This window comes from Erpetoichthys calabaricus, chromosome 5 (genome assembly GCF_900747795.2).
Source record: "Erpetoichthys calabaricus chromosome 5, fErpCal1.3, whole genome shotgun sequence".
In the NCBI taxonomy this organism is placed as follows: domain Eukaryota; kingdom Metazoa; phylum Chordata; class Cladistia; order Polypteriformes; family Polypteridae; genus Erpetoichthys; species Erpetoichthys calabaricus.
Genome location: NC_041398.2, coordinates 236048149 through 236109825, shown reverse-complemented (window position 1 = coordinate 236109825; position 61677 = coordinate 236048149). Strand labels below are relative to the sequence as shown.

Genomic DNA, 61677 nt, shown 5'->3' with positions numbered 1-61677 from the left:
GACTCTTGCAACAGGGTGTGTGGACAAGGTGGGAGAGTACTCTCCAGCAAAGGATCACCTGGTCGGACATCATGCCGGGAGATTTCTTTTGTGTCTGTTTCCCGGTGCAGGCGGTCTACAATGCCTCTGCCTAGCCCAGCAAACCTCCACGTCTGGAGGAAGAGCGAGACACCCTTCTGTCCACTTTGTTCTAGAACATCTACTCTGCAGCTGCCCTATCACTGAAAAAAGTATAACATTGATGTTGTTCATCCATCCATCCTCTTCCGCTTATCCGAGGTCGGGTCGCGGGGGCAGCAGCTTGAGCAGAGATGCCCAGACTTCCCTCTCCCCGGCCACTTCTTCTAGCTCTTCCGGGAGAATCCCGAAGCGTTCCCAGGCCAGTCGAGAGACATAGTCCCTCCAGCGTGTCCTGGGTCTTCCCCGGGGCCTCCTCCCGGTTGGACGTGCCTGGAACACCTCACCAGGGAGGCGTCCAGGAGGCATCCTGATCAGATGCCCGAGCCACCTCATCTGACTCCTCTCGATGCGGAGGAGCAGCGGCTCTACTCTGAGCCCCTCCCGGATGACTGAGCTTCTCACCCTATCTTTAAGGGAAAGCCCAGACACCCTGCGGAGGAAACTCATTTCAGCCGCTTGTATTCGCGATCTCGTTCTTTCGGTCACTACCCATAGCTCATGACCATAGGTGAGGGTAGGAACATAGATCGACCGGTAAATTGAGAGCTTCGCCTTGCGGCTCAGCTCCTTTTTCACCACGACAGACCGATGCAGAGCCCGCATCACCGATCCGCCTGTCGATCTCACGCTCCATTCTTCCCTCACTCTTGAACAAGACCCCAAGATACTTGAACTCCTCCACTTGAGGCAGGATCTCGCTACCAACCCTGAGAGGGCACTCCACCCTTTTCCGGCTGAGGACCATGGTCTCGGATTTGGAGGTGCTGATTCTCATCCCAGCCGCTTCACACTCAGCTGCGAACTGATCCAGAGAGAAATTGATGTTGTTCATTCAACGTAAATTTTCTCTTTCAAGCAACTTAAGATTAGCCATTTAGTACTGGTAGCTTGAAGTATTTGATTTCAGATCTTAATCAAAGTAAAAAAAAGATGTTTGTACCAAAGTAAGTTATGGTGGAGGGAATAAACATAAAAATCCTATTTCAGTTAACCTAATATTTTAGGTTGTTCATGTGCTGTGTGCGAGGGTCTGTTTGTGTATTATTTCGGTTGAACTTTCCAGCTTGCTGGCTTTCTAACTGCCAAAAAAGAAGAACACTTTCCTGAGTGGAGTGGACGTGGCTATACAGGTCTGGTCATTTTCAGCAGCAGACTTTTATAATGGAGGATTTCTGGTAAGTAACCCTGTTTCTCAACTGTTAATTTTAAACATAATAACTCGTAATAAAACATTCTTTCAAGAAAGCTGCAGAAACGTTTAATAATTTTTTGTTGTATATTTAAGATTTACTCTGCAAAATGCTGTTGTATTTACACCTAATTTTAAAATAAATTTAAAAAGTATAGCATTGGAATGTGTTATGTTCATATTTCTAATAGCATAAAAACAGGTTACGACCAATAAACCATTTTAAATTGTAACAACTTAAAAAATAGATTTACTTCAGTATAAAACAATTGAATTACACCCAATCACTCTAAATGATTTGCCTCAACTTAAAAATTCTGGGTTCAATAAGATAAAAAGAATTATATTGGTTCAGATTGAAAATATTAAGTGCGAATCATTACCTTAATTATTTTAAGTTGAATTGAGGTTATACTTTTTTCAGTGTAGGTTTGCAGTTGTGAGTACACGAAACACAGAATCCAAAGGGTAGAAGCAAGCCGAGGTATCTTAGGAAGCAAATGAAACCCACCTGAGGAATCACGAACACCCATGACACCAATTGTCCCCAAAATTATGGTGCCCTGAAAAAATTGGGGACCACACTGAAAAAAAAATATGTGATGATTCACACTTAATATTTTCAATCTGAACCAATATAATTCTTTTTAGCTTATTGATCCCACAATTTTTAAGTTGAGGCAAATCATTTAGAGTGATTGGGTGTAATTCAATTGTTTTATACTGAAGTAAATCTATTTTTTAAGTTGTTCTTCTTTTCTGGCAGTTGGAAAGCCATCAAACTGGAACATTCGACTGAAAGAATATAGAAATGGCCCCTCAAACACAGCACACGAACAACCTAAAATATTAAGTTAACTGAAATTGGATTTTTACGTTTATTCCCTCCACCATAACTTAATTTGGTACAAACAATTTTTTTTACTTTGATTAAGATCTGAAACCAAATATTTCAAGCTGCAACACTAAATGACTAATCTTGAGTTGCTTGAAAGATAAAATTTATGTTGAATGAACAACATCAATGTTATACTTTTTTCAGTGCAGGTTATCAAAGTGTTGTCATTTCGACATGGTGTGACCGAAACGTATGTAATTCTCCTTAAATAAAAATCATGCAATGTGCACTTTATTCACGTCTGAATTGTTTGATTTGTAATTTTAAACTGTGGCGCCAGGTGGTAAAGCAAAGAAAAATGTGTCTTTGTCCCAAACATTATAGAGGGCTCTGTATAACATAAACATACTGAACATTCTGACATTAGCCCCCAAAGATTCACCATAACATTTGCATTCATGTAAGAGTTAACGTGCCTATGAAGATGTTACACATGTTATAGAAATCTACGAAGACATAAAACTGGATGAACGTCCATTTGGATGAGCGGTGGAAGACGTTCAAAAGCTGTCTTCTGTAAGAAGAAAAGAGGCCATCTTTTCCTAAAGGAAAGCAGATCTCAAATGATAAAAGGAATTATTTCTTTCTTGAACTAAAAAAACTGTTTAATGCTGATGCAGATATAATTTCTTTATGCCTCACATTCCCATTTCCAATGCAGCAGGGGTTGGCACTGATGCTTTACAGATCCAGCATCTACACTTGGTTGCTGTCTGTGCATGGGAGAGAAACCTTGTGTACCTTAAGAAAAAGCCACACAGACACCAGGAGAACATGCAAGCAGACTCCACACACCAAATTAACCAGCTTACTGAATTTAAAGCCAGGATTCTGGACCACTGAGGCAGAAGCACTAACAAGTGCTCCAATGTCCTGGACAACAATAATCATTGTTTTTACAAAGAGCTCAAAGCACTTCATAAACACTCCAAAGAGTATATGAATATAAGGAAATGATACGGCCAAGCCTCAAATTTAAGCTGTCCTGTCCAAAGGCAAGTTCCTCAAAACAAAATCTGAAATCAAGGGAAGTGTACAATTGAGGAAACGCATCCTCCTTAATGAAAGTGTCTGTGTGATATGTCATTTGGTATGAGATTCATAAAAGCAGTGCTAATGTGTATGACATACCATCCGCCGGAATGACAAATGCAACATATTGTAGTTTATTACGACATGCATCACAAAATACATTCCAATACTTGATGCACTGCAAAGGTTAACACTGACTATGCTGAGGTCTAGGACGATTATCTACACTTCGGCCCATCTCAGACGGGTAGCACAGCTAGTTTTGTGAGAAAGGTTTAGCACTGTGGGGTTAGGAAGAATGTAAATAGAAATGCTGCTAAAAAGGCAGTTTGCATCTTTTTTTACAGTTTCTTCTTTCTACAATTTTTTCTGTCATGTGCTGAGAGAAACAAATATATAAAACTATAAAGAAAACATAGAGGTGGATTTTAACAATCAGTTTTAAACAGTGTCTTTCACCACACAGACCTGAAATAATGGCTTATGTCTTCATTATCAAACTAACTTAAAAAAGAGCCAACACAAAAGATCTTGCCAAACATCACCAACTGCTCAGTAATTTTCTAATCCAATTATCTGTCAAAGTGAAAATTGTTGTTTTCTACAGTTTATTATTAACTGTATGCATACTTTCAGCATGAAGACAAGGAGTTTTTCTTTAACCTTGCCCTATGCTGTATATTTGGCTAACCCATCCATCCATCCATTTTCCAACCCGCTGAATCCGAACACAGGGTCACGGGGGTCTGCTGGAGCCAATCCCAGCCAACACAGGGCACAAGGCAGGAAACAAACCTGGGCAGGGTGCCAACCCACCGCAGGACTATTTGGCTAACTCTCTTTAATATTCATCTATCATTTCTAACATGAGAGAAATGTCAAAAAAATTAAAAAAATCACCTTTGTACTCCCATTAGAGCAATACTGAAGAAGAGGTCCTCGGCCCTGTCCATGGTCTCCACTCCCACTTATTGTGAGCACCGGTATCATTTTGCTGAAGACTACTTTGAGATAATAAATTCAAAAGAAGCTGTCCTTTAATTGGCACTACCCGCTTATTAAGGTTCAAACTCCTGATAGATAGATAGATAGATAGATAGATAGATAGATAGATAGATAGATAGATAGATAGATAGATAGATAGATAGATAGATAGATAGATAGATATTGCCAAACAATGACGAATTATTTTTACTCTATGCTAAATAATAATTATCGAATCGTTATTTTTCCTATTTTTATCATTGTTTTAAATAGTACATACGTTAATCATTAAAAGACGTCAATTTGCGTAGCTCTTTTTTCACGGTTGTTTGGAAGCGTTATAAACGTCATCGCAGAAATCTTGCCTGAGACTTGTGAATTCAAGCTTTCAGCTTAATACATAACACGCGGAGTAAATACATGAACGAGATCGCGGCGCCGCCTTGTGACAAACCATAAACGCTACAACGTTGCATAATAGTTTTTTAAAGACGAGCACCGAGCACACAATTAGCGTGAAAGAATTAATTTGTGAACCCTAGAAAGCTAAATAAATAAATACATAAATAAAAGTGAGCCTCGCTTGAAAAGCACAGTTACAAATTAACGGGTTACTGAAGATGCAGACAGTGTGCCCGCCCCCTTGTTCCTATTGGATGACTGACGACCATGTTGACGGATCCGCGATCGTTTATTGGTCCTGAAGAGTTTGCAATCAAAAAGGCTACCTTGGGTAAAGAGAGTGATGCTTCACATAGCTGGGGCGGCGAATACTGTCCTCAAATCGGGGAGTCTGGTGTTTTAGGTCACCGCGAATGAAATTAAGGATCAGCTTCAAACGAAGATGGTACGTTATGGTCAAACCCTGAACTGTTTTGTATATGTGTGTTGTCAGGTGCATGATAGGCAAGCACATTTCAGCTGTTGTGCTTTATGCGCGTATGTGGGAGTCGATGAGGGGTTGCGCGAGTGTGTATGCGTGTACAGTATTCTTATCTTATTTATACCTGTCTTTATTTTTTTTTCGTTTCAGTATGGCTTTGTGAATCACGCACTTGAACTCCTCGTGTTAAGAAATTATGGACCTGAGGTGTGGGAAGACATCAAGTGAGTAAACAAAAACAAACGATGCCCTCTTTACACTTTTTACTGAATTGATTTCGGCAAAATAAATGCAGCCAAACCTGACTGTAGGCACGCAATGCGCGACTCAAACCGCAGCTCTGGAGGACTGAAACGACACGACACGCAGCAGCGCCGGCTTGTACTGACAGCTTGGAAGTTAAACATTAGGGCTGTGAGGAGATTTCGGTAAGAGCAGTAGTCGTTCAGCGGGGCTTCTTATTAACGCAACATAGGGAATAACTAGGCTAAAGGTCTCCGTGATCCGCTTGTTGTTAGTCCGTGCTCAATTTCATTTCGTGTACATTGCACCATTTTGAGGAGACAGGAGGCATCCAAGCCGCACTAGATACAAGGCAGGAACCAATACTGGATACGATTCCATTCCTTAAAAGGCGGAAGCCAGTTCAACAGACAGTTTTGATTCATGACGGTAATAATGAATCACTGGAGCAAATTAGTATAAGAACATAAGAAATTAGATACTTTAAACATGAGGAGATCATTCAGTCCGTTTGTTTAGCTTATAGCTAAGCTGCCCCAATATCTCATCTGCACTTTTAAAAATGAAGGTGCCAGAGTGGTTCTTCAGAGTGATGCCATAGGGGAACCATTTTTACCTCCCTAAAGACCCATCCAGAAATAACCTTTCTTTAGTTGGATCCACGACAGTCTCCATTCAGTAAATAACCAATAGATCATAACAGATTTGTGAAATATTAATGGGTCCTGATTTTAAAATGACTTTTGCTGCATATATAGGTAACACAGAGTAAATCCAGTTTTTCTTAATCCTTTAGTGTCCTGCTAGGTAGCCATACCATACGTTAAAGATTTCTGGATTTTTCTACACATTAGGAAGTTTTTCCAGGCACAATGTACCAACTTTATCTGTATAGAATAGCAATAGTGCTATGAGGAACCACACAACCCAATATAAACCATTAAGTGCCATTAAAGAACCAGAATGTTTAAGACTGTAGATACATCATAAAGGATGTAAGGGGTACTGCTTCAACTCCATGTCTCGGTAGTTTGTTTGATTCCCAAAACACAAGTGCTTAATGGCTTCAGTCCCATGATGCAGGTCAGGTCAGGTCAGGTTGGGGAGTATACAATGGAAAATGTCACATATAAGATAAATGTATTTCTTTAAGAAGAAGAAGACTTTACATTTATATAGCACTTTTCTCACTACTCAAAGCACTTTACATAATGAGTGGGGAGGCACTTGAACCACCACTAATATGCATCATCCATCTGGGTGATGCGATGGCAGCCATTTTTGCACCAGTACTCTCAACACACACAAGTTATTAGGTGGTGGGAGAAATAGTTACCCAGTTAGGGACAGGGGATGATTAGGGGGGCCACAATGACCAGGCTGTGGTGAACATTGGGAAACACCCTACTCTTTACGAAAAATGCCCCTGGAATTTTTTTATGACCAGGACCTCAGTTTTAAGTCTCATCCGAAGGACGGAGCCGCCAATTTTTACATCAAAGTGTCCTTGTCACTGTACTGGGGCAGTGGGCTCCACAAACAGACCGGGTAAGTGCCCCCTGCTGGCTTAAACCAACACTTTTTCCAACAGCAAAGCCAAGTTTTTCCCAGATGGTCTTCCCATCCAAGTTCCCATCCAAACATGTTTAGCTTCAGGTGTGTTACCTGTCCTGAGGTGCGTGTGATATGGATTTAGGCAACGTCCTGTTTTCTACTGTGGGAGGGTCGTTTTGTAATTTGCTTTTGTACCCATTGTTTAAGCATGTCGGGGCAGCTTAGCTATTAGCTAAACAATTGGACCTGATGGACTGAATGGCCTCCTCTCGTTTGTCAAATTTTCTGTGTTTCTTATATGGATGCAGAACCTCTGCATTTTTCCCAGTTTTTTCTGGGGTACATCAGGGGTGTGTTCTGCTCCTGCTCTGTTCAATGCTTGCATGGACTATGTGTTGGGCAGGGTCATGGGGTCCAGCAGTTGTGGGGCATCTGTTGGTGAAGGAAGATTCACGGATCTTGACTTTGCTGACGATACTGTGATCTTCGCAGAGTCAATGGAGGCTCTGATCTGGGTGCTCGAGAGACTGAGCAAGGAGTCTGAATGTCTGGGCTTTGTGTCCTGATAAAAACCAAGAGCCAGGCCTTTAGTGACCTCTTGGGCACGGCCATCAGCAGTGTGTTTATCTGTGAAGAGAGTGTCGACCTTGTCGAGAGGCTTACTTGCCTTGGCAGTGACATTCATGTGTCTGGTGACTCTTCCTATGAAGTCAGTACATGGATTGGGAGAGCATGAGGGGTCATGATGTTGGTGGAAAGGGGTGTGTGGTGCTCCCGATATCTCTGTAAAAGGATGAAGGTCCAAGTCTTTAGAGTCCTGTTCTTCCTATCTTGCTATATGGTTGCAAGACATGGACGCTATCCAGTGACCTGAAAAGAAGACTGGACTCCTTCGGTACTGTATTTCTTTGAGTACCGCTGATTTGACTTTGTGTTGAATGAGTGGTTGCTCACAGAGTCCCAAATGACGCACATCATCTGCATTGTGAAGGACCATCAGTTATGACACTACAGCCATGTTGCGCAATTCCCCAAGGGTGATCCTGATTGATGGGGACCCAAGTGGCTGGACAAGGCCAAGGGGAATACCCATGTAACATCTGGCTGCGGCAGATAGAGGGTCATTTCAGAAGCGTGGGACTGGACCGCGTGTCTGCCTGGGGGGATTTGCCAACTAGGATCCTGAGCTGTTTCGTTGTGTGGTGGGTCCGGCAACATGCTGTACCAGTGTTGCTCCCCAACCTGACCATATATGTTGGTTCAAAACTAGGATAGCATTTTGTTTAATTGTATAGTCGGACCTCCATATCAGTGGGGGATTAGTTCCAGGACTCCACACAAATACCAAAATCTACAGATGCTCAAGTCTCTTATATAAAATGGCGTAGTATTTACATATACCTAACACACATCCTCCCATATATGATCTCTAGATTTCTTTTAATACCAAGTACAATGTAACTATATTACTATATTGTTAAGGGAATAATGATTTCAGCAAGCGACATGCCACTTTTGAAAAGATCAAAAATTTTAATTTTCTCATCAAGAGATAACACTTTATGCTCCCTTTTAGCCTTTGATGGGTTGCTTTGAGCCCCTTATTGCTGTTTAGGAGCCATTTTCTTCACAGAAACAAACAAACAATACGATGCCAACATCCACACAGCACCTTACAGCTGACTGAATGGCTTTTGTTTAAAGAAACGCAGGGCAGTGCTTGCCGCTGTGTGCACGTACGTGTCCTTGTGAATAATAATGGTTTACTGGAGCCTAGTAAAGTAGGGCTTGTAAATCCCCTCAGTGTCCCCTGGTGGCTTATAATTCCAAATATGCCCTATTGGTATCCAAAGCAGTATCAAAGTCCATGGGCCTCATGCTTAACGGCGTGCGTAGAACTCACAATAATACATGACATACGGATGAGATTTGAAATGTGCGTACGCACAAAAAAATTTAGATGCACAAAAACATGCGAACGCCAACTTCCACGCACTTCAGCTCAATAAATCCCGGTCAGTGTGAAAAGTAATGCACATGCATGCGCCTGCCATCCAACCCCGATTCCTCCCAGAATTTTGCATATTTTAATATGCAAATCAATATAAATGTCACCTTCCCCGTTCAGTGTTGGGTTAAAAGACAATTGCAAAAGCATATGATAAAAAGAATTTCAGCAAAGGCGAAGTGGAGGCAAGGAAAGACGTACTATTTATTGGCTTAAGCAGTGGTATAAACAACAAAAGGAAGTTGATCGAGTAACAGAGTGGCGGAGACACTCGAAAGTTCAAGTTCGGAAAGTCGCACAGTGCCCGAAATAAAAAAGAAGTGGTCAGATATCAAAGTCGCCGTGAAAAGGTCTGAGTGTCATATAAGAGTTTATTACGGTACAGAGAAAAGAAGAAAAAAAAATAGGGACACAGTGGGGAAAAAAGCTCGAAATGTCAACTTTAATCTCGAAATTTCCACTTTAATCACGTAGTTTATTTTATCATTAAAGTAGAACATTATAAACTTCATCTTAAAATCGTATCATTTACTAGTTTTTCAAATGCCTTCGTAACTAAAGTAACATGTTAAATGCTTCATATTTTATGTGTTCTTTTATGTGCTTTATGTGTGTGAATCACTATGTGCTTCTTAAACGGGCTTTCTGTTATGCTGACAGGACACAGAACCCATTACATTAATGATATTACAGCTCCCTGAAGAATTTAAATACTTAGATGTATACTTGATATCATTGTCATGATGATAGGAATTAAAACATGTTATTAAACATGAGGGCACGGTGGCACAGGTGGTAGTGATGAGCTGGCACCCCCATCCAAAGATTGTTCCTGCCTCCTGCAAGATGTTTGCTGCGCCGTGCGCAACCCTTGATGAAATCATTTATTGCAGTAGCACTGTCTCTTTCAAATGTACTAACCCCCAACTCCAGTCTTGCCTTTTTCTTTTTAACAGTTTAAGAAACTCCAACTTCAATTTAACGTTTTGGTCAGTGGTTGTTTTGCCTTTTTTGTTTGCAAGTCTTTATGTTCCATAATTTGATTATGTCTTTTGTGTTTAGTTTAAGGGCTGCCTGCAGTACCATAGGTTGTGGCGTAGCTACAATGGGGCAAGGGGTGCAATGCACCCGGGCCCCGGGCCTCGGGAGGGCCCATCAGGCCTCTTTTTTTTTCTTTTTTTTTTTTGCAGCGCTCTCATCAGGTGATCAGGGCATCAGACCATCAGTCACAGTCAAATTAGTTAGACTGATCGTATTGCTTATTAATTTAAGTAACTTTGTAGTAAGGACTTTCACATGTCCGTATTTAGCGATTTTAGCCACTGTCAGTCAGCATTTTTACATTTTCCCACAATTACATTATTTTCATTAGCGCCGTCCGACTCGGCCGGGCGGGGCGGCACATTGTGTACAGACGGCGGCGGCTAAAAACAAAGCGACATGTTCGCTTCATTCTCCGAAAGGCTATAGCTTAGTTGTGAAGCAGGCAAGCAGCTTCCCACGATCGTCGACGAACGGCTTCCCGCTTCCGTCTATTTCTCAGTCAGTTCTCTTAGGTAAGTGAATCGATCAAGTCGCCAACACACGTCTGTTTTTACGCTTTACAAAACAAAACTATATTTTTCTCCGAACATCGTTTTTAATGGTTTCCTTCTCAATCTATCTTGTCTTCAAGCATTTCAGCAGCGAGGGCCCCCCCTCCAGAGCGCGAGCGCACGAAGCGCGCAGGTTTGGGGGCCCATTCAATGATGATTGCACCCAGGCCCCTGTGAACCTTGCTACGCCGTTGACCATAGGAAGTGTAAAAATGGAAACTGTTTCCTAAATTGGTGATTAGTAGTGCTTAGGTAGGGTAGGTGAGTGAGAAACAGATTCCTTTTTTACAGGAGATGATTGCCTGAGAACGAGGTCAATCGATCTACAGAATAGAGCAAGAGTGTTTCGTGTGAGCAGAGTTAGCTAACTGAAGAGCAGTGTGGTGGCTCTGCAATTAGCTGCCATATAGGAGCTGGGTGGGTGTGTGTGAATTGTATTCATTTTATCACCCTGGCACTTCAAGCTTACAATTATGCTTTTGTCACCTTTGCTTAGAGGAGGTTGGCATCAGAGGCATTTTATCTCTGATAGATTGCAGACTTTTAAAGAGTTTTAAAAACCTAGGTATTTTTTCTCTACTGCCATAGTCGGATTGATCAAAGCACTGATTAATACTCCTTCCATCAACAAAACAGTAATAAACACCCTGGTGTTGTCCAACTGCAGGATAAACTGATGATGTTCTAACCCAGTGCAAAATGTCAGAGCCAATTCCTCTGCCCACTTTGCCACTTTGCCAAGTCTGATCTATATACAGTTTGTTGAAGTGCTTTCCTGGTTTTGTTGGTAGTTTGTAAATTGCTATAAAATGTATTGACAGGAGGGAAGCCCAGCTGGATGTGGAAGGTCAGTTTCTGGTCCGAATCATTTATGAAGATGCTAAAACTTACGATCTGGTCGCTGCAGCAAGTAAAGTGCTCAGTAAGTATAAAGATGTGATAAAGGTCATGATATTAAAATGGAGGAGAAAAACGGGATGTGCAGAAGATGATAGCATTTGATGTCTACAGATGAGGACAAATTCATTGGTCCCCTTACAGCTCATTCAAAAAGTGCTGTATGCCTCCTGAAAAGTGATGAAATGAAAAGGAATTATCCCCTTTATACCCACATGCCTTTGAAATGTCATTGAGTAAAGCAAAGCAAGTGTGACAAGAGATCGAGAATTGCTTATTCTACAAAGATATTCTAAAATGGCCTGGACACATTTGTTGGAACCTCCAGAAACAACTGGATTTGAGTGATTTTTCAAGCTAGTTGTGTACTTGAATTTGTATTTCATGTCTCCAATCATTCAGACGATTTAAATGGAGAAAAGTCATAACTCTGTTGTTTGGTGTGTCCCACACTGAACATGGACCAGAGAGAAAGCAAAGGAGAGAGTCATCTGAGGAGATCAGAAAGAAATTGTCAGACTAGCATGTTAAAGACAAAGGCTAGAAGACCATCATCTCCAAGCAGCTTGATGTTCCTGTGACAACAGCTACAGATATTATTAAGAGGTTTAAGGTCCATAGGACTGTAGCCAACCTTCCTGGATGCGGCCTCAAGAGGAAAATCGACCCCAGAATGGGCAGAAGGATAATGAGAATGGTAGACAAAAAGCCAAGGACAACTTCCAAAGAGATACAAGCTGAACTCCAATGTCAAGATCCAGCAGTGTCTCATTGTAACATTTGTCACTTTTTGAGTGACAGTGGGCTCAATGCAAGAAGACCCAGGAGGACTCCACTACTGAATGATAAACATTAAAAGAACAGACTGGAATTTGCTAAAAGGCATATTGGCAAGCCACAACGCTTTTAGGAGAATATACTTTGAACAGATGAGACAAAACTGGAGCTTTTTGGCAAGTCATATCAGCTCTGTGTCTACAGATGAAAAAAATGAAGCTTTCAAAGAAAAGAACACCAGACCTACTGTGAAACATGGAGCAGGATCTCTTACGTTTTGAGGTTGCTTTGCTGCATCTGACATGGGGTGCCTTGAGTCTCTGCAGGGAACAATGAAATTCCAAGACTATCAAGACATTCTGGAGTGAAACGTACCATCCAGTGTCAGAAAGCTCTGTCAAAGTCATGAGTCCTCCAAAAAGATAAGGAGCCATAACACAGAGCGGAAAGCACCCAAGAATGGCTCAGAATAAGAACTGGACTATTCTGAAGTGGCCTTCTATGAGCCCTGATTTGAAATCTATGGAACATTTATGGAAAGAACTGAAAGATGCAGTCTGGAGAAGACCCCTGTTCAAACCTGAGACAGCAGGAGCAGTTTGCTCAGGACGAGTGGGCCATACGACCTGTGGACAGGTGCAGACGTCTCATGGAGAGCTCCAGGAATCGCTTGTGTTCAGTGGTGGCAAACTCTAAAGGTTGTGCAACAAGATATTAGGTTAAGGGTCCCATCATTTTTGTCCATGCCATTTAAATTTTTGTTATTATTTAAAATATTCTGTTGAATGACATCTCTAAAGCAAAGTCTGATTTTTGTTAAGTACAACTTAAGCAACAATGGGTGCCAATGACTTTTGTCAGTTTCAAGTTATTTGAAAAACAATTGTGGGCTCTTGTTTTTTTTGTGGAGGGGTGCCAACAAATTTGTCCACATCTGTGTGTAGTGCTTTACTGCTAGTACGCCACAACTTTTTAAGAACAGAATTTCGTAGACCATTGATGACATAATGAAGGGAATAATACTGCCTAAAATCAAGGGGAGGGTACCACCAGAACACTTTTGAAATATAAACCACTGAGTCATTTGGATCATCTCTATTTTATGTTTTTCTTTCAACAGAAATTAATGCTGGTGACATTCTACAGATGTTTGGGAAAATGTTTTTTGAGTTTTGCCAAGAGTCTGGCTATGACACAATCCTGCGTGTTTTGGGATCAAACGTCCGTGAATTTTTACAGGTAATGAGATTATCAAGGAATGCCTTTAATGTTCAATACATGCTATTTAGTACAGTGCTTTTCTTATTTTTCTTATTTCATTTATGTCATTTCATTGTGTAATCCATTTAATCCAGACCATGGTGAGGATGTGGTCACACCCATCCCAAATAGAATAGGGCACAAGGCAGGAACAAACCCTGGACAGGGTGCCAATCCATCACAGGGCAACCACACACACACTCCCCAGGCCAATTTAGCGTCACCAATTCACCTAACCTGCATAACTTTGGACTGTGAGAGGAAGCTGTACCACCCTGAGGAAACCCACACAGCAACGGGGAGAACATGCAGACTCTATGTAGAGAGCACCAGGGATTGCAAGTCCTGATCTCCTAACTGCGAAGCAGCAGTGCTGCCACTATGCCATCATGATACAACATCTTCATCATCTAAGCAATGTGCAGAAGCTATGAGAAAAGCCAATAAAATTTTGGGTTAAAGCTGTTGAATATAATCAAGGAACATTACGCTCAGACTATGTCATGCACTAGTGAGACCACCTCTGGAGTATTGTGTGCAGTTCTGGTCACCACGCTACAAGAAAGACATAGCAGCACTTGAAGTTGTCCATTGTGAGAATGATCAGGTGAATCCCAGGACTTAAGGACAACCTGGGAGCAGGGCTGTTCTTCGGACGTTGGGGGCCCTGGGCATGATTAGACTGTGGGGGCCCTAAAGCTCAAGAAATGAAATCAACTTTTCACTCTTTAACACTTGCGAAATCTTTACTTACTGCTGGTCGGTTTTGAAAGGAATCAGTAGGAGAATGCACCTTACACGACAAATTTCAGCAAAGCTCCTTTTTGTGTCTCAATCAAGGTTACATCGTCTGCCTTTTTCTTTCATTTAGCAGCACCGGATGGATAACTGCATTTCATGTTAATATGGTACGTGCGAAACTGCTAACACGAAAAAGACGCAGTTACGAGAGGAGTACGATAAGGCCAATGCCAAGGCGAAAAAGGGAAGAAAGCGTTATACGCAACAGAAAAACACGGGAAGAAGTCCGCGCCCACGCTCACAATGCAACCGTGGTCTGGAACGGAATGGTCTCCTCCGACGAGAGCACTCAATTTATTGACTTTTATGGGGGTGTGTCGTAATAGGGCTCTGCCTAAGCCTGCGCAGGGTCCTGGCCATAGCGAACGCCCCAAGCCCCAGTTCCCTGTTGCAGCGTCCCTGCCCCGGGAAAGGGCAGTAAGCTTAGCATTAAACTTCGGAGTACAGATACATAGCTTGTGTCGATCTTAAAAAAAAAAAAAACCCTCAAATGATGGGGCCCCTTTTGTCTCGGGGCCCCGGGCGACTGCCCTGCTCGCCCATGCCTAAGAACGGCCCTGCTGAGAGGAAAACCCTGGTCTCCTCACTGCAAGACAGCATGCGCCACCACTGTGCTGCCATGCTTGCTCTGTTGTACCTGGTGAACGAGATAAAGGAATTGTGTGTACAACGTCTGAGAGTAAGACTAGGAGATAAAAAAGTCAGGGAATAAGTGTGGGTCAGAATAACAGGAGATAATCAGAAAGCACAGTCTCAGTGATCATCACTCCCCTTTTTATTTGGATAATAAACCACACTCTGGACTATGGGATATTTTTACAATGTGTTTATTTAGCCACACTACCGGTCAAGTGTTTCAGAACACCATCATTTTTCCAGTTGAAAATTTTCTGTTGAAATTTAAGTCCAATGAATAACCTGAAATGATACAAAGGCAAGCATTAACTGCCAGCGGTTTAAATAACAAAAGTTTAGGTTACTAAAAACTGAAAAATAATGTAATTTTAACATATATATAAACAGGCCATTTTAGTGAACAAGTAATGAGTTAACAGTTTATTGCTTTTCTGCAGCAATGGAAATGAAGTAAGCTTTGAAATTTGATGGAAGCAATTCCTGCAGGTGTTCCAAATTTTGTTGATTACTTACAGACCATCTGTAAGTGAAGCAAGTGTGACAAGAGATCGAGTATTGCTTATTCTACAAAGATATTCTGAAATCACCTGGACACACTTGTTGGTATCCCCAGAAATAACTGGATTCGAGTGATTTTTCAAGCTAGCTGTGTTCTTGAATTTGTATTTCATGTCTCCCATCGTGCAGTTGGTCATTCGGCTGGTTTAAATGGAGAAAAGTCAGAACTCTTCTGTTTGGCATCATTGTGTGTCCCACATTGAACATGGACCAGAGAAAGCAAAGGAGAAAGTTGTCTGAGGAGATTAGAAAGAAAATGATAGACAAGCATGTTAAAGGCAATAGCTAGAAGACCACCATCTCCAAACAGCTTGATGTTCCTGCCAGGACTATCAGTCAAAAATTTTAGAACACCTCCATTTTTCCAATTGAAAATTTTCAGTTGAAATTTAAGTCCAATGAATAACCTGAAATGATACAAAGGCAAGCATTAACTGCCAGAGGTTTAAAAAAAAAAGTTTAGGTTACTAAAAACTGAAAAATAATGTAATTTTTACATTTATATAAACAGGCCTTTATTAGGGAACAAGTAAAGGATTAACAGCTTATTGCTTTTCTGCAGCAATGGAAGTGTAGTAAGCTTTGAAAGTTGATGGAAGCGATTCCTACAGGTGTCCCAATTTTTGTTGATTACTTACAGACCACCTGTAAGTAAAGCAAGTGTGACAAGAGATCGAGTATTGCTTATTCTACAAAGATATTCTGAAATGGCCTGAACACACTTGTTGGTATCCCCAGAAATAACTGGATTCGAGTGATTTTTCAAGCTAGCTGTGTTCTTGAATTTGTATTTCATTTCTCCCATCGTGCAGTTGGTCATTCGGCTGGTTTAAATGGAGAAAAGTCAGAACTCTTCTGTTTGGTATCATCGTGTGTCCCAAATTGAACATGGACCAGAGAAAAAGAGGAGAAAGTTATCTGAGGAGATTAGAAAGAAAATGATAAGACGAGCATGTTAAAGGCAAAGGCTAGAAGACCACCATCTCCAAGCAGCTTGATGTTCCTGCCAGGACTATCAGTCAAAAATTTTAGAACACCCCCATTTTTCCAGTTGAAAATTTTCAGTTGAAATTTAAGTCCAATGAATAACGTGAAATGATAGAAAGGCAAGCATTATCTGCCAGCGGTTTACTAAACACTAAACACCATCCAACCTCTGCTCCTTAGCGACAAGCTGACAGCGATGGGAGTAGATTCATACCTGGTGGCATGGATCATGGACTATCTTAAAGACAGACCTCAGTATGTGCGTCTTGAGAACTGCATGTCTGACATTGTGGTCAGCAACACAGGAGCGCCGCATGGGACTGTACTTTCTCCGGTCCTGTTCAGCCTATATACATCGCACTTCTGATACAACTAGGAATCCTGGCACGTGCAAAAGTTCGCTGAAGACACTGCCATCATGGGCTGCATCAGGAGTGGGCAGGAGGAGGAGTATAGGAACCTAATCAAGGACTTTGTTAAATGGTGCGACTCAAACCACCTACAACTGAACACCAGCAAAACCAAAGAGCTGGTGGTGGATTTTAGGAGGCCCAGGACCCTCATGGACCCCGTGATCATCAGAGGTGACTGTGTGCAGAGGGTGCAGACCTATAAATACCTGGGAGTGCAGCTGGATGATAAATTGGACTGGACTGCCAATACTGATGCTCTATGTAAGAGAGGACAGAGCCGACTATACTTCCTTAGAAGGCTGGCGTCCTTCAACATCTGCAATAAGATGCTGCAGATGTTCTATCAGACGATTGTGGCAAGCGCCATCTTCTACGTGGTGGTGTGCTGGGGAGGCAGCATAAAGAAGAGGGACGCCTCACGCCTGGACAAACTGGTGAGGAAGGCAGGCTCTATTGTTGACATGGAGCTGGACAGTTTGACATCTGTGGCAGAGCCACGGGCGCTGAGCAGACTCCTGTCAATCATGGAGAATCCACTGCATCCACTGAACAGGATCATCTCCAGACTGAGGAGCAGCTTCAGCGACAGACTGCTGTCACCGTCCTGCTCCACTGACAGACTGAGGAGATCGTTCCTCCCCCACACTATGCGACTCTTCAATTCCACCCGGCGGGGTAAATGTTAACATTATACAAAGTTATTGTCTGTCTGTATACCTGCATTGTTATCGGCATTGTTATCACTCTTTAATTTAATATTGTTTTTTATCAGTATGCTGCTGCTGGAGTATGGGAATTTCCCCTTGGGAGTAATAAAGTATCTATCTATCTATCTATCTATCTATCTATCTATCTATCTATCTATCTATCTATCTATCTATCTATCTATCTATCTATCTATCTATCTATCTATCTATCTATCTATCTATCTATCTCTATTATATACTGCCTTTCCTATCTATCTATCTATCTATCTATCTATCTATCTATCTATCTATCTATCTATCTATCTATCTATCTATCTATCTATCTATCTATCTATCTATCTATCTATCTATCTATCTATCTATCTATCTATCTATCTATCTATCTATCTATCTATCTATCTATCTATCTCTATTATATACTGCCTTTCCTATCTATCTATCTATCTATCTATCTATCTATCTATCTATCTATCTATCTATCTATCTATCTATCTATCTATCTATCTATCTATCTATCTATCTATCTATCTATCTAAAAACTGAAAAAATAATGTAATTATTAGAGTTAAATAAACAGGCCTTTATTAGGGAATAAGTAAATTGTTAACAGCTTTCTGCAGCAATGGAAGTGAAGTAAGCTTTGGAAATTGATGGAAGCAATTCCTACAGGTGTCCTAAATATTGTTGATTACTTACAGACCATCTGTCTCTTTAAAAGCAGTGTTGTTGCAACCATGTGAAGCATAATTTGGACAATACTGCTCTGTATTTTGGTATCATAATGGCGAGAAATTGGAAATTAACCCAGAGGGGCAGACAGCCTGTTATAACTCTTGAAAGTGTATTTCCTTCCTATAGAGAAATTGTAAAAAAATCCAGGGTGTCAGTAAGTACAGTTTCCTACACCATCAGAAGGAACTTGGAAACTGGAAGGGAGTCTGACAGGAAGAGGGCTGGTCGACCCAAAGCCACAACAAGTCTTTGAGGGTCAACAGCTTGTGTCACAGGACAGGTTGAAGTAAGCAAGCGTCACTTTTAACTGTGAAGAGAAAACTGCTGGTTTCACAGGTTAAGTGGCAGTTAAGAACGCCATTGCTAACATGGTTGAAAGTTCTAGAAAATCCCAATTTTTCCACTTTTTGCCAAAGTTTAAGTAGCTTAATGTCTCATTCTACTCTGGAATTAGAATGTTCTATGCTTTAAAACTTTTGACATGAAATGATAAAATTTGCAATGTCTCCTTTTTCTTTTTTAGAACTTAGATGCTCTTCATGACCATCTGGCCACAATATACCCAGGGATGCGAGCTCCATCCTTCAGATGCACGGATGCAGAAAAAGGGAACAACCTTATTTTGCACTATTATTCTGAGAGAGATGGACTGCAGGACATTGTCATTGGCATTATCAAAACAGTTGCCCAACAAATCCATGGCACGGAAATTGAAATGAAGGTAACTTATTTAACAGAGTATTTATAATCTTGTGCAAAAGTAAGTGCACCCTAAGGATATTGGATATGCTCATATCAGAGATGGGTAGATAGTTATGCGTAATTCCTAAAAGAGTTAATTTCTGGTAAAGGGGGCAATACCAGCTTCTGAAGCCAAGGGTGTACTTACTTTTTCCCTAACAGACCATGAAAAGCACATTTTTCCTTGAGTTTTTATTCAAGTATATCTTGTATACCTGTCGGCACTGTTTGCATGAAAATCTTCCATTTGCCTGTTTAGGTATGTTGAAAAAGTAAATTTTTCCATGGGGTGCACTTATTTTTTCACCCAACTGTATGCAGTACTAGGGTGTTGTACCATGTTAGCCAGTATGAATGTAGTGAGAAGTCAAGCAAAATGACACCTTGTATTTCCTAACTAAAAATATTACAATATGCAAGCTTTCAAGGCAACTCAGGCCCCTTCTTCAGAAAAGATGTAATCCAGAAACTGTGTTTATATACACACTAGGACAAATAACAAAACTGGAAAACCTTTAAGTGAGACATCTTAGATATAAAAAATTAACAGACGTCTTCAGGCTAAGATTCATTAAGCAAGAGAGTAGGACAATGTACTGTCAAGATCTTTGGATAACTGTCCAACAAAGTCTTTTGAAGTTTCTGATGAGTTTTTCAATACAAAGTGGATCTGTAGTCAGGTTGTCTGTGTCAGTCCAAGAGATGCAAACAATCCTCATATCTGGCCATAAAACTCTTATCTCTATTTAAACCATGTTGTAATGTGTTAGGCTGGCACCCTGCCTGGGATTTGTTTCCTGCTTTGCACCCTGTGTTGGCTGGGATTGGCTCCAGCAGACCCCCGTGACCCTGTAGTTAGGATATAATGGGTTGGATAATGGATGGATGGATGGATGTAATGTGTTAATTTTTAGCTTGAGTTTAACTTCCCATTCAATTCAATTCAATTCAATTCAATTTTATTTGTCATTCAGCAGAACATCCAAGATGTGCTGCAGAACGAAAATACGATGCACAAGACATTAATAAAAACACATAGTTAAAATCAGCCTACAATAAAATACTAGAATGCTTCATTTAAAAGACGAACGGCAGTAGGAAAAAAACTGTTTTTAAACCTGGTAGTTCTACATTTCAGGCTGCGGTACCTTCTGCTTGAGGGCATGAGGGAAAAGAGTTCAGAGGCAGGATAAGTAGGGTCTCTAGAAATCCGCACAGCTCTGGCCAGACAGCGTTGTTTTGCCAAATCTTGTACATTTGGCAACGGGGCTCCAATGATCCTCTCCGCAGCCCTCACCACTTTCCTCAGTGCTTTCCAGTCCGAAGCGCTGCAGCTATCCTGCCACAGAGAGCTGCTGCTGGTTAGCACGCTCTCTATGGTCCCTCTGTAAAAAGTGGTGAGGACTGACTTACTGAGATGGGCCCTCTTTAGCCTCCGCAGAAAGATCAAGCGCTGGTGAGCTTTCTTGATGACGGAGGAGGTGTGCAGGGACCAGGTGAGGTTGTTCGTCACATTAACTCCCAGGAACTCAATTTCCACAGCAGTGTTCTTAATGTAGACCGGGATGTGTATCAGCTGTTTCTTCCTGAAGTCGATCACCAGTTCTTTTGTTTTTTCGACATTCAGTATCAGATTGTTTTTATCACACCATTCCACAAATGACTTCACCTCCTCTCTGTAATCCCCCTCCCAGTCACCTCGAATAAACTCATGCTAAAATTTGACACATTACAACATGGTTTAAACAGCAAAGATCAAATCTTTTCTTACTTTTCAATAAGTGTTTTGTACTTGTTCATAGTGTTTAATAATTTTATACCAGTGGTCGTAATTAAGCACGGTAAACAAGCCAGTGATGTCACCTTTACAGAGTGTGTGGCCTATTGGGCAGAACCTGCAGGGTGTCTCTTTAAAACACTCAAAATCAATTCATTTACTAATTCCACAATTGTATTAAAATTTAAACAACTTATTGATGATCAGGGGGAGACTGTGCTGGAAAAATTGCGTCATCCTTTGGATGGCACATAAAACTGAGGCCCTGACTCTCTTTGGTCATAAAAGGTCGCTGGGCATCTTCCGTAAAGAGTTATTCATCCCCTGTCTCTGATTGGCTGTCTCTCTCACCACTTCACCACCTAATAGCTCATGTGGGATGAGTACACTGGCGCAAAAATGGCTGCCGTCACATCATCCAGGTGGATGCTGCATATTAGTGGTGACAGAATTGGCTCCCCCCTGACTATGTAAAGTGCTTTTGAGCATAGAGAAAAGTGCTATAATAATAATAATAATAATAATGACAATAATAATAATTAGAATTCTTTACATTTATAATAATAATAATAATAGTTATACAGTAATTCTTTACATTTATATAGTGCTTTTTTCACTACTCAAAGCACTTCCACACAGGTAGGACCCGGGACGCGAACCAATGATGTCCTTACTGTGAGGCAGCAGCGCTAAATATAAAGAATTCTTATTAGAATTATTTGTGCAGTATTTACCAAAGCTCTTTCAAAGATTCAGGATTCTGGGTCCATATGTAGTTTGCACGTTCTCCCAGTGCCCACACAGATTTATTTTTCTTGGTATTCCGTTTTTCCTTCCATATTCCAAAAGACGTCCAGGTTAGCATAATCAGTGACTCTGAATTGGTCCCAGTGTGAGTGTCACAAGTGCCTGAGTGGACCCAGCTATGGACTGAAGTATTGTCCAGACCTGTTTCCCAGTGTACCCATTGCTTCCAGGATAAGCTCTGAGTTCTCCTGACCTTTAATTAGATTAAACCCACCTGAGACTGTTGTGTTATGATTCCCAATGTCAAAATATGAATTTTATGAATAGATAAAGCACTGTTATAACTTGCTTCTCCAAATGTTACATTTTTTAGTTGTCACTGGTGTTGTTTCAGGTTATAGAGCAGAGAAGTGAAGAATGTGACCATATCAAATTTTTAATTGAAGAGAAAGACTCCGAAGAAGAGGCATTTTATGAGGACCTCGATGGGTTTGAGGAGAACAGCATGCAGGAAACAAGGATTAGCCCTCACACCTTCTGTAAGGCTTTTCCTTTCCACATCATGTTTGATCGAGATTTGACCCTCTCCCAGTGTGGTAATGCCATCTATCGAGTGCTTCCTCAGGTAAGGGCTTCCTGTGATGCTAATCCACATTTTTCCTTCATTAATTACATTTGTAAATCTTTAGTTTTCATCATAAAGGGAGACAGGCACAATTCAAACTGGAAGTTATTATTACAATGAAACACGTATGAGTGATGTAGTTTCAGATAAAGATATCATTTTGTTCTCGTTGTATAGTAGCCTTAACAAACACAATAGAAGGTTTGAAACTTAAAAGTACCTCAAATGAGAAGAATCTAAGAGACATTTAGTCCTTTCCCACAGCAGGAACCTTTTTCATGAACCACAGACTTTTTCAAAACTTAGGAACTTATGCAGCATTCCCACCACAGGAACGCGGGCCATTTGTACGTCCTGGAACTTTTTTTAGTTCCACCTCCAGGATATGAACTTTACGTTCAAGCAGGAACTACTGTGGGTGGGGCTTGCAAGATTAATTGTGCTAATTGGTTGACCATAAGCACTGGTGCCATCTTACAAACCTGTGAGTAGTTTGGTTTTTGGAAAGTTATCTGCAAAGATTAAGCACTGCACTTTTGCACCGCATCACTCTTCATAGCCGGTCATCCCTGGTGCACCGCGCTATGCACTGCAATGAAGCACATCTCTTATATAAATTTCTCTTCTGGTTCATCCTGCTTCCACTTCAAAACTGGTCCCGCCCACACGCAGCCGACACGGCATTTCTCGATTCCTATTCGTCCAAACCCTTCCCCATGCTGCCTGTGGCCTCCCATACACCTTGCTATTTTTGTTATACTGTGATGGTTGTTTCCTAAGCCTTTGTTATAAAATGAACGACAGTATCTTCTCTGTCGACGGGTTTTGTACAACATCATCTCTATTCCAGGATCCAGCAACTGCCTGTTCCTATCAGTGAGTTATTTCTTGACACAAACGGTTGACGAAGGCAATGCACTCTCACTCTAGCTTTACCAACTTTGTGGGAGCCACCTGTGTCTTTACAACAGCTTCTTACACAGCAAACATCAGAAGCTAAAAATTATCTTGAAGACATTTGAGAATACAACTCTTGTGCAATGATCCACTTTACAGTGTTAAGCCCTAATAACTCTTTGGACAGTATTCCAGTGCCATCTAGTGGATGAGATAACACCATCCTTCAACAAATCATTAATGTTTCTATGTGTTCTGCCACATAAATTTATGTTCCTACCCTCACCTATGGTCATGACTGAAAGAACGAGATCGCGAATACAAGCAGCTGAAATGAGTTTCCTCCGCAGGGTGTCTGGGCTCTCCCTTAAAGATTAGGGTCAGAAGCTCAGTCATCCAGGAGGGGCTCAGAGTAGAGCCACTGCTCCTCCGCATCAAGAGGAGTCAGATGAGGTGGTTCGTGCATCCGATCAGGATGCCTCCTGGACACCTCCCTGGTGAGGTGTTCCGGGCACGTCTAACTGGAGGGACTATGTCTCTCGGCTGGCCTGGGAACGCCTCGGAATTCCCCCGGAAGAGCTAGTAGAAGTGGCCTGGGAGAGGGAAGTCTGGGCATCTCTGCTCAAGCTGCTGCACCCGTGACCCAATCTTGGATAAGCGGAAGAGAATGGACGGATGGATGTGTTCTGCCACTTTATGGTAACTCATCAGTATGCTGTGGGGAGGATCCATTAACCAAAACATGCAATGGCAAATAAAAAGCCATAAATTCAGTTTTAGAACAAGCTGAAAGTGAATTGTTGCTTAGATCAAGTGATAGTAATGATGATATGACTCTATAAGCAGATGTTGGCACAGACTGCTGCCTTTTTGGTGGATTCCAACCTACCAAGTTACATTGATGCTCATGTTTGGTGTCAGCTTCATAGTACTGCTCACAATCCTGTACCACCTTATTGCCCATTTAGGAGTAACCCCGGTCTAAAGGTGTACTGTTAATCATGATTATCAGGACTATTTATGATTTATCGATGATAGTCTGGTGGAGAAAATACTTGTTGAAGCAAACTGCTGTGCTGAGTATTTCTGGAAAAGGCACATTAAGCCATTTGCAGGCATGTGGGTGTTTTTCAGTCTCCTGGTTCTGCGGGGTATAGTGGGTAAACCAACCTAGAAGTGATAACGGTCCACAAGTCGGTTGTTGCAGACACCCATTTTTGTTGAAATTATGAGTGTGTCATTTTTCACTCATTATGAAGTACCTGCATTTCACTAATAATGATGACTATGATGAAGATAATCACCTAGCACCAAAACTTTACAAACTCTGGGATGTGTATCAGGTGATCATCAAACACATGCAGAAGATCGTGACATAAGTATCGACGAAAGTCTCATGAGTTACAAGGGAAGGCTGTTGCGGATGTCGCTCATTGTATACAAACGGTTTGGTATGAAGTTCTAGCTCTGAGTACATCTGGAACTCGTGTAAATAAATGAGAACAGCAGACTCAAATAGGTTTGGGAGATGGCCACCCCATATACTGAAAAACTGTTAAAGCAAACACGGTTTTACAAACAAGCTCAAGATGGAACTGAATACAGCAGGTGGACAGAGGCTTTGAAATGGTAGAGACAGGAATGGGATGGTCCAGGGTGGCTGGAAGAGGAAAGGTAGGTGGGTTCTGGAGGAAGTTGTCATCAGGGAAGGACGGAAGTGACGTCATCAGAGGGTTGGTTTATGGTGACGTCACTACTTGGTTGGTTCTTCGGCTGGTATGCAGAGGGACAAAAGGAGAGATGGTTATGTGACAGAGCCAACCCTTGGTCTGGCTGAGTAATCACATTATTTGAGCCTACCAACCTTTTCACATGCGCATGTGTGTGACACTCAATACTTTACACTGGTAGAGGGAGCAAGTGGGATGGTGAGTACATCCAATGCAGCATTACTACATTATCTGTGCTGTTACTGGCGAACACTTTGCATGACCAGTGGACAGTTTCCATACCTCACTTACACTGCTTGAGATTTTACTTCAAAGGAGAACTGATGCATACGGCACTGCACACCCAAACCACCATGATGTGCCTGGTGACTCCAGTCGCGTGAATACATCAAGCAGTGAGGTGCAGTAGCCATGTGGCAAAAAGGCAAAATGATTGCAATCAAGTCGAAAGACGTCTACCTCCTAAGCATGGAATAAAGTGTGTGCACGAGAAAGATTCTCGTGTTCAATGAAATTTTTGTAAAGTTTTACATGCTCATGAGATCTTTTTGCATGTGCATGAGAATATTTTGTATGTCCACAAGATCTTTTTGCATGCGCACAAGATTGTTTTGTTTGTGCTGGGGAAAATATCGCTTGCCCACGAGATATTTTTGTATGCGCACATGCTGGATAGAAAGAACAGAAATTTATTTGATTTATGGCCACATCTGTCAACATGTTTTACAAAGCGGAGTTCACAGTTAAACTGGCTAACAAACTGAGACTGCTCTATAAATATGGTGGGTAGGAGGAAGAGGTGGAGTCAGGACAACTGGAACAGGAACTGATGTGGCATGGAAAGGGAATTCCGGGTAGTGAAAATGATGTCATCAGGGTTGGCCAGAAGTGATGTCAGCAGTGGGTGGATCAATGGTGATGTCATTAAGAGTCAGGGTCTTCGGCTGGGCTGCAGAGGAATAAGAGCAGATGAGAGTGCCAACTCCCGGTCTGGCTAACAAACATATCACTATTTGAACCTGCAAATAGTGCCCCATACGCACATGTGTGACACTAGCATAGAATGTATAAACGAATATCTGACTGTTTTACCCCAGTAGATTTTATGACATGTCTCTGGTTCTCTTTGTTGCAGCTACAGCCTGGAAACTGCAACCTGCAGTCTGTTTTCTCGCTGGTTCGTCCACACATCGACTTCAGTTTCCATGGGATTCTCTCTCACATCAACACTGTGTTTGTTCTGAGAAGCAAGGTAAACATCTGTATAAATAACAATCATGCACAAACAGCTGAATTGATTTTCATGAAATCTGTCATATGTGTGGCTGTTGGTCCAACTTTAAATACAGGCTGTGGGGTGCATTGGAGAGCAGGGTTGCAATGAAAGAGGGAGAAAAGGGACTACAATTCCCATCAGGCTCAAGAAGAATAGTGGAATTGATAGGAGGAAACCATTATCAGTGTGCACAAAGTTTTTTACCGACCAAAGTAGGATCTCATCTAAGGCTGGAGGTGTGGCATTTTCTTCTCAACTAATCTAGATATCAATTTTATTGTCTTTCTGGATTACAGCTTTTGTCTTAGAGTACATCATTTTGTCTCATTGTGGGTATTTCTTTGTAATAAGAAGTTGTTTAAGAGTAGAAATTATAATTATGAACAAAATGAAGACAACAAAAAGGAGGATTGAGTTGTCCCTGAAATCTTTAGCCCCATCTCCACTTAAGTGAATGCTCCACAAGTACTCTTATGTGCGAGTCCTGCTAACAAAACTAACGTAAAATGTGTTCAAATATCTATACGAGTTATCTGTCATGAGTTTTCTGGACTTCCATAATCCAATTTCACTTTTTAATGTTTTTTATAAATTAATAAAGGTTTGGTGGTTAATCTTAATTAATTAACCCTTAACTACTCACACTGGTGTATTTTGTACATCCCAATCTCTGTTATTTTTGTCCAGCATCCTTTTACTTGAACCTCCCGGCAGCATCTGCCATCTGTCCTCAGCTTGATTCACTACAAGTACCATGTCACAATGGTTTCCCTCCAGTGTGCCCCCAGCCGGTTTTATGAGTGGATGCATGGTTGCAAATTCCACATGGTGCATTTAGTACACCGCGCAGGTACTTATGAATGTATGACAATGATGAGATGTTCTTCTTTCAATGACTTTGTCTGCAAAGAACATTCAACAACTGAAGTGAAATGTGACACATTTGCAAATCCTGCAGTGCAGGAAAGTGTGACAGGTGATGAATGAACGCTGGAGAAGTGGATCAGGTTTAAGACTGGGTTACATTAAAAACATGAAGAATTTAATATTATTACAAAATCTTATATTATAACCTCACAGCGTGCATATATACAGCCATTTTAACACTGGTGCATAAAGCACACCAAGCAAGTGCTTATGAGATGAGAAATAGTGTGCGTAAGTTATGGGTTAAACAGAGATAATAATAGGCCATTTGTTCTTCTTGAGTGTTGATCAGCAAATGTTTCTGTTTAATAGGAAGGCCTGCTCAATGTAGAAAAGCCTGAATGTGAAGACGAATTGACTGGCACAGAAATTAGCTGCTTGCGTCTCAAGGGACAGATGATCTACTTGCCAGAAGCTGACAGCATTCTCTTCCTGTGCTCCCCAAGGTATGTTGGTTTTATGCTGCACAAAGTGCTGAAAAGGTGTCCTGCCATGGTACCTGAACTTATACATGATTTTCTTAAACATTTTTTTCCCTGGAATAAAAACATTAAGGTTCATTTTTTAACATTTACGCCTCCATTATAATGCATTAATAACACATTTGGCACAATCACTGGATTGCTAAGCTGCCTTCACGTGGACTCTTTGGTGAAGTACAATACAATACAATTTAACAGCGCACTGCACAATAACATGCAGTGAATACACTTGACTTGAGCATTCATCCTCTTTCTCTGTACGTTTGGCTTCCTGAGCAGCTTTTCTTTTCTCCACCCTAGCGGCCCGCTTCTTCTCTTCTTTCTTCAGCATCTTTTCGCATTAAAACTGATTAATCAGTGTTTGTGTTGCAATTACTTAGTACGTTTTTCTTAATTTTTCACTTAAGCTGGCACTTAAGTCTTCAATCTGCCTCAAAAATGATTTAAGATATGAAGAGGTAAGGGAAGTGACGGCAAAGATGGTAGGGGTGAGAACGGCGCCTATACACATGCACCACACAACTGCCCTTCTGGCTGCTGCCGAGAGTTAAATAAAATACAAATAAAAAGAGGAATAACCTTGGAGTTCAATCATCACCACGAAAGCGGATAGTAAACGTCACGTAGTATACAGTCATATGAAAAAGTTTGGGAACCCCTCTCAGCCAGCATAATAATTGACTCTCCTTTCAACAAAAAAGATAACAGTGGTATGTCTTTCATTTCCTAGGAACATCTGAGTACTGCGGTGTTTTCCGAACAAAGATTTTTAGTGATGCAGTATTTAGTTGTATGAAATTAAATCAAATGTGAAAAACTGGCTGAGCACATACATGGGTCCCCTTGTAATTTTGCTGATTTGAATGCCTGTCACTGCTCAATGCTGATTACTTGCAACACCAAATTAGTTGGATTAGCTCGTTAAGCCTTCATAGACAGGTGTGCCCAATCATGATTATATAAAGGTATTTAAGGTGGTCAATTGCAAGTTGTGCTTCCCTTTGACTCTCCTCTGAAGACTGACAGCATGGGATCCTCAAAGCAACTCTCCAAAGATCTGAAAACCAAGATTGTTGAGTCTCATGGTTTAGGGGAAGGCTACAAAAAGCCATCTCAGAGGTTTAAACTGTCAGTTTCAACTGTAAGGAATGGAATCAGGAAATGGAAGGCCACGGGCACAGTTGGTGTTAAACCCAGCAGGTCTGGCAGGCCAAGAAAAATACAGGAGTGACATATGCACAGGATTGTGAGAATGGTTACAGACAACCCACAGATCACCTCCAAAGACCTGCAAGAACATCTTGCTGCAGATGGTGTATCTGTACATCGTTCTACAATTCAACGCAATTTGCACAAAGAACATCTGTATGACTGGGTGATGAGAAAGAAGCCCTTTCTGCACTCACACCACAAACAGAGTCGCTTCTTGTATGCAAATGCTCATCTAGACAAGCCAGATTCATTTTGGAACAAAGTGCTTTGGACTGATGAGACAAAAATTGAGTTATTTGGTCAGAACAAAAAGTGCTTTGCATGGCGGAAGAAGAACACCGCATTCCAAGAAAAACACCTGCTACCTACTGTCAAATTTAGTGGAGGTTCCATCATGCTGTGGGGCTGTGTGGCTAGTTCAGGGACTGGGGCCCTTGTTAAAGTCGAGGGTCTGATGAATTCAACCCAATATCAACAAATTCTTCAGGATAATGTTCAAGTATCAGTCACAAAGTTGAAGTGACGCAGGGGTTGGATATTCCAACGAGACAATGACCCAAAATACAGTTCGAAATCTACAAAGGCATTCATGCAGAGGGAAAAGTACAATGTTCTAGAATGACCGTCACAGTCCCCTGACTTGAATATCATCGGAAATCTATGGGATGATTTGAAGCAGGCTGTCCATGCTCCAAAGAAGCACAATGCCTGAAGAAACTTATCAGGAAAACCTGCTCCATCACTCAGCGAACATTGGGTACACTGAAAGATATTGTGGAAAAGAGGAAGGTGGCAAAAGCGGATGCCATCATGAAAAAAATCCCCTCCTCTTAGAGCACTTTTAGCTCATTCCTCCATGGGGTGCCAAGAAACACCTTTGGGGGTCGTTTCTGCCCACTGCTATCAAGCAATTCAAAGCTACCTCCTGATGTACTTTTTAAGTTCATTTTGAAATATGTGAATAATATACATGTATTTATTTATCAGTTGATGACTGATTGGCTTTATTATTTGTCCTGTGAGTCTGTACTCTTGTTTTTTATGTTTCTGCTGCTCTATGCATCTGAATTTCCCATTGGTTTTAAGTGAAAAGGCAAGCAAAATGACACCTTTTATTGGCTCACTAAAAAGATTACAATATGCAAGCTTTCGAGGCAACTCAGGCCTCTTTGATTACATCTCGCCTGAAAAAGGGGCCTGAGTTGCCTTGAAAGCTTGCATATTGTAATCTTTTTAGTTAGCCAATAAAAGGTGTCATTTTACTTGACTTTTCACTACATTCATAATGGCTAACATGGTACAACACCCTAGTACCATTGGTTTTAATAAAGTTTATCTAATCTAATCTAATCTAATCTATCTAAACTCCATGATTTAGCCTCTAAATTACACTGCCTGACAGTTTTTGCCATTCCCCAAGTTTGAGGCACTCTGCAATACTAAATAATTTTGTTTCCACTAGAGGGCATTTGTCTCATATGATTTACTGAATCGTTTACTGACAAAGAAATATTACTGTTTTTGAGTTGCAATACATTGAAAATACAGAGGTGTAATCCTCTTATTAAACATTATGTATTGCTTTTGTCTGCGGTGGGCTGGCACCCTGCCCGGGGTTTGTTTCCTGCTTTGTGCCCTGTGTTGGCTGAGATTGGCTCCAGCAGACCCCCGTGACCCTGTAGTTAGGATATAGCAGGTTGGATAATGGATGGATGGATATTTATATATGGAGTAAAATAAGGTAAGCAGGTACATTAACACTTTTGAGGTGGATGTCAACATATCATATAAAGACATGTAGGAGTGTCTTCATGCAGCTGCCGGCCACTACACAAACGCATTCAGCACCTCAGTCAGCTGGGGACCGATCAGCTGATGCTGGTACCTCACTTTTGTTTCCGATCTCCAGATTGCTTCCATCAAAATCGGAGCCCGATTAAGTAATAATACGCAAAATGTTGTCTATGGAGTATATTGCTTGCACCTTCGCTTTGTTCTCTCACCAGATCTGCCTTTAGATCTGGCGGCCGGCGTCCACATGAAGACAGCTCGGGCGGCCGGCAGCTGCTGTGCTGTGCATTCCTGCTGGCAGCCAAAGAAAATATTCAGCCCACAAAGAGTTAAATGAAGGATTTTTTTTTAAAGAAAAGATTGAGCAACCCATGAAAAGAACATGAGTTTTATTTGCCAGTCAGCATGGGTTCAGATGACGGAGGTGGTGTTTTACTAACACGCTGGAATTCTATGAGGAAGCAACAAAAGGATATGATCAGAGTAGAGCATATGATATTATTTATCTTGATTTTCAGAAAGCATTTGATAACTTAAAGAAGTGGGAGCTCAGGGTGTGGTGTTTAGATGGGTGCAGAATTGGCTAAAACTCAATAAGCAGAGGGTGATGGTGTGAGGAACCCGATCACAATTGTCTGCTGTCAAGAGTCCAGCAGGGTCAGTGCTGCAGCCACTGTTATTTTTAATATACAGTATATAAATGGTTTGGATAGGAATATAAAATAGTAATGTGGTTACGATAGCTTAAAGTTGCATGTTTTAGGGATGGAATTGCAAGAACAGACTAGAAACCCATTGCAAAGCCCATCCAGTCCCTGCAATTGGTGTTGAGGTTTTTGGTCCTTAACCTAATCAGGCAGGTCACGGACATCTAAACTTCACTCAATGTAACAAATGGTATAGTCAGTGTAGTTGCAGGTCAGCAGAAAACAGGAAAGAAAATTAAAAGCTTGTAAAATAATAAAACATCTCAAGGGCACAATTAACTCACAAAGAAGGAAAACAAAGTATAGAAAATGAAAGAAAAAACTTCTTATTAGGTAGTGTTGATGCCACTCACCAAGGGATTTATTTTAAAAAGATACTGCAAAATAGTCACCGAAAAATAGTTTTAATTGAAAGAATAAATCTGCCATCTTGTTGAAATACCTTTAAGAATTTTTAGTGCATAGTATTTTTACTTTCTCATAAAGGGAAAATATTATAATCATCCAAAGATTTGATGTCGAGATTTTGATGAGTCTTGATGTTTTAGACCTCTCTGATTTTCTTGTATACGAAGTATAGGGAAAGTATTGGAATCCTCCAAAAATTCCACTTTGAGATTTTGATGATCAGTCGTAAAATACCATTTTTGGAATTATGTCTGTGTGCCTCTGTGTGTGTGTGTGTGTGTGTGTGTGTGTTTGTAAACACTATAACTTGAGTACGCTTTCACTTAGGTCAACCAAATTTTGCATACAAGTATTAGGCACAAAATGTAGATTTCTATCAACCGGAAGTGGTACTTGACCTTTTATTCATGCAGCTGCAGAGTCCGATTTATTCAACTTTACTTTCATAATAATTGTTCAATGAATTATTAATTTCATTTTATTGGTTGTTGATGTTTCTTTAATGTACATAATATAAAAATATAATCATTGTCTTGTGGTTTACTCCTCAAATATACATCCCCATATCTGAGTATATGAGAAAGTCAAGGAGAGACCACTCCTGATTTTTTCCTTAGAAGCTGTCATTTGTATGAAGGGTGGAACTGCAGTAAAGATAAGCAGTAACCAGTATGTTGTTTTTACATTTATAGGTTTTTAGTCATTATTGTCTCCAGTACAGAGCACTGTGAAATTCTTCCTTGTTTGTTTTAAACAACATGCAACACTGATGTCATGACATAAAGTCGCGGTCCGCAAAAAAGCTATTTGTGTAATCCATTCTCATCCCTCTCAGTGCTAATTGTACATTTCTCACTGTCTGAATTTTCTGCAGTGTGATGAACCTTGATGACCTCACCAGACGTGGACTATACCTAAGTGACATCCCATTACACGATGCCACTCGTGACCTCGTCTTGTTAGGGGAGCAGTTCAGAGAAGAATACAAACTCACACAGGAGCTGGAAATCCTAACTGACAGACTACAGCACACGCTTAGGGCTTTAGAGGATGAAAAGAAGAAGACAGACAGGTACAGTATGTCTGACAATATGTAAGACAAGATCAATGTGTTTTTACCTTTGCATAATGTGAATATTCAAAATGATGGCTGTTACTGAAGAGGCTGGCTGTGAACCGGACCTCCAGTTCTGTAAGCAGCAGTTTAGCTTACCCAGGTGCACTAATGGAGAAGTCCTGTAGTACACTGGCAGAGAAGGCTCCACTGCAACCCAGTAACACCCATGTTATGTCAGAGAGAATGAGTAGGTCAGATGAGAATGTTATCTTGAGGCGAGATAAAGAATATATAGCATTTGGACAAGGCAAAAAGTGGATGTCACAAGATGAAAAGTGTAGGAGGAAAGTTTTTACAGAGTAAAGTGGTTTGTCAGTTAAAGTTTCCATTTATAAATTTCCTCTGACCTACATGTGACAGTTGTTCACAACACTAAATGGAAAACCTAAAGATATATACTTTGCATTGTGGACGCTAGGGGTCGCTGTTGCCCCGTTGAACCCACCAGACAGACGTCCAGGACACACGTGTAAAAGCCCAAGAAGATTCTTTTAATATTTCTTCAATTATAGTGACCAAAGCACCGCACACTCCACAATTCTCCAGTAATAAATCAATACAATAATCAATACTAATAAACACAATCATCCAACTCCCAGCAGCTCCGTCACACTCCCACCCAACTCCTGCTCAATCTGCTGAGTTTCCCATAGTTCCTTTTAAAGTCCATGACCCGGAAGTATTCCTTCTCCGGGTCCAACACCTTCTTCACGTATCCCGGCAGTACTACGGGCTTCTGTCCTCGTGACTCCGAAGTACTTCCGGGTTGACGTAACCGTAATAGTCCCCGGGTTATTGGTGAGCTCCCCCTGCCGGCACCCAATAGGGCTGAAGAAACGGACTCCATGTCCCATGCTGCCCTGCGGGAGTCCAGGGAACCATTTCCATCTAGGGGAGCTGCCATCTAGCGTCCCGGGGGATGTAGTGCCCTAAAAAGGCTCTTTCTTTCAGTTGAGGGATGTCCCAGCCAGACTGAAATGCCAGCCGTTCATCACAGCAGATATATATATATATACGAGGGACATTCAGAAAGTTTCTGCATTTTTATATTTTCGTTGGAAACGGTGAAGGCGGGAGGAGTAGTAATCGGTCATGTCTGAGAGTGTCATGTGACTGGGAAAGTGACTGTGTAGAAACGTGATGTAGTTCGTTTTTGAAATTCTTAATAAATAGAGTTAAAAAAAGTACGGGACTCTCTAAGAAGACAAGGAAAAACTCCCCAAAAAAACCCTTGTAGGGAATAAATGGAAGAAACCTTGGGAAAGGCAGTTCAAACATCATTTCAGCATGAACAAATCTCTCGAAATGCATGCTTGTTTAAAGCCTAGCAGTAACACGCTTGCACAGACTGGTTTCTTGGGTTGAAACATTTGATCTTGCTGACTATAGTCATTAGGCCACTTAATCTGTTTGATCATTGATAGTCAAGCTGCGTTTAATGGCATTATGAACTGTGAGTGTATTTTGTTGACTGAAACATAACTTGCATTGAAATATGTGTAGGCCAGTATTTGTGGTCTTACAACAGAAAAAAAAACTGAAAATTTACTAATATTATGTAAAAAAGCCAGAAATAAATAAAATGAAGGCTAAAATTTTAAACACAGAACTAAATAAAAATTAATTTTATAAAATAAAATAAAAGCTAAAACTACAATTAATATCAGAACTGAAATATCACTGCTGAATACTTCTAAATCCACTGTATCTCGATGGCAATGCAGGGTTTTGCTAATTCATTACAAAAGGCAGAGGCAGTAACCTCAACGTGTCACCAGGCTTTATCCATATTTGACTAAATAAGACTCACAACTTCCAGTTGGAGGGAATGTCAAACTTGATGACCACAGTTGCCAATCATGTCACATTACACAGTGTCACACACATGCGATTAGGAGGCAGTCAAAAAGCCTAAAGGTGAGTGAAATATCGCGAGACGAGGGGTTGTCACTTGGTACTTACCGGAATCTCTTCATCTATCGACAGGAAAACAGAAGAAAAACAACCAACTCTATTTCCGGGTTCCAAAATGGCCACCATGATGTCACTCCTGGCGGTCCGATATGACATCACATCTAGCCATTACGATTGACTTCACTTCCGGTTCCTCCAAAATGACTTTGTTTCCGGCTCCTGCATTCAACGTTGCTTCCTGCCAACCATTTCCTGTTCCCATAATTCATTTCTGCATATAAACGGTATCTTGTCCCATAAACTTTGTCAAATACTACAATATAGTACTTTTGATCACTGATTTCGCTATTTTGCTTTATTTTTGTCCATAAGACAATATACCGGGATGGTCCCCAAAACTTTATTTTTGTGCAGTTACTCTTTTTTCTGGTGATATTTCCACAACAGCTACAGGGAAAAGACAAGTTAGACGACTCTGTGATAGACTTTCCAGCACAGCTTCACATTTTCAAAGTATTGCAAGCTTGCCCCTTTTCCTGACAGCCATAAACGTGCTGCTTGATGGAGCCAGTGCTGTACACATGCTTTCCAATTGCTTTCAGTCGCAATCTCAGCCCTGTTTTGTTTTCTTTTTCCCATTATGTTGTGGTACATAAAATACAAGACGTCCAACAAACAGACAAGTCCCTCATCTGTTTACAATGTCCAAAACACCCATATTCGTTTTTTCTCGTAGCTGTATCGTATGCATTATACTCCTATTGGAGCACTCGCTAGTTTTCAATTCTGACACACACATGAAACCATCCCTATTTGATGCAGTCGAGATGAGCTGCTGACTGTATGGAATGAGCCTCTGGGTGTGTCAGACTATGGGACGGTGGTCAGTAGAGTGCACCACAACTGCCAGCAAATCTCCAAAGTTATGAAAATTAACTCAGTGACTGGAGAAATCATGTTATGTAACAGGCCTTAAGCAGGCTTCCAAGAATTCACATTATTCTTCCTGTTTAAGTAATCCTTGTATTTTTATTTTGAAACATAATAGTGAAATTTGATTTGGTTTTCTTTCTGTTTTCATTATAAAAAATTACTACAAAAGTGGACAGGCCCTTGGTTTCCAGCTGGTAATGCTGTTCACATGAGCTTACCCTCATTGTCTCTGTTTTACCTTGCTCTCTTCTCTCATAGGTTGTTGTATTCCGTTCTTCCACCCTCTGTAGCTAATGAACTGAGACACAAACGACCCGTGCCAGCAAAGCGTTACGACAATGTGACGATCCTCTTCAGTGGAATCGTGGGATTCAATGCATTTTGCAGCAAACACGCTTCAGCAGAAGGAGCCATCAAAATTGTCAACCTGTTAAACGACCTATACACGAGGTTTGACATCTTGACAGACTCAAGGAAAAATCCTTATGTTTACAAGGTATGTTTACTGCTCTTTCAATCGGTAAAAACGCGGAATGGAGGAGTCATTACTCAGTGGTTATTAGCTTTTAAAAATGAGGTCTTCAAACACTGTGTCTAAGTAAAGATAATAGCCAAAATACATGAACTTGTCGATGCACCTAAAGATCATTGCCTGTATTTATCAAGTGTGTCGGTGGAAGAAAACGATCCTAACTGGCACAAAATTGTGATGCAAATTTGGTTCTATGCTTAGAAGTAGAAGTAAAATCTTTTTATTGATTGTCCTAATTTAGGACACTACTCCGAACGCCACCAGGATTTAGGAGAGCCTCTGAGCTGTCCAAGTGACGCCGCATGCCTACTAAAAAAGAGGTCACATGGTGTAGGCAGCAGGGGACCCATAGGAAAATTTTTACTTCTCAAATGTTGATCTTTGATGGCTTATGAAACTTTTATTTATGTTTCATTTAGCAATTAACATTGTCACAAATGTTTCTCCTAGAATTCTTTAGGAGAAATAGCTTTAAATAAAAGAGCTGAGAAACAACTGAGGTATTAAAGGAGTTAAAATTGAGAATTTGGTATGAAAAGCATGCTATATTTTGCGAGATCTCTTTCTGGCCTTGTTTTAATCTCTTTCAAGACTTCACTTTTTTATTTTTACTTTCTCGTTTACAAAGTATAGGGAAAGTATTGTAATCATCCAAAGATTCGATGTTGAGATTTTGATGAATCTCTACGTTTTAGACCTCCCTGACTTTCCCGTATACGAGGTATAGGGAAAATATTGAAACCCTCCAAAAGTTTCATTTCGAGATTTTGATGAATCTTGACGATTTAGAGCTCCCTGAGTCCGAAGATACCATTTTGGAATTATGTCTGTGTGTCTCAGTATGTGTGTCTGTGTGTATGTAAACGCAATCACTTAGGTCAACCAAATTTTGTAATACAAGTACTAGGTACAAAATGTAGATTTCTATGAACTTTTCAGCTATTTCCGCTAACCGGAAGTAGTACTCTTTTATTCATACAGCTGCAGAGTCCGATTTATTCAATTTTATTTTTATAATAATTTTTCAATATATTATTACTTTGATTTAATTTTTTGTTGATGGTTCTTTAATGTACATAATATAAAAATAGATCATTGTCTTGCGGTTTACCCCTCAAATATCCATCCCCATCCCTGAGTATACGAGAAAGTCTATGGACATCACTCCCATTTTTGTTACTTATTATTGGACTGATGCTTTTATCCAGGTTCCTGACAACATCTGAGACATAATTAAATACATTTCTTTTTTCTTGCTAATTAAACTACAGACAGGTAAAATGACTTGCTTGTTGTCACATAGTGGTGTCAGTAGTGGGATTTGAAACCACAGCTTCAGATTTTGAAGTCCAATGTCTTAACCCCTATGCCACACTTCCAGCCTTTTCTTCCAGAATGATTATGGTCTAACTGGAGCACAGCAGTACAAATGAGAGCAACTAATTGAATTATTCAGAAGCAAGGACTACAGTTTTGTAATCATAGTAGAGTGTTTTATTACTACTATCCATATATTTCACCATATATATTATTGAGCACACACTGCAAATATTTTCAAACTGTCAAACAAATATCAAGAAGCTACTTGGAAGATGGGCGGTACGGTGGCACAATGGTAGTGCTGCTGCCTCGTAGTAAGGAGACCTGGGTTCGCTTCCGGGGTCCTCCCTGTGTAGAGTTTGCATGTTCTCCCCGTGTGTGCGTGGGATTCCTCCCACAGTCCAAACACATGTAGGTTAGGTGCATTGGCGATTCTAAATTGTCCTTGGTGTGTGTGTGCGCTGGCGCCCTGCCCGGGGTTTGTTTTCTGCCCTGTGTTGGCTGAGATTGGCTCCAGCAGACACCCGTGACCCTGTAGTTAGGATATAGCAGGTTGGATAATGGATGGATGGATGGATAAACAGTGTCCAAAACATGCTCTACATCAATACATAATCCATAAAATCCAGAGGAACTTGTGAAGGATAAAAACATCAATTTTAAAATCCAGATAAAACAGTCACTCAATTCCAGGTTAAACCATATCGGCAGTAAGTTCTTTCTCAGCCAGCATGTCCTTCACTACACATCTTCCCAGCTCACCCCAGAGCATCTTCCAACTGGTGAAGACAACCATCTCTCCCTGCCTGACTCAACTGGCATCGTCCAGGATACACACAAACAGGCCTCCATCATCATATATGCCAGCACAGCATAAAGACAGGACTCTTAACCAATGAATGAAGGAAAGAGACAGATCTTCAATTCAACAGCAGAATATTACAGGAATGCCTTTCCTATTTTATGTTTTTTCCAGATGTAAAAAATAGCCTCCTTAGCGTTATGTGTATCCCTGGAAAAACGAGACAAAAAATGCTGAATATTTTTTAACAAGAAAAAATATTATTACGTGTAACAGAAATATATATATAAAAAAGTCAACATAAAGTAGGAAAGATCTGTCCAGTGTCCACTGATGTACTGATGCAGATTTAAGACACATTTCTAAACAGTCGCCAATGCACAGACCCATGTTACAATCAGGACAGCAGTAGCAGGTTTCTTAGTTCGTTTTTATTATATTTTTTCTGTTGTTTGTGCATCTACAGGGTAGCAAGTCAACATCAAATCCACATGATCAGTGATGCCCATTATGTTATTATAGGTTACCACAATGCAAAGGCTTTCTTATTTCCCCTGACATGAACATTGACAGTTGCAGCTCTCCAAACACCCGACACACAGACTCAAGACACTAGTTGCCAGTGAATTAAGAGTTTTTTATTTGTATAAAACTCTTCACAGTAAGAGTTTCCCACAACTCTGTTCCTCAGTAATAAACACTTTTTTTCTTTATCGCTCTCTTTCTCTTCCTCCTCTGCTTCTCACAGCAAACTTTGTCGTCCTCCTCCTCCTCCCGACTCCGCCCCTCGGAGTTGTGGCAGGCAGCTCCTTTTATGTAGCATCCAGAATCACATCCGGTGTACCAATGCTGTGGTTTGGAAGCACTTCCAGGTGAGGTGGGAACCCAACAAAGTAGGGCTCACCAGTCCCCACACTCTGTCGGCACCCACAGAACCTAACAGGGCTGAGTCGACAAACTCAATTTCCCATGGTGCCCTGTGGGAATCTGTGGCAGTGCCATAACCCAGGCTGCCATCTAGCGTTCCAGGGGAGAGAAAGCTCTGTGCATGTTATCTCCTCTTGACCTCCCAGGCATCCCTCACACCATATTGTGAACATTGCTTAGGGGGCTGACGTGTTTCTATTTGATTGTAATCATTTTAACCTTTTCGCTATGCAGCTACTTGTACCGTGCTAAAGCTTTATGCAACCAAATTCACCAGGCATATCACAGTGGTTCAGTTGTACAGCGCTGTATGCATCAGTTTCACTATCTCTGTCAACATCTGACAAACAATTCATTCTGTCACCAGTATCACATGATTCAGCTAATGGTTCATTCTCAGTTTGATCTAAAGCTGGCTTTACAGCTTCTTGTTTGCACGCTGTGAGGTTTCTAAACTCTTTTGGGACCACCCCCCAATGGGACTACACACCAAAGTGCAATTGGCGCGTCTGTGGTGGGCTGCTTGTCTGTCACAGAGTTAGCTATAAGCCAATCACAGTCGTGATATAAGCGCCTGTCGCCGACGGGTGATGCAAAGAATATTATAAATGCAGGGAGCAGTACAACATGGCCACTGACCTGGCCCCAACTATGCCCATTTACTGTGTTTCTGTACAGGAGAGCGGTAGATCACACTACAATAAATATCCCTGCTGTTCTTGTTTCAAGTTGAATAAAGCTGGTTTTGCTAAAGTACTGAGACTCAGCCTCATTTTTGGGGTGCAAGACAGGTGTCACAACGCTAATGTGAGTTTTGGTTGAAAGCTCCACCCCACTCGTAAATATAGATGAGTTACAACAGAGTGGCAGAATACATAAAAACCTTTCATGATTTTTTTTGCAGCATGATGTTATATTATCCACTAGATGGCAGCAGAATATCATCCTCAGCGTTATTTGGGCTCAACACAGTATATCTATATATATAAAATCCCTATGTGCGTCCAGGTGTCCGTGTGTGGGTGTCTTCTGGTGAAGTGCGCATGCACGGGGCACAGTGCGATGCGCGATATTACTGTCAGAGAAAGTTAGAGGCGTTTTACGGAAATACAAACCAGTATTACTGCGAGAGGAAATTAAAGGTACACAATACAGTGACGCATATTACAGCCACATACAAGCCAGCATTACTGTCAGAGGAGATTAAAGGCATATTACCGACGTGCACGCCTGTATTACCGCCAGAGAAAATTAAAGGTATATTACGGACGTACAAGCCAGCGGACGTACAAGACGGTATCCTTCAATAAGAGCACGCACAAAAAGGCGAGCCTCAAAAGGGCGACCTCAATTGGGCGCAGCGAATAAAGGTGCGCGTAAATAAAGATCTGCACCTTTGTTGCTCTTCACATATTCCAGAGCCATTTGAACTAAATCATCTACGAACGCCTTTATTCGCCGCGCTCAATTGAGGTCGCTCTTTTGAAGCTCGCCTTTTTGTGGTTCGCCCTTATTGAATAGAGCCGTACAAGACAGTATTACTGTCACAGAAAATTAAAGACACACAATACACGGCGGTGGCCCACGAAGAACGGTGAGCTCAGCAAGTAAACATCAACAAAAGAAAGACTGAAAGAAAGAAAAATACGACCAACAAAAAGAATGAGGTCAAAGTCCCTTGCCATTTAATATAGACTGTTCCTACTAATGTTTATGCACTACTGTTCTAGCGCCCGTTATTGTAACGGGCTTAATGACTAGTTGGATTATAACAGGCCTGAGAGATACTCGGAATTAACCGTTTTTACATAAAAATTTTTTCACACAGTTTGAACATAAGACTGGATAATGAACATGTGCTTAATGCAACATGAGTAATGTGAGAATTTTTTTTTCTTTTTGCCATGGATATTTCTAACGTCGTTTGTCATTGTACAGCATTGCTCACCTTTCTGTTTTGCTATATCGCAAATTTTTTTTACTCAGTCTGCATGACAATGTGAGATTAAAAATTTTTCTTAAGCCATCTCTACAAACTACCGTATATACTTGTGTTTAAGTTCTCCCTCGTATAAGTCAGGCCTTGATTTTACAGTATTAATTCCGGTATTTTATAATGTCGGTAATGTCGTATAAGTTGAATGCGGAAAAGCCACGCTATTGGTCCAAGAGATTATGACATGCTAACGCCCACCTGAGAGAGTAACCTTGGAGCACACAGCCTTTTTTCTTCTATGTATTGTACCTACCCGACCACACGGTAATACCCAAACTATTCCAAAGCAATGTTTGCACTGTTTTGTGTTTTTTGTATCTCACACCCTCATGCACCTTTATCGTAAGAGCATCCCTTATCTACGATGAAGCATTCAATCAGAAGAAAATATGAAGCTGGCTTTAAATTAAAAGTCGTTGAAGTGGCAAAAGAAATTGGTAACTGCGCTGCTGCAACAAAATGTTTGAATGGGGGTATATGATCGATTTTTAGGGTTTCAAGGCCCAGCTTATACGCGAGTATATACGGTACATGGGGCAAGTAAATTCTTGGGTAGAGTATTCCTTTAATGGGTGCTACACTACATAATGGCTGGTAACAGACAGGTGCTGCAGTTATCTAAAACTTGCTGTCATTTGACTAAACAATTGTATAAAGTCATGCAGTGTAAATCTGGCCTAAGGTGATCTGGAAAAAAGATGGCTGATATGTTTATTTATGAAAGTTACATTTTCTGTATTTCTGCCCTATTTGATCTTATTTAATATTTCATTGGCAGGTGGAGACTGTTGGTGATAAATACATGACAGTGAGTGGCCTGCCAGAACCCTGTGTCCATCATGCACAATCTATATGCCACCTCGCCCTGGACATGATGGAAATAGCAGGACAAGTGAAAGTTGACAACGAACCAGTACAGGTATAAATGTGCAAGATGTCTTTATTTTATATTGTTTCATTTTTGCAGTTTTGCAGTGGTGGATTTAAAATGTTAATCCTTGATCATTTCTTAAAACGGTCATAAGGAAGTCATTGAAACATTGGCAAGAGCCATTGTAAATAGATTAGATTAGATAAACTGTATTAAACGCATGGGGCAATTCAGATACTTAGCAGTAGAAAAATTAATAACAAGAATACAGACTCACAGGACAGATAATATAGCCAATCAATCAGTCTTATACAGTACTAGCAAAATACCCGCGCTTCGCAGCGGAGAAGTAGTGTGTTAAAGAGGTTATGAAAAAGTAAAGGAAACATTTTAAAAATAACGTAACATGATTGTCAATGTAATTGTGTTGTCATTGTTATGAGTGTTGCTGTCATATATATATACATATACACATATACACACATATACAGATATATTATATATACATATACACATATATTTTTTAAATATATATTTTTTATATATATATATATATATATATATATATACACATACATACATACATACATACATACATACATATACACACATAGATGCACTTACAATAACATAGAAATCAATATAAACATTAACATCATTATCATATGAGAATATGAAGTAATATATAAGAAGCACATTTCATATAAATATAAATTATTAAACAGTAAAATCTTCTTCTATAATTTGCTACCGTGGCTTTTCGTTAGTCTGCCCAGGATTTTAAATCACCTGTAGCTTGCAAACCGTTTCACCTATTGACTTGAAATGTGGTACACATATAATACGTCACGTCTGCTATCCGCTTTATGGGTGATGATTGTATCACTCTTTTTATGTTTATTTTATTTTAGAATCAACTCCTATCTGCGCACACCAGGGCGGCCGTGGGCAGATGCGTATGGTGTATTCACTCCATGTTATCGTGCATTGCGCTGTCACTGGTATTTTGATAAAAGAATTTGAACAACATATAAGAAGCGTATAAATTATTAAACAGTAAAACATTAACATTTAAGAAGTAAAGTTACATTAAGTACTACTGCAGTGCCTTCGGGTATACCTCATTTTTTGTTTGCCCATTACATGCTTAAATGTATACATTTTTTGGTGCACCTACCCGAGAACACGCGACATATAACCGAGCGTGGGAGAAGCATGGATTTTAAACACGCGTTGAGTTCATCTGCTGGTCTCCCTCGTGGAATAACTGGTAATGTTTGACTAAAATCTACAGCGAGTAAAACGACATTACCTCCTTTTTTTTTTTTACGATCTCTGAGATCTTGCTTTTTTCGGTTCAAGGCTTCATAAGCTCTTTTATGTTGTATGGTGTACTTATCCCAAACCATCATCTTTGAATGTTGCAAGACTTTCGCCTTGTATGTAGATCGGGGTAATTACATTCATTGCATTCCTAGTCTGAATGACAATCTGATTGTATGGGTGGTTACCTGGCACTGTAGGGTTGCCACCCGTCCTTTAAAATACGGAATCGTGCCGCGTTTGAGAATGAAATTGCGCGTCCCGTTTTGAATCAATACTGGACGGGATTTATCCCGTATTTTTTTTATCATTTTTTTTTTAAAGCAGCGTCTCATGCAAATCATCCCACACGCATTTTATGAAGATGCCTCCTTTCCTACTTTTGATTGGGTAATACTTGATGTCATCGTTAGGTTGATTGGTGTTTTTAACTGTCCAGTGAGGAGGGCGTGTCTTTTAAGTAGAGTCTGCAAAGTGTTGGCACTGAGATGTGGCGTCAGCGCCATAGTTGAAGCCCCTAACGTTGCGGTCAGCAAGTCGGCTAACATCCGCCATGTGCCGTCTTTCAGTTGCGAGAAGCAGATCATAGAATGGTTGAAACTGTTGCCCCTAACGTTGCGCCACGGCGTGTGGTTCGTTTATACCTCGTGTCTTCTCATTAAACTTTTATCTCGCGAATATGTTATTGCAATCCGCAGCGGGAGCGTTTCTATAAACTTAATTTAAAGTTACGTTTTACACCGTGCTTTGTTTCCCTTATGAACATGCTTGTATGCTTAACTCGGTCCGTTCTCAATTGTTTAATTAATTTTTTGCTCTTCGCTGTTTGCGGCTGTTCCTCCATTTCCCCCTACTTCGTTCTTTTATCTCGCGAATATGTTATTGCAATCCTTAACGGGAGCGTTTCAATAAACTGATTGAAAATAGTTTTGCATTTACCTTTTTAGTAAAAGGCGAGCTTTTAAGCCTGAGAAATCACCCCGTAAATGCACACGTTTAATTGGACATGTGTTAATATGTATGGTTACACAGTATTAAAAGACAGTGAACAACGTCAGTTACCTTTGTTCCCGCGTTTGATAAAAGGTGAGCTTTTAAGCCTGAGAAATCACCCCGTAAATGCACACGTTTAATTGCACATGTGTTAATATGTATGCTTACACAGTATTAAAAGACAGTCAAAAATTAACGTCATTTACCTTCGTTCCCGCGTGCGACTCGTGCTGTAAATCTCTTCCTTGTTTTTAGTTCACGTGATTACGTAGGAGGCGTGATGACGCGATACGTGACTCCGCCTCCTCCATTACAGTGTATGGACAAAAAATATGTTCCAGTTATGATCATTACGCTTTGAATTTTGAAATGAAACCTGCCTAACTTTTGTAAGTAAGCTGTAAGGAATGAGCCTGCCAAATTTCAGCCTTCCACCTACACGGGAAGTTGGAGAATTAGTGATGAGTGAGTCAGTCAGTCAGTGAGTGAGTGAGTGAGTCAGTGAGGGCTTTGCCTTTTATTAGTATAGATATAAAGCAGACTGTAACAATCTTGCAGTCTTATATGTATGTTATCATTCAGTTGATGCTCGGAACGTTTACTGAAGCGCCATCTGTAACTATCTCTATGTTTATAAAATCCAACATCTGTCTGTGTGTCTGTCCGCTTTTCACGAGAGAACTACTTAACGGTGTGATGGACGGCCGGCAGCTCAACCCACCCGGGATGCCCCTGGAATAGAAGGATGGGGGAAGGCAACGTCTTGGCGACACTGCTTCCCCCAAGACGCTTGATGGTAGCTTCCCTGGAGTGCAGTGGTACTATGGGACATGGAGTTCAGAGACATAGCCCTGCTGGGTGCCATGGGTGCCACCAGGATGAGCTGTCAAAAGACAAGAGGATTTTAGTTTCCAATATAACCCGGAAGTACTCCTAAGTCATGGGGACGGAAGGACAGAAGTACTTCCGGGTTGAAGAAAAATGTAATTCTCCATCTGACCCGGAAGTGCTGACAAGTCACGTGAACAGAAGAGGAGAAGCACTTCCGGGTCAAGGACTATATAAAGGATTAATGGAGACCCAGCAGGCGAGCCGGAGTTGGGATGGAGTGTGACGGAGCTGCTGGGAGGAGGGGACTGTATCGTTGTGGTTATCGATTATTTGATTATTGTGAACTGTGGCGATTGTGGTGCTTTGTGCACTTTATTTAAGAAAATAATAAAAAATCTGCTTGGTGCTTTTAAACGTGTGTCCTAAACATCTGTCTGTTGGGTTTCACGGGGCAAGAGCGCCCTCCAGCGTCCACAACGGATTTAGATTGGTTTTTTTTTCTATAAATTGCTTGAACATTCCGGGTTGATTTTGCACCTTCTATATCATAGTATCATAGTTTGCTTGTGGTTCCGATTTATTTGTGCAAATCCAAAAGCAGATGTAGCAGGCCGAGGGGTGTGGGGATCTCCTCACTTACACGCCAGTCTCAGGGCATGTACCATACCTCCGCTTAGCTAGTGAATCACAGAATTACTTCACGGATTTAAAACGGGTTTTTTTTCTATAATTTGCTTGAACATTCTGGTTCATTCTGCAACTTCTCTCATCATGCTAAGAATCATAGTTCACCTGCAAGAGCGATATATTCACGATAATCTGAGACAGAGGCTGCAGGCTGAGGGGAGGGGGAAGCGTGACGTGAGGAGTAGAGAGCCGGGCTGGGCACTCCTCATTCACATGCCAGCCTCTGTTCAAGTCGGTCTAACCTCTGCATTTTGGAGTGTTCCTTGCCTCCGCTTAGCTAGCGATACCTGTTTGTTTATTGATTTTTAAAGTTTGTCCTGTTTCACTACTATGCAGGTAGAGCCGTAGGGGGGTGGCTAGTAAATAAATAAATAAAATAAACTTAATAAGTACATCAGGTGGAAGGTTTGAATTGCCTGGTAGCAGTGGGCAGAAAAGACTCACAGAGGCATTTCTTAGCACACAGTGGTGGAATGAGCCTTTGGCTAAAAAAGTGTTCCAAGAGAGCACCTTCTAAAGGGGAGTTTTCATAATGGCATCCAACTTTGCCACCATCCTCTTTACCAGTGTGTCCAGTGTTCACTCTGTGATGGAGTAGGCATTCCTAACAAACACCTGGACAAACTGGTGAGGAAGGCAGGCTCTATTGTAGGCACGGAGATGGACAGTTTGACATCTGTGGCAGAGTGACGGGCCCTGAGCAGACTCCTATCAATTATGGAGAATCCACTGCATCCACTGAACAGGATCATCTCCAGACAGAGGAGCAGCTTCAGCGACAGACTGCTGTCACCGTCCTGCTCCACTGACAGACTGAGGAGATCGTTCCTCCTCCACACTATGCGACTCTTCAATTCCACTGGGGGGGGGGGGGGATTGGGTAAACGTTAACATTATACAAAGTTATTGTCTGTTATACCTTATTTTTTATCACTCTGCAATTTAATATTGTTTTTATCAGTATGCTGCTACTGCTGGAGTAGGTGAATTTCCCCTTGGGGATTAATAAAGTATCTATCTATCTATCTATCTATCTATCTATCTATCTATCTATCTATCTATCTATCTATCTATCTATCTATCTATCTATCTATCTATCTATCTATCTATCTATCTATCTATCTATCTATCTATCTATCTATCATGTAGTGCCTTTCATTATCTATCTATCTATCTATCTATCTAAAGATCTTGTTTATCTCTTTTAAGTACTGTACACTAGTTGCATTCCTTTACATGAAAACATTTAAAATTGCATATTTAACTGAGAGCCAAAATATTTGCAGATTTTATGTTTTGCGGGTGGTATTGAATACAAGAGGCCTTACTGCATTTCTAACCATCACAAAAGACAAATAAAAGTGAAATATAAGTAAGCCAGGGAACTAACACTGGCTGAAACAAAACAAGCAGCTATAGTGGGCATCTTTAAGATCCTGGAAGGAACTAGAGAGCTTCCGTATAGTACAGTAATTACTCTGTGATGTCAATTTGATTGTTAAAAAAATAATGATATTTGCAGTTGTGAGAGCCATGTTGGACGGACGAGATGGAGGCTGGAAGGCCACAACAGAAGGAGAGGGGATGACTGCCACCCTAAGTTATATTCTCCCTCCGTACACATGGTCACAGTATCCCACTGGTGGGACAGCCATAGGAATACCCACAGGGCAAGCTGAGAATTGCAGTCCCATGGGATTGCCCTGTTGTAGTTCTTACATGTTGCCAGGTAGAGCTGTAGGGGATTGTTACCCCCTCTTTAATAGACCTCCGCCTGAGCCAGAAGTGTCCCCAATGTGCAATGCTGTGGCACCTTAAATATTCCCAAGTCTGGCATAAAAGAAGCCAAGTTTCCTGCAAGGATAGTCAGAGTTGGGAGGTGTGGATGAGGCTTCAAGGGAGGTGTGGAAGGAAAATTTATGAATTTTATTTTATTTATTTTAGTATTGTATTATTAGTAGTGGGTCTGCCACTCATTGGTTGAGCTATTGTTGCTCCTCATCACTTTCACATCACACTTACAGTTGACCAGGACAGGACAAGCAGAGCAGAAATTTCACATACAGACTTGTGGCAAGGGTAGCATGGTGGTGCAGTGGTAGTGCTGCTGCCCCGCAGTAATAGAGCTGGGTTTGCTAACTGGGTCCTCCCTGTGTTGGCTGGGATTGGCTCCAGCAGACCCCCGTGACCCTGTGTTTGGATTCAGTGGGTTGGAAAATGGATGGATGGCTGAATGAACCCTGTGACCCTGTAGTTAGGATATAGCGGGTTGGATAATGGATGGATGGATTATTAGTCGTATTATTTATTTAGAATTTTACTTTATTTTATGTATTTTAGTATTGTATTATTGCAAAAAAGAATTTGGAGAACAGTAGAGGTAAAACATGTGTAGTTGTGTCTCAGGGGGCTTGGGGTGCTAGTGGTCACATGTTTTATCCAGCCTAAAATGTCCTTGGAATAAATAGTTACAAACAAATCTCGTCTTTCTTGGCTTCTTTTTGCTTTGCACAGATAACTATTGGGATCCACACAGGAGAAGTGGTGACTGGGGTGATAGGACAAAGAATGCCCCGCTACTGCTTGTTTGGAAACACCGTCAACCTCACCAGTCGGACGGAAACCACAGGGGAAAAGGGAAGGATCAATGTTTCAGAGTACACATACAGGTAAGGATGATGGTGTCTTATTTGAAGTTCAGGAGAGACTAAAGACCCCTTAATTATGAAAAATACAATGTCACCAGTGTATACTAAGCATGTATGCCTGTTTAATGGCTCTAAAGGGGTTCCAGATAAGGACCAGTCTTGTGAGGCCATACGTTCTCATTCAAGGCAACCACTCACCATTGTGAGTTGCATAGTGATGAATTTCACCTCTAGAATGCTCCGCCAACAGGGTTACTTTCTGAAAACCCACCTACATTTTCCTCCAGTCCATGCACTTTAAATGTCCAGGGTTGCAGTGTCAGATTTCTAAGTAAATGCTTTAGTTGCCTCATATTTTTATGCAATCGTTTTGTTCACCCCACTGAATTAAAGCTGAAAGTCTGCACTTCAACTACATCTGAGATGTTTCATTTAAAATTCAATGTGGTAATGTACAGAACCAAAATTAGAAAAAAGTTGTCTCTGTCCAAATATTTATGGACCTAACTGTATCTGTATATATACAGTGATCCCTCGCTATATCGCGCTTCGCCTTTCGCGGCTTCACTCCGTCGCAGATTTTATATGTAAGCATATTTAAATATATATCGCAGATTTTTTGCTGGTTCACGGATTTCTGCGGACAATGGGTCTTTTAATTTCTGGTACATGCTTCCTCAGTTGGTTTGCCCAGTTGATTTCATACAAGGGACGCTATTGGCAGATGGCTGAGAAGCTAGATTGCTTACTTTTCTCTCTCTCTTGCGCTGACTATCTGTGATCCTGACGTATGGGGATTGAGCAGGGGGGCTGTTCGCACACCTAGATGATACGGACGCTCGTCTAAAAATGCTGAAAGATTATCTTCACGTTGCTATCTTTTGTGCAGCTGCTTCCTGAAACGACATGCTGCACAGTGCTTCGCATACTTAAAAGCTCGAAGGGCACGTATTGATTTTTGATTGAAAAACAAACTCTGTCTCTCTCTCTCTCTCTCTCTCCCTGCTCCTGACGGAGGGGGTGTGAGCTGCCGCCTTCAACAGCTTTGTGCCGCGGTGCTTCGCATACTTAAAAGCCAAACAGCTCTATTGATTTGTTTGCTAGAGATTGTTTTCTCTATCTATGTGACATTCTGTGCTCCTGACACGCACTCCTTTGAAGAGGAAGATATGTTTGCATTCTTTTAATTGTGAGACAGAACTGTCATCTCTGTCTTGTCATGGAGCACAGTTTAAACTTTTGAAAAAGAGACAAATGTTTGTTTGCAGTGTTTGAATAACGTTCCTGTCTCTCTACAACCTCCTGTGTTTCTGCGCAAATCTGTGACCCAAGCATGACAATATAAAAATAACCATATAAACATATGGTTTCTACTTCGCGGATTTTCTTATTTCGCGGGTGGCTCTGGAACGCAACCCCCGCGATGGTCTATCTATCTATCTATCTATCTATCTATCTATTATACAGAGCCGTTCACATATCTATCTATCTAATATATATCATTTACATTGTATAGGGTGGTCCAGATCTAATTATACAATTTTCATTACGCTATAACTTATTAAGTTTATTACATAGAGAATTCACCTCACCTGCCCTGCACATAGAGATTTCACTTGAAATTCTTTTTGTTGCCGATAGATGGCAGCACCTGCCCTGCGTTCCAAAATGGCGGGGAGATGGTTGTAAGTCGAACAGTTGCATAATTAGATCTGGACCACCATGTATTGGTATTATAAGTAATCTAGAGATGATTTAAGGTATACAGGAGGATGTGTGTAGGTTATATGAAAATACATTGCCTGGAACCAATCCCCCATGTATACTTAGGGCCGAATGTATTTACTAAGCTTATAGAACATGCACTTTATGTTTCGATTGTAAAATAAAAATATTTACATCTGTTTTTTTTTTTTAACTCTGTTTTTCAGGTGTTTATTATCTGCCGAGAATGCAGACCCTCAGTTTCATCTTGATTACAGGGGACCAGTAGCTATGAAAGGAAGAAAAGAACCCATGAAAGTCTGGTTCTTAACCAGAAAATCAAGTGAGGAAGAGATCTGATCTGCAGCCCTTCGACAGTCGTTCTGTATGGCAGTGTGGCGCGGCAGGTTAACTACACAAGAAAGAGACGTGTGGTAATATTTAATTGGAGGGACTCATGTAAAATGTTACAAATTTTAACTAGTGTGCTGAAGATCATTATGCTTCAAATAAAATCAAATATATTGCATATGTAGTATACAAACACCTACTCCAAAAAAATTTGTTGGGATAGCATGTGAAATACTGATAAAAACAAACAGGTGCGATTTGTAAATTTTTTTCACTCTGTGCTATACTGAAAGCACTAAAGCAACACAATATTTGATATTTTACCTTGAGAATATAATTTTCCTTTTATTATAAAGTTATTTGAAATCTGATGACTGCAACATGCTCCACAAGAGCGGGGACGGTCGAGTTTCTACTGCTGCTTAACATCGCCGTTTCTTTTAATAGCACTTATTAAGTGTCTGCACTCCGAAGGCACAAGGTGGTTGAGTTTAGCAAGCCAAATGTTCTCCCATCTCCTCTTATGCAGGTCTTCAGCTGCACTATTGCATGGGGTGTTCATTGCCATATTTTACGCAATTTTTTAATTGACCACACAGGTCAGGACAGCAGGTAGTCCACTCTCATACATATGCAGCCATGCATTTTTAATGCAGTTAGAATGTATTTTGCTATTGTCCTGCTGGAAGATGTAGGAAAAGACAACATCTGAATTGCAGCAGGTGTTATTCCAAAATTTGCAATAACGTTGCCCTTACAGATGCCATGGGCCTAGACCACCCTCCCATACCATGATAGACGCTTGCTTTTGGACCTGACTCTAATAAAAGCTTGGATGGTCCTTTCACCCTTTGGCCCAGACCCCATTTTGTTTTTTTCCGAACGTTATTTGAAATGTTGACTTGTTGGACCACAGAACGCAACTGCTCTGTGCTACTTTTACATCTCAGATTACCCTGAGTTCAGAGAAGTAGGTGATGCTTGTGGACAGTGTTGATATAGGGATTCTGCTCTTCATTTTTAAAGCCTTAACGTGCATCTATGGTTGCAGTGGTGATTGACAAAGGTTTACCAATTCCATGTCTTCATGTCCATTACAGACACATGACGGTTGTTAGACAGGGATGTCTGAGGGATCAGAGATCATGTGCATTGACAAGTGGTTTTCAGCCTTGCATTTTACACACCAAGATCTCACTGAATTTTGTGAATCTTTTAATTATATCATGCTCTATAGAAGGATGAAATGCCCCCAAACATTTGGGAAATGTTTCTCAAAGTTCTGGATTACTCACTGACTCATCTATTGGCAAGCTGGTGAGTCTCCACCCATCCTTGCTCTTGAAGGACTCGGCCTGTTTTTGGAGGCTCCTTATATCCTTGAAGACGATTGCCTCACCTGTTTGACATCACTTTTGTACTTCATCTTGTCACTTCGCTATTAGCCTTAAACTACCCCGGGCCCAGCTTTTTTGGAATGTGTTGCAGGCATCAATTTTATAATAAACATATATCTTCAAAGAACCAAGCACTTCATTATACAGGGTGGCGCAGGGAAACAGGAAATTTTCAATTGACGTTCAATGCACAAATAAACACATTACAGAATACATTTAATGATGAAATATATTGTACAGGATGTGCAATCAATGTAGTAATCACTGTTCATTCAATATTCATTGTATGTTTTGAAGTAAACATCATGAAGTTGTTGTCCATTTCTCTTACACATTCTGACAGCCTGTTGTGGAAATTCTGCTTTGCTCAATGTAACACGTCAAGAGGAATGCCGGCGATTTCCTCTTCAGTCCTCCTTGTTAGCTGCAGTGGTTGCAGGTCATGTGCTGTACACTTGGCTTTTAAGATGTCCCCACAGAAAAAAATCACAAACAGTAAGATCTGGGGATCTCGATGGCCCTGGAATGTCACCGCTGCGTGAAATGACGTGCCTGCTGAACAATCGTCGAACAGCTGCCATCGATTGTCAGGCAGTATGTGAAGTGGCTCCACCAGGGGACTTCGTTTTTAGGGTTGAACCCATTTCTTCGAAATAACGCACCCATGTTGTAATCACATGAGCAGATGGGACACGATTGTGACGTCCTAACTGGTAATGATGTCGAAATTCCCTTTCACCACTATCACCATTCTTATAAAAGGCTTTCATAGCGAATGCTTGTTGATCACCACTCTGCTGCTCCATTGTAACTAATGGCAAGGGGTTCTAAACGAAGTCATGTTGGACTCAAACATCTGCTGATGCCCCAGGTTTGCCAACACCTGCTTCCAAAATTTTCCGTTTCCCTGCGCCACCCTGTATAAATTACAAAATCCCTTGTCTGCATACTATTTTGTTTAAATACAAGTCAAAGTAAATTTAAAAAGCAAACCTTTTTGGTTTTATTGCCATTTTCCACTGTCCCAACTTTTTTGAAATTGAAGCTGTGTATATCCACCTTAATAAAATACTAAGTGTCTGTGTATCTGTATGTTGGTCCAGTGGCTGTGTCTCTGACATTCTAACAGTTGGCGAATTACAAACATTTGTAGTAATACAATCTTTTCACTACACATGTTTAAGATGTGCCATCTGTTGGAATGACAAATATAATTTATTTTATTACTATATGCATTACAAAATATATGGTACACTGAAAATGTTAACGCTGAGGTCTACATTGAGTGCTTAGATTATGACCTGTGCACAGCTAGCACAGTATATATATATGTGTGTGTTGTAATGGTAGGCAGGAATGCAGACAACTTGAAACGCCAAGGAAAGGCTGAGGTGCCATCCTGGTAACCTCCTTTAACATTAATAAAAAAAAGACAGCTGACAAACGGCTCAAACAAAAAAAATGCATGAGTCAATTCTCAATCTTTGTCCTTCACGAGTGTCAATTGGGTATCTAACGCCACCTTCTTGGAGCTGAGACTGGAAGAGGCAGGGCGGGCTCAGGTGTCCTTTTTTGCATGTATTTTTCTTGGTTGCAGAACAGCGAGGAGAAGCTAATGTTAGCATCAGTGCCCCCTGTCGCCCTGGGGTCGCCTCTGCTTACCTCAGCAGAGTCAGGAAGATGGTCCCCAGATGTACATGTATGACAATATATTTATATATAGTGGCCTGCAGGAGGCACTCAGCTCTCCAACACAGACACAGACAGTTGCAGACACAAGTTCAGCACACCACAGGGCTTTTATTGAGCTGTGGGAAATGCTTCCCAAACGTTTCACACCACTTGCACACAGTACAAAAGTACCAATCACAATGAAGCAAGACACACAGCAATTCACTTTCTTCTTCTCTCTGTGTCTGCCTTCTCTGTGTTTTCCACCTCGACTCCTCCCGGTAAGCATCGTCCTCTCCCTCCCGACTCTGGCTCCTGGAGCAGTAGCAGCAGGCTTCTTTTATCCTGCACACAGAAGTACTTCCGGTAGCCAGATAGCACTGTCCAGAATCCCTTCCAAGTGAGATGGGAGCCCAACAAAGTAGGGCTCCGCAATCCCCACATCTGCCCCTGGCAGCACCCATGGAACACAACAGGGCTGTACTGAACTCCAACTCCCATGAAGCCCTGTGGGAATCCAAGGCATCGCTGCAACCCAGGGGGACTGCCTTCTAGTGCTCTGGGGGAGGTAATAACCTGTGCATGTTCTCTCCCCCAGTCTGTATGGAAGGCATCCTGGCCAGGTAAAGGGCCCTGGCCATCTGCCATTACATATCTGATATATAAACGTCTACGCATGGAAGTGTGTGTGTCTGTCTGTCAGGCCCAAACGTGCGTGGCTACAGCATGATGCTCAAAGAATGGGACTCTGTCGCCAAAGTGAAACTTGCTTAGCCGCTAATACACAAGTGAGGCAAGCACATCGGCAAAATGAAACCTCCAAGGAGAGAAAAACTGATGTGATTTGATTGAAGTGCTAAAATCCATGTTTTCTAGGAGCCTGGATTTTTTACAGAATGGGCTTATGTATATATATATATATATATATATATACTGTATATATATCCTCTTTAATAAAACCCCTGTGTGCGTCCAGTGTCCGTGTGTGTGTGTCTTCTGGTGAAGTGCGCATGCGCAGGGCACGATGCGATGCTTCAAAGGCCGCCTGATGCATCACACAAGACAGAGAGGGCGGGACCTATAAAATATCGTCCAGCCGATCCAATCAGATTTCGGTAAATGAGGTAAGACCTAAAACATAAAACACGAAAAATTCAATCGAGTACTGAGACACGGAGACCAGCTTCCCCATTGTTGTGCAAGTGTTCACTCTGAGGATGTCAGATTTGCGATTAAGAAGCTTGGCCCAGTAAAGTGTAAAGTGTCAGTCGTTGAAGGGGTTTTCCTAAATATACGAATTTTCATGATATTACAATACAATGACTTTTAAAAGTAAATTTATTTTCATGCACATTAAATCAGTTGCTGGGTAGAATCTGCTGATTGCCCACCGTTGTGACAGAAAATTAAACGCATATTACGGACAGCAAAGCCAGTATTACTGTCAGAGACAATTACAGGCATTTTACGGAAAAAATTTAATGAGGTAAAAGGTCCCTTGCCATTTAATATAGACTGTTCCTACTAATGTTTATGGACTACTGGTCTAGCGCCCGTTATTGTAACAGGCTTAATGTCTAGTATATATATATATATATATATATATATATATATATATATATATATATATATATATATATATATATATATATATATATATATATATATATACACACATATTCGGTAACACTTTACAATAACTTTCATTAATAAAGCATTAACAAGCATTGTGTAATGTTTAAAAGATCATGAGTTCATCTTCATTCAAATAGTTATAATTGTCATTAAATGATAATTCATACATTAGCTAATGTATTATGTATTATAATGGAGCATTGGGTAGTCTATTTCATGACATTTCAAGACAATACAAATAAGGATTGTCGAAGCGAAATTGTTGGGGCTTTACCTGAAAAGAAGGCTATTAGGAGTCATAGGATAGGCGAACAGAGTAAATAGCTTTATTGCAATAAAACAATAACGCAGACTCAACCCAATTCGGCCAAATCGATCTGAGCCCTGAACAAGCAAAAAATCATAGTTTATATAATCATTGTTTATCATCCTGACCTCATTTGAAACAATGCCTTTGCTGTCTATTCTGACTCACTACTCCAGCTGGCTTCTCACATGCCTACCATGACCATCAACATTTTCTGTATTTCGTCATTGGTGTCATTCCTTGCTTCCTGGCCTTCAAACAGTAGGTGTTCTTCTTATCCCCCCTTCTTTCGTAGTTCTGTACGTCATTCTCTTCCTGCTCTATCTTTCCAAGTTTCTAAATATTGGTAATTTTGCATTGAGCTTAACTAATGAAGTGTGACTAATGCCTTTATTTAACTGTTTGCTTGACATATCTAACTTACACTAAATCTAATGCTTCAGAAGCTGTTCATTACTTTTATGTCTATTTATGCTAATACATAAATTTTTATTTTCCATAGGATTAATTGCACCAATTTTTATGTTCTAATTGTCTAAGGATTAGCTTGTTCATTCTTAAACCAGCATATTTTATACATTTTTTGATAACAATTTTTTTTTGCCTATTTTCACCAAAGTAATAGTATTTCATAGAGTAGTAAAATTTGATCTAACATTGGCTGATAAATACCACTTATTATTAACTAATAAGTTTGTGTTTTCTATTTGTGTATGCATGTGTTTGTGTGTTAGTATTAATGTTACATATGTTTAGGAAAAATAAAACATTGGAATATTTTTTTAATTGTAGTTGCTGTTCCTTGCAATTTTGATAAATTGAAAAAAAAATTAAGATTAAGGAAAAGCTGTAAAATACCATTGCTAAAAATATAATTGCTTGTTGATAACAGAGTAGTGTAATGTTTTATCATAAATCTGTTATTTAGGCAATAAACATGATGTTTCGATTCAAACTGAGTTATTCCTATTGTTAATTTCGGTTACAAGTATAAAACTAAACTGTTCAACCAACTGCTTCTTACATCACGTTGCTATCTTGAGCAGGGCACAGACCTGGTCATGTGGACCATTTAGCCAGTAGCACTCTCTGTAGCTCTTTTCTGGGAACCCAGATAAAGTCCACATGTTATCTTGAAAAAATTTAGCTGAATACCGTAATGAGAAAATCCGGTGTATGTTAACATTATTTTTATTAAATTCGCACGCAAGTTTATACAGTCCACATATACCGGGAACAGTGTTTGACGTAACCGGCCCTGCATGGTGTTGGTCGGCCATAGGCCCCGCACACCCCTAAGGCCACCTCTGGACAAACAAGTTTTATCTTGGGGGGGAAAAAGAAATGTTAGTAATGATTTAATTGAAAACTTTTGGTAATCTGAAATATGAAAATATTCAAGTAACATTAATATTTCATAGTTAATAACATATTAATAGATAGGAATAAATACAGTACATCCATTTTTCAGGGTCGTGGGGAAACTGGACACTATCCCAGCAAGCAATCTCTAGATAGGGCGCCAGGCCACCACAGCATTAACACACACACACACACACACAGCCAACTTAGCATCGCCAATCCACCTAACCTGCATGTCTTTGGACTGTGGGAAGAAACCGATGCGGACACAGGGAGATCATGCAAACTCCATGCAGAAAGGATCCAGGACATAAACTCCGATCTCTTTGGTGCTACCCTGTGTCATAAATACCTTTAATAATAAATAATTACATGACTAGAACTACATTTCTTTCATATTATACATACTGATATTAATACATTTTAAACATTTTGCTGGTGTGAGTTGTGTATTTTAACTTTATGAGCATACAGAGATGTCTTTGAGAATGCATTTCATGATTGGTCGTAACCAAACTCACAAAAAATCTAAAGTTCTGATGTAGACAATAAGACTTAGACTTAGGTCCTCCTGCACTCTACAACACATTGGGCAGCAAGATAATAAGAGGACAGTGCCAAATTTACATTACATGTCATGTCATTTTTTAACCCGCTTAATCCAGACCAGGGTCACAGCACGGGGGTGCTGGAGCCTATCTCAGGTAGCATGAGGGCACAAGGCAGGATTAAACCCATGACAGGGCTCCAGTCCATTGCAGGGTGAACACACCAACACAAACCTAACACACATTTGGGTCAATTTAGTTTCACCAATTCACCTGTTTTTGGGCAGTGGGAGGAAACCAGAGCATCCAGACATGAGAAGTACATGCAAATTCCACACAGGGAGGACCTGGGATGCAAACCTTAGTCTCCTTACTGCGAGGCAGCAATGCTACATTACACATAAAAACAAGAATTTCTTTGAACTCTATACCAGGAGATTTCTAAAACTTTTTTTTCCCGCAGACTCAATCTTTGCATCTTTAAGAGCCATGTCTGTCATCAAAAGCGCCCACCAATGACAATTGACATTGATCGCCAGAGCAGTATTCCCTTTGGAGAATCATCACCAATCGTCCGAGCGGAGTAATGGCATTGAATAAACTGTGGTGACCCACTGCGACACACCTCACAAGCCATTAGTTGATCCATTAACACAAAGATGACGTGCAACGTTATGTGACCCATAGTTTAAGAAACTCTGCTATGGACAATAATGATAATATAAACCTATAAAATGTTACTTTTTAGACCTTTTCCTTCCACAAAAAATTGTGTTTTGAGTGAATGCACAATGGGAGGTCTGAAAATCAAAAGTACATCTTATGAGAAGAATTTAGGAGTCATCGTAGGACTCATCACTATCAATTTCCCATCAGTGTTCAGAAGCCATTAAGAAGACTAACAGAATGTCAGGTTATATAGCGCCTTGATTTGTGGAGTTCAAATCACAGGAGGTTCTGCTCAAGCTTTATAACACACTGGTGAGGCCTCAGCTGGAGTCCTGCATGCAGTTTTTGTCTCCAGGCTACAAAAAGGACATAACAGCACAAGAAAAAGTCTAGAGAAGACCAACTAGGCTGATTGAGGGGATGCAGGGGATGAGTTATGAGGAAAGATTAAAAGAGCTGAGCCGTTACTGTTGTATATGATTGTTTAATGATGCTTTTGTCCATTGCTTTATGTTTGGGTGTTGATTGCTATGGTCTGCGTCTTTTGAGACGTATGACGGCCGGAGGGAGCGTGTGGTTTAGAGGCATGCTATATGAAGAGTTGGTTAAACAAGGTTAACAATAAACAGCATTCGAAACGTTATTCTGAGTGTGTCGCTACTTCAATCTAGAAAACACTACAGTTACAGCTTAATCAAAAGGAGATGAAGAGGTGACATGAGTGAAGGGTTTAAAATTATGAAGGGAATTAGTCCAGTGGATCGAGACGGTGACTTTAAAATGAGTTCAGCAAGAACTGTCTGACCTAACATGGACTATGTGCAGTAGGCATATTTGATCAGTTTTCTAGAAAATCCCTCTCCGCTGAGGGGGTAGGATGAGGTGCAGAGGTCAATGGAGGAAATACAGGATAAGCAAATGGGTGTGGAGAGGCCATCCTCAACTTTTATGAGCCGAAGGTTAACTGACAGTAAATACATCTCGGACTAAATAGTTGGCCCATTCCAGCTTTCACTGTTGCTAAACACTCATTTTGTTTTCTAAATCAGTGTCCATTCCGAAACATGAACTTCATTTAAAATGATAGATTTATTTATTTTTTATTTATTTTTTTATAAAGCACTTTAAAAACAACATCAAGACTGACCAAAGTGCTGTACAATAAAAAAAAAAGAAAACCCAACATATCAGACACACAAAACCAAAGGGTAAATGGAGCAGAAACACATAAGAACTGAAGAGATTCTTAATAAAAAGTATACAGATAGCCAACATCTCACACTGGGGTTAAAAGCCAGAGAGTAAAAATGAGCTTCCATCCATCCATTTTCCAACCCGCTGAATCCGAACACAGGGTCACGGGGGTCTGCTGGAGCCAATCCCAGCCAACACAGGGCACAAGGCAGGACCCAATCTCGGGCAGGGTGCCAACCCACCGCAGGACACACACACAAACACCCACACACCAAGCACACACTAGGGCCAATTTAGAATCGCCAATCGACCTAACCTGAATGTCTTTGGACTGTGGGAGGAAACCAGAGTGCCCGGAGGAAACCCACGCAGACACGGGGAGAACATGCAAACTCCACGCAGGGAGGACCCGGGAAGCGAACCCGGGTCTCCTTACTACGAGGCAGCAGCGCTAACACTGCGCCACCATGCCGCCTAAAATGAGCTTTTAAATAGGATTTAAAGACAGCAAGTGAAGGAGTCTGCCTAACGTGCAATGGCAAATCGTTCCAGAGTTTTGAGGCTGCAGCTGAAAAAGCCTGATCACCTCGGAGTTTGCATTGTGCCTTGGGAACACGTAAAAGCATCTGGTCTGCTGACTGGAGAGAGAGAGACGGTACGTAAGGGTGCAGCAGTTCCAACAAATAAAGAGGGGCACAACCATTAAAAGATTTAAAAACAAATACAAGGATCTTAAAATGGATTCGAAAACGAATTGGAAGCCAGTGAAGCGTAGCCAAAATTGGGGTAACATGCTCAAGCTTTCTTGTGCCAGTTAAAAATCGAGCAGCAGCGTTTTGCACCAGTTGTAGGCGAGCAATGGAGGCCTGGCTAACTCCAAAAAGAAGCGCATTGCAGTAATGTAGACGAGATGTTATAAAAGCACATATCACTGTCTCAAGTTTGCGTTTAGACAAGACAGGCTAGATTCTTACCCAAGACACTAGAAAACATGACAGCAAAGATCTGCCTGCTGCTGCCGGCAAAGCAGCAAAAAAGAAGCTGAAAAATTATTCAAACAAACAAAAACCAAGCATGATAAAAGTCCACAAATATTTCAAATGTGAAGGAAACTTCCAAATCGCTACACACGTTTGCCATGGAAGACATTCGCAGCGGGCGGCAGTAATCCCAGTGGTATTGTAATGTCTGTTTATAGTTATTGTCAGATGGGAAATCCCTCTGAATTGAAGAACACAGCTGGAAACTTGTTAAAGGTAGATTTCGCACAAACATTAGGAAGTTTTTCTTCAAACAGACAACCACAGACACTTGGAATAAGGCACCAAATTTGGTACTTTGTCTCTTTTGACTTTGTGTTGCTCATGGAGTCCCGAATGAGGCACATTACCTGCATTGTGAGGGAGCGTCAGTTACGGCACTACGGCCAGGTGGCGCGTTTCCCCAAGGGTGATCCGGCTCGTAGGATCCTCATTGTTGGGGACCCGAGTGGCCGGACCAGGTCAAGGGGTCGCCCACGTAACACCTGGCTGCGGCAGATAGAGGGTCATTTCCAGAGGGTGGGACTTGACATCGTGTCTGTCTGGGAGGTTGCAAACCAGGATCCCGAGTTGTTTTGTCATGTAGTGGGGGCGGCAATGCGCTGTACCAGTGCATGCTCCCCAACTTGACTTGACTTGAGCGTGGCAAGTCAGTAGAACATTAAGGACTTTCAAAGCACACTTGGTGTTTTAGTAGAAGAGTTAAATGGATAGGACTGGCGAGCTTTGCTGGGCTGAATGGCCTGTTCTCATCTACATTGTTCTAATGTTCCTTAATCTTTTCAAAGTATTTTCTTTTCCAGAGAACCATGTTGGCTAAATGTGTAACTTTGGGATTGCTAAAATATAAAGTGCAATATAAATAAAATTTATTATTATTTATTATTAACTGTGTTTTATAGATTTGCTATACATTTTGCATTATTTGACTTCTTATTGTGTTTTGTATATTGAGAGGGAAAAGTGTATTATTTCGTCAAAATATATAAAAGGTTATGCTGTGCTTTTCTTCACGTTGGTGCGTTCATTGTCTCCATCGGCAGTGAGGCTCAGACTTGCGTTTTGAATTTTTATTAGGAGTAAACTGTAAGTATTATAAGTAACCTTAAATCATTGGGAATTAGAGAATGGCTGGTACAGCAAATGTTAAAGGGGATCTGTTTGTCAAAGGTTGGCCAAAAGATATGTGAGGTTCTTGGACATCCCATTCCAAAATCGTGGGAATTAATAGGGGGTTACACCATCCCCAAC

The 61677-nt window shown here is 40.8% G+C and overlaps 1 protein-coding gene across 2 annotated transcripts; it reads left to right on the top strand.

Annotated features, from left to right (window-relative positions):
• The first annotated feature begins 4980 nt into the window (after window positions 1-4980).
• gucy1b1 (guanylate cyclase 1 soluble subunit beta 1) lies at window positions 4981-51788 on the top strand. Of its 2 annotated transcripts, XM_028802670.2 has the most exons (13): window positions 4981-5130; window positions 5317-5390; window positions 11388-11488; window positions 13361-13479; window positions 18858-19055; window positions 21994-22224; window positions 25987-26103; window positions 27367-27500; window positions 32529-32726; window positions 35877-36114; window positions 41974-42114; window positions 48415-48569; window positions 50480-51788. In XM_028802670.2, the coding sequence occupies exons 1-13, from the start codon at window positions 5128-5130 to the stop codon at window positions 50610-50612; spliced, it is 1842 nt and encodes a 613-aa protein (XP_028658503.2). In that variant the 5' UTR covers window positions 4981-5127; the 3' UTR covers window positions 50613-51788. The 2 variants fall into 2 exon arrangements, with proteins under 2 accessions (XP_028658503.2, XP_051784123.1); XM_051928163.1 differs by lacking the exon at window positions 32529-32726.
• The last annotated feature ends 9889 nt before the right edge of the window (window positions 51789-61677 follow it).

What these genes read in the sequence shown, in the direction of transcription:
- gucy1b1 (XM_028802670.2), top strand. An exon ending in ACGTCCGTGAATTTTTACAG is followed by an intron (nt 13,480 to 18,857) that starts GTAATGAGATTA and finishes TTTCTTTTTTAG; the next exon opens with AACTTAGATGCTCTTCATGA. An exon ending in GCACGGAAATTGAAATGAAG is followed by an intron (nt 19,056 to 21,993) that starts GTAACTTATTTA and finishes GTGTTGTTTCAG; the next exon opens with GTTATAGAGCAGAGAAGTGA.